The following is a 72089-nucleotide window of genomic DNA, read 5'->3' as shown; positions in this document are numbered from 1 at the left end:
CTTGACATAGACAACCCTATGCCTATAACTTTGCTAATTTCCCTCCCTAGGTACTTAGCCCATTTTTGGGGATGCTAATACACATATATATAGTGTAGTAAGCCCAAAACTGATTTCCTATTTCAGTTGACATCCCCCAACTGATAGGACATGATCCCCATAATCAAAACGTGCATGTCATGATAGAACATGCTTAAAAACGTGCAAAGACTCAGCCTTATAAATCAGCAACTCTTGGACAAAGGTAGTTGTAACCGCCCAACTGCATAGCATGTGCACATCACACGTGAGAACCACTCCATGTGCGCGTTCCTGGCCAGCTGCTACACGCTCAAGGCTGGCTTTGCGCCCAGCCTTAGCCTTTGGCACTGCTCCTGCTCAATGCCATCGTCACAACTCGTTGCCCATGACTTAGCCGCCCGCCCGCCCACTGTCACAGTTGCTTGTCCTTGTCAAGTCGCCCCTACTTGATCAAGTCTGCCTTTTTCCAATGCCAAGCTGATTTTGGCATCAAGTCACCAAGCCATGATGCCATTCCCATTGCTAAGTCGTTTGCCCACAATTTACTTAGGTTCCAGCCCGCTCACCTAAGTCATGGCAACATCATATTGTCAATGCCACTGCCTTGGCACTAAGCTGCCCTATTTTAGCGCCGAGGTCTTTCCCGTTTTGCCTTGTCAAGCTTCCGTCTAGCCCGCCTAGTTCCGTCAAGGTCTTGGCCTTTGCTTGCACTCAGCCCACTCATATTTTGGTGTAGTCCGTCACACCTTATCCCTCAAATAGAAGTGTAGTCCGTCACACTTGCCCTTGCAACAATTTATTGCCATTGACAACACCCGCATTGTCTTGCATGTTGATTTCGCCCGCACATAGGCCAATGACGAGACCATCATGCCAAATCCTCGCCACTGCTGCGTCGCTTGCCAATCAGCTTTGTCAAGGGTCTAACAAACCACCCTAACCAGTTGAATTCGACGCCCTAGTCGAATAAATCCCAACACATGCTCGCTATTTGTAAAGACATCACAAGTTCAACACCCGTTTGAGAATTACGTTGTCCTTGCCCTCAAGTGCAACATTTTTTTTTCTCATTTGCTTTTCTTGCCTGTCATTCCCACAGCTAAGACAACACGCAACTGACTTGATTTGAAAGAACCCACACTGATTTTTGGCACCCACAAACTCGAAATTTCTGCATCACTGTCTTCTTTCCCTTTTCCAAATTTCTAAGCCAAGACAGTCCCTTCCACGAACAAGCACGCTGACCCACTGTCTTCTAGTCTTGTCCATGGCCGTCTCGACCTCGTCACGAACCAAACCTGCTCCGCTCTGATACCAATTGTCACAGTGGCATTTTTAGTCCGCCGAAAATGTTGCCCGATGTGCGGCAGTCAAGTCCCCACTTGACTTCAGCCTTGCCCGATTTTATTTCGCATTCCAGGTTTAGCACTTAGAATAACTTTGAGGCAACATAAAATAAACGAAGGCACACAAACAGATTTACGGGAACCCTTTCCCAACTTTTTATAAAATAAATTACAAAGGAAATTATCGAGTTTGGCAAAGTGTTGTCACCCTTGGCAGACACCAACTCACAAAAATAGCCGACACTTGCACGAATCTGCCCTATAAAAGCCCCTGCCTAAGGCATTCCGTGCTGCCCACTCGTTTGGAAAGGCAATGGCACATATTTTTCCATACTCAAGCCTTGACATAGACAACCATATGCTTATAACTTTGCTAATTTCCCTCCCTAGGTACTTAGCCCGTTTTTGGGGCTGCTAATACATATATATATAGTGTAGTAAGCCCAAAACTGATTTCCTATTTCAGTTGACATCCCCCAACTAATAGAACATGATCCCCATGATCAAAACGTGCATGTCATGATAGAACATGCTTAAAAACGTGCAAAGACTCAGCCTTATAAATCAGCAACTCTTGGACAAAGGTAGTTGTAACCGCCCAACTGCATAGCATGTGCACATACGTGAGAACCACTCCATGTGCGTTGCATGTGCGTGTTCCTGGCCAGCTGCTACATGCCCAAGGTTGGCTTTGCGCCCAGCCTTGGCCTTTGACACTGCTCCCGCTCAATGCCATCGTCACAGCTCGTTGCCCATGACTTAGCCGCAGGCCCGCCCACTGCCACAGTTGCTTGTCCTTGTCAAGTCGCCCCTACTAGATCAAGTCTGCCTTTTTCCAATGCCAAGCTGATTTTGGCATCAAGTCACCAAGCCATGATGCCATTCCCGTTGCTAAGTCCTTTACCCACAATTTATGTAGGTGCCAGCCCGCTCACCTAAGTCATGGCAATATCATATTGCCAATGCCACTGCCTTGGCACTAAGCTGCCCTATTTTAGCGCCGAGGTCTTTCCTGTTTTGCCTTGTCAAGCTTTCGTCCAGCCCGCCTAGTTCCGTCAAGGTCTTGGCCTTTGCTTGCACTCAGCCCACTCATATTTTGGTGTAGTCCGTCACACCGTAGCCCTCAAATAGAAGTGTAGTCCGTCACACTTGCCCTTGTAATAGTTTGTTGCCATTGACAATACCCGCATTGTCTTGCATGTTGATTTCCCCCGCACATAGGCCAATGACGAGACCATCATGCCAAATCCTCGCCATTGTTGCGTCGCTTGCCGATCAGCTTTGTCAAGGGTCTAACACTAGGGTTCTTGGGGTCTAAAGGGTTTGTTTGAGAGAGAAGGGGAATTAGGGGCGGCGGTTAGGGTTTTTCTAAAGGGAGGGATTGTCTCTAAGGGGATTTGGGGGAGATGAGTGTTTTAATTAATGAGGGGAAGGGAACGACATCGTTCTGGGGTTGAACGACATCGTTTGGGAGCTAAACTGGGATTGGGTCAGGTATGGCTTTGGGCTAGGGGCGGATATTTGGCAATTGGGCCGACTGGAATTGGTTTGGCCCATAATCAGGCTAGAAGCCCTTTCTCTCTTTTTTTTTTTGAATCCTAATCAAATTAATTAAACACCTAAATTAATTCCTAAATCAAATCTATTTGCAACATTAAAACTAGTCATCTATTTCCTAATATAATTAACTTAATACTAATAAAAGGGAATTATTAATTTAAGACAAAAAAGCTAAAAATGTAAAATGACCATTGTATTTTTTGCGATTTTCATTTAATGATGCGACTAATAAACGTAATTAAATCATAAAATTCAAATAAAAACCTAAAATGCTATGCAATGAAGATTTGGACATTTTTGTAGTATTTTTCATGATTTAAAAATATTAGAATATGCATAAAATGTGACTAAATGCAAATAATTAACTAGAAATTTCTAAAACCTCTATAAAAATTAAAAATAATTTGAAAAGGCCTATATTTTGTGGATTTTGTAGGAGTATTTTTTGTGAGACAAAAATTTCGTGCTCACAATATTAATACTTGCAAAATAACTATACTATAGAAAAAAAGTTAAGGCCCTTTATTAAAGTTTGGCTTTAGACCATGAGTTTTATTGAGACATCTTTGAATGAGAATAAGTAGTATGATCAAATTAATAATACCTTTTTAGTATAGCGCGTTATGATTTAAAAAAAAAAGGCAAAATCAATCCAATTATTACCTTCCAAATAGAATTGAATTACTCAAAATTTCTATAGGGAAAGAAAACTAATGTGTTCACTTCAAATTTTGTTCCAAGGAAAAAGGAAGTCCACAAACTCATGTAAGTAGATCAAGGATCCTAAATGTCACGACCCCAAACCACTCGGTCATGATGACGCCTATCATAGTACTAGGCAAGCCGATTCAACATTTATAACATCGAGTTCTTTTATAAATTCATTTTCTAATCAAATAAATCTCAAATCTCTCAATTTAATATAAATAAAAATACGCGAAAACAAGTACGTAAATACATCAACACAGCCCGAATCTGGTGTCACTAGTCATGAACCACTAAGTACAACTCAACACTGTCTGCTTAATACAAAAAAAAGTCTGAAATATAAAGTACTGGGATAGGAAGGAGAAAGGCAGGGCTGCGAACGCCGTGCAGCTACTTTGCAATCTCTGGATAAGACTCTGAAGGCAACGATCAGCTCTCACTCGGAGGCTCTGGCACCTGGATCTGCATACAAGGTGCAGGGTATAACGTGAGTACGCCAACTCAGTAAGTAACCAAAGTAAATAAAGGTTGAGTGCAATGACGAGCATTTAAAATCATATATGTACTTTATCAAAAATCCCAACAGGAATATCAAAGTCAAGTTCTGTAGTTCAATAACCAAATATCTTGTAAAAAAAACTCCAGTTCCAATGAAAATCCTTTAAAATATTTATTTAACATTTTTTCCGATAAAGATCAGTATAAAAAAGAGTGAAAACAGAAAATCTCATAAACAAGCCCCTCAGGCAAAGTATCACTCATAAGTATACCCCCCTCGGGCAAGCCTCTAAAGTCACTCGTGACTCAACTCTCGTCAATCAGTACCCACACTCAGCACTCCCGCTCAATAGACATATCATAATAATAATCGTTGCGGCGTGCAGCCCGATCCGTAAATATATAGTAGATTGTGCTTACTGAGGGTGTGCAAACTCTGGAAAGGCTCCTACAACCCAAGCGCTATATCGCTGCAGCGTGCAACCCGATCCAACATATCGCTGCGGCATGCAACCCGATCCATATAAATATCGTTGCGGCATGCAGCCTGATCCATATATATATAATCCTCACCATCAGGTCCTCGACCTCTCTCAATCACTAACCTCACATTATGGCATTTCAGTGAAAAAAATCAGGGAACTCAGCCCAAATAGTTTTCTTATATTTGAAAGTAGAGCAATAAAACTGAATCAAACATTAAATAGGTAAAAACCATGACTGATGATATGTTTTCAAATCAAAATAGTGTGAGGAAAGTAGTAAAATACCCCTAAGGGTAAAAACAGTTCGGTGCAAGGCCCCAAACATGGCATTCAGCCAAAGTTAACAGGTTCATTTTTAAAACACATGGATATCATATAAAGTTTATCAATACGTGCAACTCTACAGTTGCCACGGGACAGACTAAGTCATGATCTCTACGGGTGCACGCCCATACGCCCATCACCTAGAATGTGTGTCACCTTATTTATCAAAACAGTACGAAATTCCAGGGTTTCATACCCTCAGGTCTAGATTTACAAGTGTTACTTACCTCAAACCGGACAAAAATCTACTCTGCAATGCCCTTGCCTCTCGACTTGGCCTCAAATCATCCCGAATCTATCCAAAATCAGAATCATAACATCAATACAAGACAAATGGACAAGGCCCATGCGAAAAATTACCAAATAAACTCAAAAATCCTGAAATTGGCCAAACCCGACCTCCGGGCTTACGTCTCGGAATCCGATAAAAATCACAACACTAGAATCCTTATCCTCTCACGAGTTTATACATACCAAAATTATCAAAATCGGACCTTAATGGCCCCTCAAATCCCCAATTTTAACTCTCCAATTTCAAGCCCTAATCTCCCAATTTTTCACCGTTAATCTCTTAAATTTCCATGTTTAATCAATTGAAATTCATCATAGATACAAGTATTAAGTTCAAAAATCTTACCTCAAAAAGAATCTCCTTGATTTCCTCTTCAAAACCCTCTAAAAGCTTCAATCCCGACTTCAAAAGTGGTGGAATGGGCTAAATTTCGCGAAGGGGAACTTATATACTTTCTGCCCAGCGATTTTCGCACCTGTGGACAAATTATCGCACCTGCGGACTGCACCTGTGATTTTTCATTAACTCATCAAACACCGCACCTGAGGTTTTTCATTAACTCATCAAACACCGCACCTGCGACCCAGGTCTCGCACCTGCAGCTCGCAGATGCGGTCTAACTGCCCGCTCCTGCGACCATGTCGCTTTTGCGCTCGCCCTTCCGCTTCTGCGGCTCGCACCTGCGGTCCCCAATCTGCAGGTGCGGCTATAACATAACACAGCAGCTTCAACTGCTCCAATTCAAGTCCACACTTTCCGACAACCTTCTGAAACTATCCCGAAGCCCTCGGGACCTCAACAAAAAATACGAACAAGTCACATATCATCATTAAAACTCATACCAACCCTCGGAATACTCAAAACAACATCGAAACACCAATTCACACTTGGATTCAAGTCTAAGGATTTTAAAACTTCCGAATTCCGTAACCGATCCAAAAAACCTATCAAACCTCATCCGAATGACCTGAAATTTTGCACACACTTCACAAATGACATAGCGGACCTACTCAAATTTCCAAAATTCTATTCTGACTCCGATATCAAAATTTTCACTACCAACCGGAAAACGCCAAAATTCCAATTTCGCCAATTCAAGCCTAAATCTACCACGGACCTCCAAATTATATTCCGAACACGCTCCTAAGTCCCAAATCACCTAACAAAGCTATCTGAATCATAAAAACCAACCTCCGAGATCATTTACTCACAGTCAACTTTCGGTTGACTTTTCCAACTAAGGCTTCCAAATAAGATACTAAGTGTCTCTTTTCACTCCATGATCACTACGAACACAGAACAACCAATATGATAAGATGAAATACAGCTGAACAACACATAAAGAAGCAGAAATGGGAAGAATGGGACTGAAACTCATGAAACAGCCGGTCGGGTCTTTAGAATAAATCATAGTAGTTACACTCTACAAGGAATTCTTCAAATATTTTCCCCTCGGTGCTATCAGATTAAAACACTTTACACCTAAACACAATTGTAATGTTGAAACTCTGTTAAATCTTTTGAGGTGTAAATCCAAACTTCAAAAGATCAAATTAGTCGCATTTTGAAAATTTTGAACTCCTTTTTTCATGAAAAAAAAAATCTAGTATTATAGCCCTTTTTCGTATGGCAAGACATTAAACAATGGTTCAATGCCAATTTCTATAATGAAAAATTTAAAAGTGTAGAGTAGTTGTTTTAGCAAAACAATAATACCAATATGGTCCATCTCCTAGTATGCAAGATGGAGACTTTAACCGAATGAATAGGCGTCAACTGATAAATACTTTTCCTGAGGGTAACCAAGGATGAACGATTTTTTCATTTGTTATTCACTAATCGGATGTGTACTCGCATGACCATTCGATGGACGAGGAAATTGCGTGAATGATGAGACCGGCCTAACCTAAAGTCTAAGGCTCTTTCCGCTCTTGATTGACTGAAGCTTATGATATACAGTCAAACCTAACAACATCATTTGTCCGGACGTTTCCGGTCAGTATATCAAAATATTAATATAACATAACATGAAAAATCAATTCTAACTTGGCCGTTATAATAAAATATTATTATAAAGTATGACCATTATAGTGAAATAATCTATCTGTATAGAATAGGAGAAGCAAAGCCATATTATTGTGCCAAGTGTCAAAATAGAAATTAAACACGTATTCAATTTTAGGACAAACCGCCAACTAATTTGGAGGTTCAAAAATAATTTAAAATAGATATTTAAATATACGTTAATGCAATTTTTTTTTTTTGTTAAAAGAGTTCACAAGGTTTAAAACTTCCATGTTTGTTCTGCGATTTTTTTAATTAGTTAAAAGAAGTTCAAAACTTATAAAACTTTCACATGTTTGTTGTCTGAGTTTTTCTTTAATTTGTTTACAGAATTTCACAAACTTTAAAACTTCCAGTTTAGTGTACATCTACTTTGACTCCCACGTTTGTTGGTATGTTTTTTTTTAACAGAAAATTTCAAATAAGAATAACTGAACTCCCTGCTTTTCAATTTTATAGCTCATGTTTCAATTTACAACCAACTAGCTAAAAAATAATAGGCTAAGATTCAATATCCAACTCCAATAGGTTCTAGAAATTACTATTTAATTTTTAAAAAAGATTGCTCAAGGTTTTAAGTAAATTTTCGTTCAATAATTGTGACTCAAATATTAGTTCAACAAACCAAATCCATCTGGATGGTGAAAATTAAATTTTTAACAAGCTTAAACATGTGGGTTTAAATTTCGAATTTGATTTTGTGAGAAATTTGGATGGGGTGTTATTTAGGCTTGTTAGAAATAGTATAAGGAGGTTGTATATAAAATTTGAAGTCATTTAATGGAGATTTGGACTGGTATTGAACAAGAATTGTAACTGAAAATTGTGGAAGAAGTTCATCTACAGACGCTTGTATAAAGGTGTATAAAAGTATATAATAGTGTATAAGATGTGTTTATACACTCATATACACTATTATACATAATTATACAAAAAACTGACTTCGTCTTCTTCCTTGTGTCTTTTCTAAAATTTAACTCAAATCTTGCTCAAATCTACTCCAAATCACTTCAAATTTAAATTTGAAATACTTTTGATATTTTCAATCAATTGGAACAACACCCAATCCAAAATAACTAACAAACTCAAAAAAATCCTATTTTCGAAAGCAAAGCTTTGAATAGCCTTCAATGGTGGACTTCTACTCTTTAATTTTCTTACATTGCAACCAGGTAACACAAGGCAATAAGTAGCATTTGAAGCATATGTAGAAGATGTGAGAAGAAGAGAGAGTGAAAGCAATGGTTGTGAGAACACATATTTAACTCCATAGCTTTTAGAAGCAATTGTTGTAAGAACACAAGTTTTGTATTTGCTAGTGCTTTCAAAATATGTACAATATGACCTAGGTTGGGTAAAACTTAAAAATATTGGCCATTTTTTGTTATGGTGTGAAGTCATATGTATTTTCTTGTAATTCTTTCTTTTTATAATTTGTTAAACCTGAAAATTCAAAAACAAAATACTTTATTCCACGTCTAGAGTTGACTCCCACATTTGAAATTGACCGTTTTGCAATATAGATAGATTTCACAAATAAACCGGAAAAAACACATTTTTTTTAAAAACACGATCATCTTTCCAAATGTGGGTATCCTAACTTAACTCCATAATTATTCCACTTTCTCCATAACTACATCAACAGTTTATGCGACTCCTTTTAATTCCTTTTTCATTCTCTTTTTTGCTTTGGTCAGAGTACAAAACTTTGCAAATATGGTACAAAACTTCATGACATCAAACAAATTTCAATCAACTCCATGCAATGGAATTTAAAAGATAGAGTAGTTCGAATGTGGGAAATCTCAGATCGCTACAAGCCTGAAATACCATATTCGATAGAGTTGGTATTATAAGATGCAAAGGTAACTTATTTATAATTACTTTCACTTTTTCTTCCTCTTCTCTGCTGCTATGGTTCATAAATTTCCCAAAATTTTCATATAGATGAAAATTTATACGTGAAACTATCTGCGAATTACCCTTATTTCTCTTTTTGTTTCTAACTGTCACGACCCGGACTTTTCACCCTCGGGAGTCGTGATGGCGCCTACTAGTGTAAGCTAGGCAAGCCAATTATTGTACCTTTTTAATTTTTAATCCTTTAACAATTATAAATCAACAGTTATAAACAGCGAAAATTAATAGAGCGGAAGAATGAAAATTTAACAATTTTAGCTAATAACAATACGAATCCATAAAATAAACTACCCAGAACTGGTGTCACAATCTCACAGACTGTGTAAGAAGACTACAAATAAAGTCTGAACAAGAAAGTACAAGTTTGTCTCTGAAATAGTAAAGAACAGATGAAAACTAGATAGGGAAAGGACGCCAAGGCCTGCGGAAGCCTGCAGGATTACCTCAGGTCTCCTGGTGGACAGAAGGCAGCAAGCCCTAGCTAAGGTCTGTATGCTCCAGTACTGGGATCTACACAAAAGAGCGCAGAGTGTAGTATCAGCAGAACTGACCCCATGTGCTGGTAAGTGCCGAGCCTAACCTCGGCGAAGTAGTGACAAGGCTAGGACACCAAAGCCAAACAACCTACAGCTAAACAGTATCTAACAGAATAACAGTAATAAAAGCAATTCAAAAGTAACGGGGAAAGGGTAACATGCTATGAGGGAAACATTAACATAATGAATCACAATAGTAGTGGTAAGACAATTAATGAACTTGAACCGAAGCGTCAAGAAAACAAAATAAACAGGCAATAAGTGCACAACATCACCCTTCGTGCTTTTACTCTCAATCCTCACCAATACAATCAAATAATAAAAATGTGCATCACCCTTCATGCTTTATCTCTCTTCCTCACCATATAAATATTAGAAATGTGCACGGCATCACCCTTCATGCTTTATCTCTCTTCCTCACCATATGCATCAATGTCAATAAAAATGTACATGGCATCGCCCTTCGTGCTTTATCACTCTTTCATCACCAAATGCATAAATATAAATGTGCACGGCATCACCCTTTGTGCTTTATCACTCTTTGCTCACCCAAACAATAAAAACAACAATATCTCGGCAAGGGAATCAACAACAAGAGTAAACGCATCCCGGCAAGGGAATCACCAGTAAGAAATAAGTACGTCCCGGCAAAGGAATCAGCTATAACCAAACTTGTACCAACATTTAACTTCACAATCAAAACCTCAACAGGAGCCAATGCTCAACAATAAACAAATACCACAAGTTAATCATAGGTCTTGCTCAACACGGAGAATCAATAATTTAGGCAATTTTAGTACTTATTAAGAAATACAACAATTACAATTTAAGACTCACGGGCATGCTTGACACCGACGTATAGATACTCGTCACCACACCTATACATCGTATACTACAATAACACATAGCAAATAGGACTCGACTCCTAATCCCTCAAGCTAAGGTTAGACCAAACACTTACCTCAAACTTCCACGGTCAACTCAAGCCTCAAACACCGCTTTTCCTTTAGAATTCGCCTCCCAACTTGATTTAACAACATCAATAAATGCTAAAGAATTCATACCCAATGCTTAATTATAGGTTTTCTATCATTTTTCTCAAAAAGTCAAAAATTGACCTCGGGCCCGCTTGGTCAAAACTCGAGGTTCAGACAAAAACCCGATCATCCATTCACCCATGAGCCCGAATATGTAATTAGCTTCGAAATCTGACCCCAAAACGAGGTTTAAATTTAAATTATTCAAAAATCCATAATTTCTACCATGGAAGAATAATATTTAAGCCTAGAAATCTAACAGGTGTTGATGGAAAAGGAAGGAGATGAGTTTAGGAACACATACTTATGATTTGGGATTGAATTTGCTCTTCAAAAAATTGCCTAAGGTGTGACTTTAGGGAAGGAGATATGAAAATATGGTTTATTCCCGTTTTTGGTTCTGTTTTTAATTCACTGGACAAGTCTTCTTCGCGTTCACGAGAAACCTGTCGCATTCGCGAAGGGTTAACCCCCTGACCTTTGCGTTCGCGAGACCTACGTCGCGTTCGCGTAGGGTAAAATCCCTTCCCCTAGTTCCCGGTCAAATGGCCTTTGCGTTAGCGATAGCTAGGTCACATTCGCGAAGGATAACACCCCCAATGCTTCGCGTTCACATCCTGAGCATCGCGTTCGCGTAGAGGAAAAATTCCCTCAGACTGACTTACTCTTCGCGTTTGCAAGAGTTCCTTCGCAAACCTGAAGAACAAAACACCAGCACACCAGAAGCAGCAAAACAGTAGAAAATCCTAAGTCCAAAACACCTGGAAACCTATTCGAAACTTACCTGAGCCCTCGAGGCTCCAAACCAAACATGCATACTAACTCAAAAACATCATATGAACTTACTCGTGTGGTCAAATCGCCAAATTAATATCTCAAACATGAGTTTAGCATCAAAATCAAAGAAAATCTCCATAACTCACAAGTTCAAATTTTAACAACCGAGGGTCAGATTCACGTCATATCAAGTCCGTTTCTTACCAAATTTTACAATCTTAACCTAAATACTATATAAGACCTGTATCAGGCTTTGATAACTTAGGATTTTTACGTGTTTATGCCCCTACTTGCCTATGCTTTAAGTATAAATTGATACAAAATAGTCCCAAAATGCTCACATTTGTGCTCGATTGCAGGTTTGATCGACAAAGTGACGAAATGTCAAAGATCGGCTCAAAAAGGAGCGAAACCTGCTCAAGTATCAAAGACCAAGAGAATTGAAGGAGAAAGGGCCTAGTGCGGACCGCATAACAGTGACCGCGACCGCACTAGGAGGTTCAGAAACATGACATATTCAGGCTTAAAGACACGCGGCCACGGTAGGATTTTCGCGCTGAAGCTTCGCGGCCGCACTCCTGCTTTGTGCGGTCCGCATTCATAAGGTTCAGAGAAGGGCACTTTTGATCACGCGGTTCGCGGTCATGACTACGCAGACCGCGCCAGTTGCCATCGCGGCCGCGGTACACTTCCACGCGGTCCGTGTTCCCCAGTTCAAGTTATCAAACAGTTGAAGTCCAAGAGCCAGTGCGGCCGCGGTCCGTTTTGTGCGGCCCGCACTGACCCCGCAAGGGTATTTTTGTCCAGTTTTTCCAGCCTAGTATAAATAGAACATTTTACCATTATTAGGGTTGGGGTTTTTATCTGGGGAACTTGAGACGAAAGCTGCGCTTGGTGTTGTAGCCATTTTTGGCATATTTTGCTTCCCATTAACAATAGATTATTGTAGTTTCTTCTTAGTAATTAATTAATATGTTTAGTTCTTCATCTATTTCTTCAGTTTTTTCCTTAATTATGTGTAGCTAAACCCATTAGCTAGGTTTGTGGCTTAACTCTAGTGTGGGTAATTGATGGGTGTTGCCTTCTAGGGTTAGATTGATATTGGGTGTTTTCTATTTGGGTTGATTTTATATTTTATTCAAGAATTGGTTGTTGCAAACGCTGATTCAAGCTTAGTGGGTTTAACTCTTCTTGAGAAAGAGAGTCTATGACCCCAAAATTGACTCAACAAGAAATTGGGATGGACCCATGAGAAATGGTAGTCCCAATTAACGGGTTAAATCTCGAGAGAGTAATCACCCTACTTAAACCCTAGTTGCTTGGTCTCATTGGTCTATCCAATTGGTCTCGAGAGAGTCAATTGGGCAAAATCACTCTCCCTACTGAGAGGTGTGAGAGTGGATGCAATTGTGCGATGGGTTCAGCATAATCCCCAAATATGTCAATCTATCCCTAGTAACATCTACCCGTCAATTAGCCACCTAGGTGATGCTACGACCCTAGTGCTCTTCTTCCCATTAATTACAACTTAGCAATATTCTCCTAGCATAATTTAGCTTTAATCCTTAGTTTTATAATAGTGGTTATAAATACAAAAACTCAAGAAATGTTTGAAGTGACATTAGAAGCACAACCGCAACTCTAGGCTAGACAGAAAATACAACTCCACTACTAGCTCCCTGTGGAAATTCGATCCCGGACCTCTATTCGGGTAAAAGCTATTGTGATCCGCTCTTCCTACCATAGCGTAGTGTCGATTCGGCAGCGATCAGGCTCCGGAACCAAAATACAGGTCTGATACCATCAATTTCAAACACATTTAAATTTCATAAAACTCTTAAAATTTCAGTGAAATAATTTTCTTCAAAAAATCATTTCTCGGGCTTGGGACCTCGAAATTCGATTCTAGGCATATGCCCAAGTCCCATATTTTTCTACGGACCCTACGGGATCATCAAATCACGGGTCCGGGTCCGTTTACCCAAAATATTAACCAATGTCAACTTAAATTCAATTTTAAAGGCCAAATTATCATTTTAATCAAATTTCCACATAAAAGCGTTCCAGATATACATCCAGACCATGCATGCAAATTGAGGTGAGATAAAAAGAGGTTTTTAAAGCCTCGAAGCACAGAATTGACCCGAAAATCAAGTGATGAAAAAGGTCATCACATCCTCCACCTCTAAAACAATCGTTCGTCCTCGAATGGACATAGAAAAGAAGTACCTGATTCAGGGAAAAGATGGGGATATCGGCTCCAGATATCGGACTCGGACTCTCAGGTAGCTGCCTCGGCAAGCTGACCTCTCCACTGAAAACAAACTGAAGGGAACTTCTTCGATCTCAACTAACGAACCTGCCGGTCTAGAATAGCTACCGGCTCCTCCTCATAGGTCAGATCCTTGTCCAACTGCACAGTGCTGAAGTCTAACACATGGGATGGATCACCGTAATACTTCTGAAGCATGGACACATGAAATACTAGATGCACGGCTGATAAACTCGGCGGCAACACAAGTTTGTAAGCCACCTCTCCCAAAAATCTCAAACGGGCCAATGAACTTAGGGCTTAGCTTGCCCTTCTTTCCAAATCTCATTACGCCCTTCATGGGCGACACCCGGAGCAATACCCGCTCACCGATCATGAATGCCACATCACGAACCCTACGGTCGTCATAACTCTTTTGCCTAGACTGAGCTATACGAAGCCTATCCTAAATGATCTTCACCTTGTCCAAAGTATCCTGCACTAGATCCGTACCCAACAACCGAGCCTCTTTCGGCTCAAACCATCCAACTGGCGACCGACACCACCTACCATATAAAGCCTCATAGAGAGACATCTAGATGCTCGAATAAACTACCATGTCTCTGATGCACGTACTTTATTTGCTGACAATTCAAACACCGAGCTACATAGGCAACAATGTCCTTCTTCATCCTCCTCCACCAATAATGCTGCCGCAAATCCTGATACATCTTAGCGGCGCCCGGATGAATAGAATACCGGGAACTATGGACCTCCTCTAGAATCAACTCATGAAGCCCATCCACATTAGGCACACAACTACGACCCTGCATACTCAAAACTCCATCATCTCCAACTGTAACCTTCTTGGCACCTCCGTGCCGCACCGTGTCTCTAAGGACAAGCAAATGAGGATCATCATACTGCCGATCTCGGATATGCTCAAATAATGAAGAACGAGCGACTTTGCAAGCTAGCACATGGCTGGGCTCAGAAACATCCAACCTCACGAACCGATTGGCCAAAGCCTGAACATCCAAAGTAAGCAGTCTCTCACCGACTGGAATATACGCAAGGCTACCCATACTGGCTGACTTCCTACTTAATGCATCGGCCACTACATTGGCCTTTCACGAATGATACAAGATGGTAATATCATAGTCTTTCAACAGCTCCAACCTCCTCCTCTGCCTCAAATTTAGCTCCTTATGCTTGAACAAGTATTGCAAACTCTTGTGATCCGTGAACATCTCACACAGCACACCATATAAATAATGCCTCCAAATCTTCAGCGCGTGAACAATGGTTGCTAACTGCAAATCATGAATTGGATAATTCTTCTCGTGGATCTTTAACTGTCGCGAAGCATATGCAATAACCTTGACATTCTGCATCAACACCGCACAAAGTCCAATACGCGATGCATCACAATACACTGTATATGGCCCTGAACTTGTGGGAAAAACCAACACTGGTATCGTAGTCAAAGCCGTCTTGAGCTTCTAGAAGCTCGCCTCACACTCGTCCGACCACCTGAACTGGAAACCCTTCTGGGTCAACCTGGTCATCGAGGCTGCAATAGATGAAAACCCCTCCACAAACTGATGGTAATTGCCTGTCAAACCCAAGAAACTCCGGATATCTGTAGCTGATGCGAGTCTAGTTCAGTCCTTGACTGCCTCTATCTTCTTTGGATCTACCTGAATACCCTCGGATGATACAATATGACCCAAGAATGCAACCAAAATCAACCAAAACTCACACTTCGAAAACTTAGCATACAACTAAATATCCATCAGAGTTTGAAGAATAACTCGAAGATACTGCTCGTGATCCTCCCGGCTGCGGGAGCAAATCAAACTATTATCAATGAAGATAATCACGAAGGAATCCAAATAAGGCTTGAACACTCGGTTCATCAAGTCCATGAAAGCTGCTGGGGAATTTGTCATCCGAAACGACATCACTAAGAACTCATAATGCCCGTACCGAGTGCAAAAAGTTATCTTAGGGACATTAGATCCCTAATCCTCAACTGATAGTAGATATATCTCAAATCAATCTTCGAAAACTTTTGAGCACCCTAAAGCTGATCAAACAAATCATCAATCCTCGACAATGGATACTTGTTCTTGATGGTGACTTTGTTCAACTATCGATAATCTATACACATCCTCATCGACCCATCCTTCTTTTTAACAAACAACACTGGCGCACCCCAAGGCGTGACACTCGGTCTAATAAAGCCTTTATCTAACAAGTCCTGCAACTGTTCTTTCAACTCTGGCGGGGCCATATAATATGGCAGAATAGAAATGGACTGAGTGTCCGGAGCCAAATCAATGCAAAAGTCAATATCCCTGTCGGGTGGCATCCCCATCAGGTCTGAAGGAAATACCTCTAAAAAATACGAACAACGGGCACATAATCCATAGAAGGAACCTCAACACTAGAATCACGAACATACGCCAAATAAGCCAAACATCCCTTATCAACCATACGACGAGCCTTCATATATGAGATAACCCTGCTGGTAGAATGACCAGGAGTCCCTCTCCACTCCAAATGAGGCAAACCCGGTAATGCTAAGGTCACAATCTTGGCATGACAATCCAATATAGCATGATATAGGGATAACAAATCAATCCCCAGAATGACATCAAAATCCACCATGTTGAAAAGTAGGAGATCCACATAGGTCTCAAGACCCCCAATAATAACTATGAAAGACCTATAAATGATATTTTTTGGATTTTGGCCGCGATTTTGGGTAGGAAATTGAGAGTAAATTATCTATTTGAGCTCGTGAGGTTGTAGGTAAACTTATTCTTCGAAAAATTTCGGAATACGGGCATGTAGGCCCGACGACGTATTGGTCAACTTTTCGATCGGGGTTAGGAATTGTTATAAATTGGATCATTAGTGGTAATTGAGCATATATTAACGGATTTGCATAATTATTGGCTAGTTTTGGAGCATTGTGCATCGATTCAAGTCTTCGGAAGAGCGTGGAATGCCGGTTATGGATCTTCGGAACGAGGCTTGTAAGAGGGAATTGTCCCCATAGGTGAAATAATTGGTTATGTGCTCCTATTTGTGGGGGCTACGTACGCACGAGGTGACGAGAGTCCGTGCGTAGCTACTATTATGTTTGAGTTCGGGTAGTCTAGGACCCAAAAGCATGCTTTCTTATAATACTTGCAACCTTGTTGACAAACTTAAAATGCTTAAAACATATTGAACATGTAAATGAATTTCTAAAAAAAGCTAGATATCATTTCTTGACTTTTAAAAGAGAAATTTTACTTTTCCTCAATATTTTCTCCTTGATGAATTATTGATTTGATTGTTTGAATGTGTTTATCTATTGTGGAACGGGCCGAACGCCTCAGTAGATTAAATAGATGCATCTATGGTTCACGTCATTCGACCCTCTGGTAGTGCACAGTTTAAATATTGTTGGATCGGGCTATACGTCCTCGGCATGATTTGCGCATGCTTGTATTGCTTGCCTTGAAACTTATTGAAGTTGTTATTGCCTCTTCCCGGTTTGAGAATATTTGTATAAACGATGAAAAGGAAATTGGAAATTTTCTATAAAAGAAAAAATTTCTTACTTGCTTCATTCCATTGAATTACAATCATGTTTATAAAAAATCACTGATTTACTATATTATTGAGATAACAATATTAGACCCCTAGTAAGTGTCAAAGTCAACATATCGTCTCTACTTCTTCGAGATTAGACGGGATACTCATTGGGTACACGTTATTTTCGTACTTATACTACACTTCTGTGCATTTTTGTTGCACAGACATATGCATCTCTAGTGGCCTAGTGGGCGTAGAAGCATGGTTGACATGGAGACTTAGGTGAGCTCCACTTCCCGAGATGACCCGCGGCCAGCAGAGTCTCTTCCAGATTATTGTATTTACTTTGTATCCCATTTGTATTCCGGACGGTTGTTGTATTGTATTGCTTCCTAAAATTCGCTCATGCACTTGTGACACCGGGTTCTGGGATAATTATGGGGTATCTTGTATTAACTATTTAACATTCATATTCGATTTGAAACGATTATCTTTTACTGGCAAAATTGAAGGAAAAACATAGTTTTCAAAATTATTAAAATGAGAATTTAATTAAGTATTTTGGTTGGCTTGCCCGATAGCGGTGTCCGGCGCCATCACGACCCTTAGTGGATTTTGGGTCATGACAATACTGAACCTTTGTATTTCGCATGAATCCCAAAGCACGTCAATTGCCACCCACTCAGTGCGCCTGCTGTTCTTTCCTGACTTAAACCACTGGCCTTGGCCTTGAGGTCTATTTCTCCTTCACTTGCCATGATAACTTTGATTTCCCCTTGGAAGACCTTGTTAATCACTGGTTAACCACTTTCTTTGTCAATCCTATCACAGAAATACCTTTGATTCGTTCACCCAACACCCTCCATCTGTTGCATTGTTCATGAATTGACATATACCAAACCTTTGTATTTCACATAAATCACAAAGCACGTTGATTGTTACCAACTCAGTGCGCACGCTGTTCTTTTCTGACTTATGCCACCTTGATGTGCTAGCCAGATCCCGTTTTGTGCAATTGGAAAGTTGGTGGCAAATTTTGAAGTCATTTCTTACTTGTTTTGCCCAAATAGACTCAGGAAGAGAAAGTAAACCAAACAAAAGGAACAGAGTAAAGGACAATGGAAAGAGATGATTCCTAACAAGAAAACTACAAAGAAAAAACTTATCAGATGTGGATACCAACTCTAATGACAATGACATGCACCTTTCGATTAAGTGGCCTAATCTGTCAAGCAAGTTTGATGCTCAACTCTTGTTATACCCCTAAACCGTGAAACTGGGCTTCAATGCTCCGATTATCCAATCTGATTCACAATCCTTATTCGACTTGTAGCGCCCGAAGGGTTTTCACCATCAAGCCTCTCTCATTTTATTCTTTTTCTCAACTCACCATCGCCTTATGGTGCCTGTGAAGGTTTTTACCTATAAGACTCTCTCATTTTGTTCTTTTCTTCTTATTTCCTCTGATTCTGCAAATGAAAAGGCATTAATCATGGTAAAAACTTCATGTACTCTTGGCATGTCTAAACTCATCACTCTGAAAGATTATCTGGGAGATCTTTTTTGGTCTGTAATATGGCTTTTGGACATGGTTAGAAAGAAAGGATATCATAAATGCTCAAAATAACAAAGACAGCGGGGTTAATTTATTTACAACTTTTGAAATCCATTCTAACAATCTTGCCCCAATTTCTGCAACAAGGGAATTTGATTCCTTTTTTTTCATTTGCTTTGTGAGATGGAATTTCTAAGAAAGACTGCCCCACTCTCGACTTCGTGGGATTATAAAATATTTTATTTGGTATGACCGAACCGTAAGGTTGCCTGCATATCTTGTGGTGACAAGAATCAGGTCAAACGTAGTTCATAAAGATACATTCTTGTTACTATTTTCCTTTTTCTTTTTTTCTTTTTTCTTTTTTGTTCTTTTCCCATTTTTTATCTCTATTTTTTCTCTTCTTCTTTTTTTGAATTTTCCTTTTGGAATGAACCTTTTAAAATAAACCTATGGGGACATAAACTTTTTTTTTCGTATGACTCTAACTTGATTCCAAAAGAGAGCAGGTCAAAGAAATCAGTACAGGCTCAAAAGGGTATCAAATGGTATAAGTATTTGGGTAGCTGAAAGAGGGCCTCCCAATCCCTGAAAATGCCAAGTACAACACATGCAACTTAAAATGACAATTGAAGATCATGCACAATATTTCTTTTGCGGCTTCGGCATTGATATCACTGATATGCCTTCCACTTTCTTTAGCGCCTTGTCAAGTACAGAACCCTCGTTGGGTGATTCCCTTTTCACAATGGATATCCTCCGTCAATTCGAAGAAAACTTTCTTGACTTTATCTTGTAACTTGAGATGCACTTGAACTCAAAGTTGCTTTCTTCAATTCGTCCGGGATGCACTATCCTTTAACGAATTCTTGTCACCCTATTAACTTCCCAAATTATCTACCCCAGATTCACATGGTTCGGGATTCAAATGATCTCAAAATATCCAAATATGTACTTATTTCCCTCAAGTGTCCCTATCATCTTCAAAATTGCTCCATTGCTTCTTGACTAAACTAACTTTTAAGATCAAGCCTAGAATTATGCGTGCATTTCATGTCACTAGAACCAGCATGAAAAGAACTATAAAAGGAGAAGAGAACTAAACAAAAATGACTAGAAATAACAGAAAACGGAAAATTGCATTAGACAGACGGTGAAAGGGTTTTAACAACAAAACAAGCAAAATAAGCTGGGATTACAACCCTCGAACAAAACTAGCTAACAATAAATGACTTACTACAACTAAAGGAACTAGGCAAAATAAAAGTATAGAAGGGTTTGAGTCACAAGAAAATATCCGGATTACAACCCTGAAATAACCCGAACAACAGAAATGACAACAAAATAAACCACCAAGACTCCTTCCCGGCTAGCCAAGAAAGAAGCGTATTTCCAATTACCAACCTCGGCATCTTAGCCACTGAGTTTCACATTAATATTACCAAGACCATTACCAATTTCAATGTCATTAACCTCAGTCGGCAAGTTCCCAAGAGGATTTGCATACTCCCTATCACTGTCCTTGATCACAATTATCCCTTCTTGAATCATTCTTTCTATTTCCCTTTTCAAAACACGACAATCTTCAATGCTATGACCTTGGACATTAGAGCGGTACAAGTACCATATATATCAAAACCTTTTGCATATGGGCCCGGAGTATAGCCGAGGAGCGGCTCAATCAGGCCAGAATGTTTTAACTTTCCAAACAGGCTTGTATAGGATTCTCCGATTGGTGTGAAACTATTTCTTTGCCTTTGTTTCCCTCCATGCCCTAGTTTTCTAGAGTTTTTGGATGCTCGGAAATGTTGTGAAGGCAAAAGTGCATTACGCGGTGCTGGCGCTCACCATGAGGAATGACCCGGTGGTTGGACAGATGGTCGGACTTTGTTCGGAGGATAATACTTGGGTGGATTATATGGAGCTCGGGGAGGTTCATGGGGTCGGTATTGAGGCTGAAAGCATTTAGTAAGAATGCCCACTGGATCCTGTCATTGGCGGCGCTCAGCAACATCTTTTCTATCAATGGGAGGACTGTCCCTAGCAACTTGTGCATTCTATCTGAACCAAAATTCCCTAAAACTTACTTTGGGTTTTTTTCCATCTGAGATAGGGAGGAGCGGTCTGGGACAATGTCTATATTATAGTAAAAGTTTCGCACAAAATCTTGAGTCATGTCATCCCATGTATACCACTTACCGACATCATAACGAGCATGCCATTCCAAAGCTGCCCCAGTTTGGCTTTCACTTAAATACGCCATCAGCAACTCATCTTTCCCACCAACACTTCTCATTTTCACTGCAATAACCCCTCAGATGGGCTACTGGATCTCCACGCCCATCATACAAATTAAACGTTGGCATCTTAAACCCTTTCAGCTTTCTGGATATCTCATCTTGCTCCAGTGTCTTAGCAGGCTTTGCAGTCTCACCGGGATGCTCAAATGAGGAGCGTAAGAGTATGGACCCGAGACCTTGAAAATTGGTTTTGGAGCATAGTGTTGGGCATCGGGAATTTTGAACACAGTCTTGCTAGAGGATCGAGGAAAGGTAGCAGGTGGATGAGCTATAAAAACATGAGTGGTCAAAGGAGCGGGATATGAGGTGGTTCTGGGGGTGGAGTGTGAAAAGGTTGTGAGGAGATATTCTGGACTTGTGACAATGGCAGAATGGTGACAAGGCTTTCAGTGTAGTTAGTGGGGACTAATGGTAGAGGATGCCCACTAATCCAGGCTTGGTATATTTCGGCCATCTATCCTTTCAACCTTAAGACCTCTTCTTTCAACTCAGATTCTGATTCACCAATTCCCTCAGATGAATCAATAACCCCTGTGTCCAAGTCTTTGCTAGTCATGACTACCTTGCTCTTTGACCTTATTTTGTATGGATGAGTTGCTTAAAAATCACAAACCAACCACCTTTGTTCTCAATGAAGATAACAAAAGGAACAAAATGGGGATATTCTGTTAGCATTAGGGCATTTAACAGCTAAAAATATCACATTGCGTGCAATGCACCTAGCAACAATTAACGGTTCTAGAATGACTTCTAGGGTCAAAAGGTCACTTGGCATCATCCCAGTTTTGTTCATTTCAATCTTTTCTTTTCTTTTCTTTTCTAGCACTTCTTGGCTTGCTCATTTTCCTTCCTTTTTTCTTTATGATTATTGCTCTTTTATTTCCTCTCATTTCTCACGTCCCACGACTTCACCCTCTTTTTTTTCTTTTCTCTTTTTTTTCTTTTCTCTTTTTTTGTATTTTTTCCTTTTTCTTTTCTTTTAAATAAAAAAAAATGATTCGATCGAACCCTATGTAGGTTGCTTACGTATCATGACGCCGCATGAATCAGATCTTTGCGTAGTTCGGGAAATCGAGAATAAAGTAAACAAACTAACGTTCTCATTTTCTTTTTACCTTAATTACTACTCTAATAAAAGAAGCAAATCCCTTTTTTTTAAATTTTCTAGACTTAATGTTCTACAACTCATTCTAAACTCAAGCTTAACGAGCATATTTTTTCGTTTTGAAATAAATACTCTATGGGAAATTATTAAGGAAAAAATCCTACAAGAGAAAAAATATTTTTTGATTCTTTTTTTTAGGAAGGAAATCTAAACAATAAACCAAAGAAAAATATTTTGAATTTTCATTTGATATCCCTGAAGAAAGATTTCGAAACGAGAAATGAACAATATAAAAAATATTTTTGGATTTCAGTTTTTGATTATCCAAGGAAGAAACTCTAAAGATCAACAAAAGATAAAGTATGTTCTTTTTTTTTTCTTCTATGTACAAAATCCTAGAGTTCTAGTAAAATAAAAAGATTTTTTTTTCATTTTTCATTAATTTCCCAAAGAAGAACCTCAAAAGAAAATCTTTTTGGATTATTTGGAATTAGAATCTTAAAAAAAAACTTTTAAAAAGGTACTAAAAGAAAATTCTTTTTTTTTTTTTTTTGAATTTTAGCCTTAATATACTAAGGAAATATAAAAGCATTTTTTTCTATTTTGAGCTCTAAATATTAACTTCCTAAAGGAAAACCACCTTAACTGAATTTTTTTTAATTTTTTTTTTAATTTCTAGAATTAGTATTCTAAAGAAAACTTCTAACGGAAAAATGCAAAATCTCTTTTTTTTTGGATTTTATTTATAATACATTTTCAAATACATAAAAAGAAGTACAATAACAAGAGACTCGACATTACTGTACAAAGCTAGAAGTTAAAAGACAACATAAAAAAGAATAACAAACTCAAAGCATAAACAAGAAAAGAAAATCTCCTTTTAATCCACTCCTGAATGAGCGATCCTGACTAGATGATCCTGGGTCTCTATCATGCTCAAACTCCGATAAGTAAATTCACACCTATATGAGAAGATTAAGACCAAATAAAGTTAAAGACCTAAAATGCTATGTGAGACAATAACCCTTCATGTTAGACACATGCAAGACATGATTATGACTATTTTTCTAAAATTAACCTATGTGGCTAAAAGTGGCTAAAAATGCAAGATTTGGCTAAGATCCCGCGAAGCCAAGAACCTAAGACTTACTAGAAAGATCGAACCCTATGTGGATTGCCTACGTATCACGCCCCGAAAGACGAGAATCAGATATGCGTAGTTCAGCCAGATTAGATACTGTCGAGAAATAATAAAAAACAACTAATTAAGAGAAAACATATTTTTGTCTTCTTTCTTTTTTTTGAAAAATAAAGGGAAAATGCAAAATCTTTTGGATTTTTTTTCCATGTTCATTTTTTTGTTTTTTCCTTAAAAAAATGTAAAAGAAAAACATAATTAGGCTCTACTTACTTCATTTTCACACTTCACCCTCTTTTTTTCTCATTTTTTTTCTTTTTTCATTTGCCCTCGACTATCATTGGTCCGCCAAATGACCATTTTACCCTTGAAGAAATGCAACATGTAGCACATAGGATGCATCAAGATGGTCAGTAATTTTGGGTACACCTGTCCTAGACGGACTCAACCCCTGTGTTGAGTCCCCAAAGCCAAATGCATGTGATGCAAACAAGCGTTCCTACTAGGGATCCGGCATGAGGCTATGTTATACTATGTTTAAAAACCTTCATTTATTTGTTCTAGACCTGGCTTATCCGAGCTGACAGCTCGAGCAGAGGGGGGGCAGCGTACCGAAAATACAGAAGCTTCACCGGCTTTGCAACTTATCCGAACCTCGTTCTAAAATTGGGATATGACTCTAACAAAAAAGAAGTCACACGAAATGCACACTTCCGAGATGATTTAGAAGACTCAGAGAGATGAGAGTTTCACAACAATTTATATACAGTCCAAACAATATTAAAGCGGTAAAAAGAGACAATTAGCACATTAAGCTCAAACATATAAGAATCAGATAATAAATAAAGTCAATTATAACAGATAATCTAAGCTCGAATTCTGAACCCTGAACCAAATGTTCTGGGTTCTTGTCCCCAGCAGAGTTGCCAGAGTTGTCACACTTCCTTTTTACCATCTCTGAAAGGGGTATAAGAGAGTTTTTCCAATTTAAGTGACAATCGAAGCGGGGTTATTTTATTAAAATCAGAGTCGCCAATTGGGATAATTTATGGTGTCTCAAGTCACCGGTTTTAAATCCCGAATCGAGGAAAGATTGATTCTATTTTACAGTTCGCGAACACAGATATCCGGATAAGGAATTCTGTTAACCCGGGAGAAGGTGTTAGGCATTCACGGGTTCCGTGGTTTTAGCACGGTCGTTTAACTATTATTATTGGCCTAATTATCTGATTTTAAAACACTTTTAAACCTATGTGCATTTGTAATTTTAAAATCTCTTTGTGTTTATTTAAGGAATTATTTCAAGGTTATTTAAAACACATCGTAAACCACGCTACATGAAATGCACCCACGAAATGCATCCACGATTCACGACACGTCCTATTTAACCTTGTTGGAAATTAGAATCGGATCACATGAAATGTACACCCGAATTTTAGTAATTACAAATCACAACTACATTATGGGAACCATACCCGTAGCCATGATGATTATCATTTACGAGCCTAAAGCAAACTATGATATTGTTAATGAATTATTTTCGTAAGATGCTTGATTCATAGAGGTCATTTACTGACTTTAGCTAAATGAGGAAATGAGAGAATGTAAAAGCACATAATCTAAAAAAAGTAAACATTTCTAATATTCTGTAAACAACACAAATCCACATCTGATTGACTACACAGGGTCTAAATCGAAAAGCACTAGAAAAATGGAAAGACTAGTTATATAATCACTTATAGGCATTTGATGATTAACGATAAAATAAACTTACTTATACTGCCTCTTTGAACTTTAACTTTTCCTTATCCAAAAATTTGATTTTTAATAACTTGAACAAGCAGATACAGACAGGACCATGGACCAGCCCTCAGATGGAGTATCGACTCGCCGGCGAACTAAATTTGATCGGAAAACCAAAATAGTCACAAGATCTTGGACCGCGAACCACGGATTTAACCTCAAGCTCCGAAAGAGCTTCAATGGAGTTCTCCAGCTATAATATTTGATGTTCCTTACTCCAACTATGTTTTGAGCTTGAGTCAACTCCCAAATGTTGATTCTCAGAAGATTACCAAACATATATTGTCCGCAACGTGAAAATTACAAAACCCTTATGTAGATCAGTGTTTAGAGCAGATGCTGTTGTGGTTGGGATCGAGTGAAGAAGCAGGGGTCGTCGGTTTTGGATCGATGGCCAGCTGATGGATCCAAGTATCCAAAAATGGCAACGACGGAGTGCTTCTGTTGAAGGAGATAGAAATGATGGGGGGGTTCCTTGAAAACGGTGCCGCGTTTTTCAGCTGCCCTAGCTTTAGGCGTAGGTCTATATCTCTTATTTTTGTGTATTTCAGCTCATTTCAAAGGCATTTTAGGTTGGCTTCTTTTTATAACTTTAGTGTTTTATGGTTATATTTAGGTTAATGGGTATGAGTTTAGGAATTATGGGCTTGGGAATTATGATTAGACTTAAAAATGGATGTTTGACCCCAAATTTTATTCTTTCACCGTAAACAAGACTCAAAATACGACCTTATTTTCCAATTAATCCTATTTAAGTAAAATAGCTATTAAAATAAGACTGACCGTTAAAACAAAACTATTTTTGGTATTTTTCAAGATTAAAAATGACTACAAAATATTAATGAAACTATTTTTTTGTAATTTTTATTTTCTTGTAATAAAATAAAGTAAAAAAGTCAAAATTTGTTGAAATAACTATATAAGGCCTAAATTAAATATCTACATGCTAAAATATAAAAAAAAACTTGGGGAGGGTCAAAAATCACATGTCTACATGTGTTGATGGAAAAGGAAGGAGGTTAGTTTAGGAACACATACCTATGATTTGGGATTGAATTTGCTCTTCAAAAATCGCCTAAGGTCTGATTTTAGGGAAGGAGATATGAAAATATGGCTTATTCCCGTTTTTGGTTATGTTTTTAATTCACTGGACAGGTCTTTTTCGCGTTCGCGAGAAGCCTGTCGTGTTCGCGAAGGGTTAACCCCCTGACCTTCGCATTCGCGAGATCTACGTCGCGTTCCCATAGGGTAAAATCCCTTCCCTCTGTTCCTGGCCAAATGGCCTTCGCGTTCGCGATAGCCAGGTCGCGTTGACGAAGGGTAACACCCCCAATGCTTCGCGTTCGCATCCTGAGCCTCGCGTTCGCGTAGAGGAAAAATTCCCTCAGACTGACTTACTCTTCGCGTTCGCGAGAGTTCCTTCGCGAATGCGAATAACAATACACCAGCACACCAGAAGCAGCAAAACAGCAGAAAATCACAAGTCCAAAACACCCCGAAACCTATCCGAAACTCACCCGAGCCCTCGGGGATCCAAACCAAATAGGCATACTAACTCAAAAACATTATATGAACTTACTCGTGCGATCAAATCGCCAAATTAACATCTCAAACTACGAGTTTAGCATCAAAATCAAAGAAAATCTCCATAACTCTCAAGTTTAAATTTTAACAACCGAGGGTCCGATTCACGTCATATCAAGTCCGTTTCTTATCAAATTTTACAAGCTTAACCTAAATACCATATAAGACATGCATCGGGCTCCGGAACCAAAATACGGGCCCAATATCATTAATTTCAAATACATTTAAATTTCCAAAAACTCTTAAAATTTCAGTTAAACAATTTTCTTCAAAAATTCATTTCTCGGGCTTGGGACCTCGGAATTCGATTTCGGGCATACGCCCAAGTCCCATATTTTTCTATGGACCCTTTGAGACCGTTAAATCACAGGTCCGGGTCCGTTTACCTAAAATGTTGACCAAAGTCAACTTAAATTCAATTTTAAAGGCCAAATTAGCATTTTTATCAAATTTCCACATAAAAGCGTTCCGAATATACGTACGGACCACGCAAGAAAATCGAGGTAAGATAAAAGAAGGTTTTTAAGACCTTGAAATACAGAATTGACCCAAAAATTAAGTGATGACCTTTTGGGTCATCACACTAACGTTATTTTCCTAATTGCTTATTAGTTTCCAGCAATCCTTCAAAAGATGAAACTACCCACTTGAAGTGATTATGTGGTGTAGTTTATTTCTATTTCTATTTGTGAACATCTGATTGATAATTGTTTACTAATTTCCAGCAAAAACAAATTATTACCAATATATTACATCTTATATAATCATCTGAGAAACAAAATATGATGTTCCTCCTGAAACTGCTGTAAATTCTAACAATATGCATATATTCTGCCAAAAAAAGTTACAATATTTGTTGATAATTGTTTAATCTCTATAACTACTGCAAATTCTAAAGATATGCACATTTTGCCTAAAAACTTTACAATGTTTATTGACAATTGCTTATTAATTTCTAGCACTAACAATTTATACCAATCTAATACATCCTAATAATTAATATAATTTTCTAGGGTGATCGTATACGTGCCTCAATTAGGAAGTATGTTATTAAGTTCTTTAGGAATAAGATACATGAACTCGGGTTATATCACATCACTTACTTTGTTGTCGGACCAGGAGAAATAGGATTTCGGCAACCTTATAGAGTGAACTTGTGGATCAAATTCAACCTTACTTGAATGCATCTATAGTTGATCCTTTGATTGTTGTTCTTCAACTTATGGAAGCTCAAAAATTTTGAGGTTTTCCGATAGTTACATTTATATTTGAAAAATATTTTCAAAATAATTTATAGTTTTTAATTTGTACTTTTTTTAATTTTATTCATAGGTAATTACTTAGTGCGTAGTTGTTGGTATGCTTCAAAAATATGGATAAATCCTGCTTTTTCGCAATTTATCGAGTTTAAATCTAATTTTGCAAGGGTATATTTCTTATTTATATGTACAAAAAATATAATATTATTATTTAAAACTTAAAGTTTTTGACTTATGCAAATTAGATGCAGCACTCCAATCAAACTATGAGCGGCTTACTCAGACAAGTTCTTAGTAAAGTTACTCTATTAGAGATGAGTTAGCCAAATGAATTGTATTGTTAAAACTATTGGGGAGTCAGTTTAGTGCACGCAAGTGAGTTAAATATAGCTTTAAAAATTTACTTACCTTTTATTTTATGTTTGTATTTACTACCCTATTTTGTGTTAAATAGGAGTGTAACTACTGAATTGCTACAAAATTGGTGAATTTGGAACATCAACGAGGATGGTCATATTTTGCTTGCAACATATGTACTAGAAAGGTTGACAAAGTTGGAAATAAATTATTTTGTAAGAAATTCAATGAAGAAATTTTTTTGTTGGTCACAGGTAATTACTATATTATGTAGATTTAAAACACATAAAAAGGAAATACATAAGGTTAATCAAAATCTAATTACAGTTATTGGTTTCAAGTTCATGTTATGGATAGAACCGCCTTTATCCTATATTATATTGGAACCACAAAGCTCTGCAGCTTATAGGAAAGTCAGCAAAAGAATAGAAGGAAGGATTAGTTGAGGTATGTCACACCTCCTTTTTACCTGCGCCCGCAGGGGCGTAGAGGAGTTTTTTCAATTAAAGGACAATCGAAACGGGATTTATTATTTAATTCAAAGTCGCCACTTGGGAGATTTATGGTGTCCCAAGTCACCGGTTGAATCCCGAATCGAGGAAAAGATTGACTCTGTATTACAGTTCGCGAACCAGAAATCCAGATAAGGAATTATGTTAACCCGGGAGAAGGTGTTAGGCATTCCCGAGTTCCGTGGTTCTAGCACGGTCGCTCAAATGTCATATTCGGCTTATTTATCTGATTTTAATACATGTTGAACCTATGTGCAAATTTTAACTTTTTACCGCTTTTATTATTATTATTTTTAACGATAATTGCAACGTCGTGAAAACACATCTCGAACCACATCACATCAATTCACCCGTGGTTATTGACACATTTCGACTCCGTTGAGATTTGGATTTGGGTTACATAAATGTGCACCCAGGTTTAAGAAAGTAAATTATTAAAAGCGCGTCTAAAATGACTAGTGCGTTATTATCTTTGGGGAGGGCCGTGAAATTCACTAAACGGCCCATCCCGAATTCTAAATATTTTATTTTAACCATTTATTAAGGGCCCCACAATTTATGTATTTTTGTTTGGCGAGGCTCGTCTCATTTATTATTTAAAAGGCAAACCTAAAAGCTACTATGATTTGCTATTTTTATTTTGTCTCTAAAAAATAAAGAAAAGGCCCTAATAAATTAATACGTCAACAACCTTACTATGAGAAAGGTTGCCTCCAACATTGGGCCTACAAGGACGTTTGCAGCCCAACGAGCCCGGGGTTCGAGCCTGGACGGGAACATCGCAACACGAATCTGGGCAGCCCAATCAGCTCCAAACGAATCATATGATGGCCCAGACCCAAACAGTACTTTATTTACATTATCACTACTGAACTAGTACTCGATTAACTTGGTATTTTAATCTATTGGGATACGGAAGTGAACTATATGAAATCCGGAGCTATTTGAACTTGTTTTTACAATTATTAAAACGAATCAATGCTTAAGAACTGTCATAAAAAAACAAACTAACACTAACCACTTTAATGATTCACGATTTCCTAATAGAACTGCTGAAGGACTCATTGAGACTAAAAACTATTCAAGCCTATTTTATAACTACTGAAATTAAACATTCAAAGTAGGCCTTTTAACTAAGGTTCTAAAAGAACTACTGAAATCAAGTCACACTATACAGCCGTAGTAAACCATCCAGAGAAATTTTGGCAGTCTACTACAATCCCTATATAGCCTGGTCATATTTAAATTACCTGTTAAGAATGAAACAAAACAGTCACTCCAAGTTTTATCTTATACTACGCTCAACAGATTCACAAAGGTCTTTAACACAAAATTAACTATGACTAATCATGAACTACTCTGTACTATGAATTGGCTACAACCAGTACTCAACAGGTGCAAGAATCAGCTAACAAGGAATTAACTACAATTGGTGATTTTCTGGGAAAACCAATCCAAGAAAACTAAGCTATAATAGTCTATAATCCAGTTATTGCATAGCCCAGTTCAGTTCAGCCAACGCAACTATAAACAAGAGTCTAAACATCCTTAACGAACAAAAATGTTCAAATATACAAATCAGAAACTGAATTAAATTAAAATCTTCAGGCTTCAATTACAAGTTCATCCTTTACATTTCAGCTTCACAATTATTGAAGTCAAGCTGTGTACCTGGAATTGGAACAGAAATAAAGTAGAAGAAAGATCAGCAGCAGCAGTAATACGAGCAGCAATACAACAACAGTTCACAACAGCAATTTGAAGTTCCAAACAGCCGCAAACAGACTCAACCGAGCTTGAGTTAAGCCAAGATTCTACTACAAAACTGATCTTTTAAACTCTCAGAAACTGACTTTAAGCTTTCAAAATTAGTTCCAAAACTGACTGCCTTTCAAAAGAACTCTCAAAAACTCTCTGAATTCCTCAGAATATTGTTCAAAGACTGACCAAGCTCTCCAGTCTTTAAGCTTTAGAAACTGATTTTCAATACCCTCTCTAACTGATTAAAGACTCTCAAAAGTGATCTCTGAAACTTGAAGCAGAGAATTTTAAAACTATTTATGATTCTCAGGGAGCTGGACTACTGGCTGAGATTTTGACAAGTTAATTAAGGTAATGAAACAGTAAAAGCTCTCTCAACTCTCTTCCTTAAGGTCTGAACCCCCCTATTCTAAGGTCTGCCCTGTATTTTATACCCTAAGACAGACCCCTTTTCCAGCTTGTTTTAACACTTAGATCATTAAGAAATGTATTTCTTCCATCATATTCCCTGACAGCCACTACTAAGTGTCTAATTTCATTATTTTATTCAAAGGTGTATGGGCAGCCTGAATTTATAACTCGGGCGTGCCCTGACAACCAGAATGGGCTTCCACTTGATTTTAACACTTTCACTTCAGTGATTTACCCTTAACTTTATTAACTAATGGTTCCTAAACTGACTAACAAGCATGATACAGATTCAAACAATAGCTAAAACAAACAAATTCACAAAACTCAACTGATTAACCAATTCAGTGTTTTATTCCAACAGCAAAAGAAACAAGACAACACTGAATTGCCCATAAGATTGTTTAACAATACGCACGAGCATGGGATGAACAAGTTCTATTAAGTTGAAATGAACCAGTTTGACTGACTAAATTGTTAAACAAGGTAGGGTTTCACACAACTGACTATACAGACTTGTGAGACCAAGAACAAATTCCCCAAATATTATGACAAACAAAACAGCGAATTGGCAACAGAATAAACAAAATGCCAAACGTTTGTTCTTGATAAACAAAATGCCAAACGTTTGTTCTTGATAAACAAAATGCCAAATGTTTGTTCTTGATAAACAAAATGGTCGAATAAAAAAAATGCCAAAACAGAGGACTGGTCGAGTTTCAATCCGAAAACGACCAAAGAAAAGAAAAAGAGATGGGGAAAGATTGATAACAGAGTAAACAAAACTAGGAAATAAACTCACCGGCCAGGCTCAAACTGGGAAATGACATGCTGAGTCAACACAACATAATGCCAAACGTTTGTTCTTGTTGGAGAACAAACGTGCGTCATTATTTTATGCTGAAACAGACTTGAATAAACCAAGAAATCCAAACGAACGACCCCCTTGTGCACTAGTCCCAATTTAGGGTTCTAAGGCTTGAACTTAGATTTGATATTCGACGAACTTTGGTCTGATTCGAAAGAAATCCATGATAAATTCGTTATGAAGGAGTCACGGGGGGTATGTGGTGTTGATTTGGGGTCGATTTGGATGAACTAGGGTTTGGGCTGATTTCTTTGATCTAAGATTCGAGGGGCTCGGGGGTGATTCAAAGAAAAATGAGCGTGGATTCGGAGAGGGGAAGGTTTGGTGGTTCAGGGGTGTGATTTTGGCGGTCATTGGAGTGGTTGCCGCTGGGTTATGGGCAGTGTCATGGAGGGGCAGCTGCTAGGGTTTTGGGGTTGTCTGGTGAGAGAATTGGGAGAGACGAAGGGGATGAGGGTTTGGGTGAGTGAAACGGGTTTGAGGGTTTGGGGGGGGGGGGTCTTTGGTATGATGAGATTAAAGAATTAATCTAAGCCGTTGGATTACGAAAATCCAACGGCTGTGATCAGTCTCTTAGGGCGAAACGGGGTCGTTTGGTTTAGTATGGGTGGAGGGTTGGACCGGGTTCAGGGAGCGGGTCAGGGTCGGGTTAAGCCGTGTTATGAGAGGGGTGATCTGGACCGTTGGATTGATTTAATCCAATGGTTTGGATTACGCGTGACAAAAACGACGTCGTTTGGTTTGGTCCAGTGGCGGATTGGGTTGGGCTAAAAAGACTGGTAATTTGTTTGGGCCTGAATTTTTGGCCCAATTCCGATTTTCCTTTTTCTTGTTCTGTTTGTTTCTTTTTCTTCTTTTTCTTTTGTTTCCTAATTAATAAAACTAAAATTCTAAGTTAAATTATAAACCAAATTAGCTTATCAAAAATACTAATTAATTTCTAATAACAATTATCACACCAATTAAATATCAATTAAAATAAAATCACACAATTGGACGTTAAATGCTAAAAATGCAAAGTACATATTTTTGTGATTTTCATTCTCGTAAAACCAAATATTGTTTAATTAATTCCTAAATTGTAAAATTAAATCCCAAATGCACAGACAACATATTTTTGTATTTTTCCTTAATTAAAATAAAAATAAACATGCACAGACAAATACAAATAAATCCCAAACAACACAAAACTATTTTATTTTGAATTTTTGGGAGTAGTTCTTGTAGGGCAAAAATCACGTGCTCACAGCTGCCCCTCTTTGTCCGGAAACATGAAGTGTTTTCGTGCAAAGATAAATTGAGCGGATACTAGCGATTTTTGCCCGTTCGGCTACTCCGTGTGAAGCATTTTTGAAAGATTTGACCGAACCTCTGCTTAAAAGGTTTCCTACATATCTCTGGCTAAAAGAGAATCAGTTTAATGTAGTTCGGGAAGTTTTGGTAGCCGAGACTACCACGGAGCTGTGGTTTTATAGTTACTGTTGTTGCTGCTGCTGCCGCTACTTACTAACCTCCTTATTACACCATGCTAAAAGAAAACAAGAAGCTAGACTAACCTATAGTCTATAAATTACAAAATCTTATCTAGATCTTCAACCGTGCTCTTGTGTCTCTTGTTGCTTTGACGTCTTGGTGATTGATGCTTCCTCTGATGTTTCTTTCTTTCTGTCTTGACTCGTAGTCTTCTCTTGATTGTCGAATTTGAACTACTTATTTACTTCTTGTGAGCTTCGAATTATTTTTCCTTCGAAGCTTGAACCGCCTTCTTCTGACTAGTGTTGCCTTCTTTCCGACTTCTGAACTTTAATTTATGCTGGGGATCTTTGTTGTAACTCTTCGCTCTCCAGGCGGGCTCCTGGCTTCTACTACGACTCCATTCTCCAGGCGGGCTCCTGACTTTGACTATAACTTGAAAATATAACAACCTCCATTCTCCAGGCGGGCTCCTGACTTCAACAACTTCTTAAAAATATAACAACCTCCATTCTACAGGCGGGCTCCTGACTTCAACAACTTCTTAAAAATACAACACCTCCATTCTCAAGGCGGGCTCCTGACCTCATCTACAACTTAACGGATAACAACCTCCATTCTCCAGGCGGGCTCCTAACTTCGTCAACGACTTAAAAATATAATACCTCCATTCTCCAGGCGGGCTCCTGACTTCAACAACTTCTTAAAAATATAACACCTCCATTCTCCAGGCGGGCTCCTGACCTCAACAACTTCTTAAAAATATAATACCTCCATTCTCCAGGCGGGCTCCTGACTTCGACTACAACTTGAAAATATAATACCTCCATTCTCCAGGCGGGCTCCTGACTTCAACAACTTCTTAAAAATATAACATCTCCATTCTCCAGGCGGGCTCCTGACTTCAACAACTTCTTGAAAATGTGTTCTATTGCCGTTATTCCTTCCTGTCTCCTGAACCATTTTCCTTCTAACTTGAATTATCTTCTTTCAGAACTGCTTCCCTCAAAACTGGTGTTTCAATCCTCTGAAAACTGCTGGGGATAACACCGGTGTTTCATTCAAAAATATGTTATTTTCCTCCTTCAAAGACTACTTCCCTTAAAGCTGGTGTTTTCCTTCCTCTGGAACTACTTCCCTTAAGACTTGTGTTATCTTCCTCCTGAAATTGCTTTCTTTAAATCTTTTTTTGCCCTCTTCCGAAAACTGTTGGGGATACCGCTTTTCACCAAACTTGTGTTATCTTCCTTCTTCCCCAAGTGGGTACCTGACTTCCAGAAAATTTTCAAAAATGAAAGAAACTTTTCTTCCCTAGTTTGACAATCTTTCTTGTGGTATGTCTTTCTGTCATCAATAACATTTCCTGTCCCTACTTAAAATCAAAGAGAATTTGTTAGTTTAAAACGTGGGGATGCTCCTGCTGGGGACGGTTTTCCCGTTCGCTCTTTTCCATGCTCTGCGTTGTTCGACCATCTTAAACCTTGGCTGATAACTTTCGACCTTCTTGATGATTCTGTATTCACCAACCTCTCAACCGTTGTTTTCCACCTTTGCTCCATACTGTCCCCGAAAACTTAGACCAATCCATCATTTGGTCTTACAACGACGTCTTTCTCGCCCCATCACATTATCCTCGCATGTCTTATACCCATTTACGTTGCACCATGTTGGAAACTGGTAGTTAGCTCTGAAAATCCTTCTTAAAAACAAACTACTATTGATCAAAAAGAAATGGAAAACGATGTTTTCGAAAGATAGAACAAAACAAATCTTTTTGAACAATTATTTGAAGAGAAAATAACTTATCTGAATGGTATAACCGATCCCAATGGTCATGTCGTGCATTTTTGGATTAATCAATCCAGTCTATTCACATCAATTAATCTTTCTGATGTCCCTACTTTGTATTTCAAAGGTCCCGCAACCCATCTCTTTTGCCAAAACAACATCTTTATTCTGCTTGATGTCTCGACGGATCCCATCAAGCTTATCTCTTTTGCCCCCTTTTAATTACTTGTCGCCTTATAGTGTCCTTCAAGGGGTTTTCACTAATAAGACTCTTTTGTTTCTCTCAACTCCCATCACCTTAGGGTGCCTATGAAGGTTTTCACCGATAAGACTCTCTCATTTTATTTTTCTCAACTTCTGTCGCCTTAGGGTGCCTGTGAAGGTTTTCACCAATAAGACTCTCTCATTTTCATTAATTTCCCTGCTTGGACCGGAGTATTACCCTGATATGAATAACTCTATTTGCTCGACTTGTCATCTCTCGAAAACTGATCAGAAGGTCTTTCTTTGGACCGTAATGTGGGATTTTGGATGGGATTAGAAAAAAGGGTATCAAAGGCCCAAAATAATTTGACATGGGTTTAAAATTATAACTTTTGGAATCACATTTCTTATTACAAATACAACCTCTGCCCCAGTTTCTTGTTTGGGGATATTTGGATATTTTATTTCACTTTGGCTGAGCCGTAAAGCTGCCTACGTACCCTTAATAGGGATCAGGTCAAACGTAGTTCACACCTGAATTTCCTTGTTGTTATATTTTTTCACTTCTTTTCTTTTCTCTTTTTCTTTTCTTTCTTTTTCTCTCTTTTTCGTTATTGATTCCAAAAGGGGGTATGACAGAAATAAATAAGGCAACAAATAAGGAGTTGCACCTACCGAAGTACGGACAGTAGTGCGATAACCCAGCAACACAAATGGTAATTTTTCGTGCCATTGCCTAGAACCTTCCACCATTTTCCGAAGTATTTTCTTTATGTTTTTGTTGGCTGCCTCAACTGCTCCATTCGCCTTGGGACGATATGGGGTAGAATTGCGGTGTGTAATCTTAAACTGTTGACATACCTCTTTCATCAAATTGTTGTTAAGATTAGCACCATTATCTGTGATAATCACCTTCAGGATTCCAAATCGACAGATGATATTTGAGTGAACAAAATTGACCACTGCTTTCTTGGTCACTGACTTGAAAGTTTTGGCCTCAACCCATTTGGTGAAATAATCAATGGCTACCATAATGAACCTATGTCCATTGGATGCTACTGGCTCAATTGGTCCAATGATATCCATGCCCCAAGCGACAAAAGGCCATGGCACTGACATTGTGTGTAATTCCGATGGCGGAGAATGAATCAAATCTCCATGTATCTAGCACTGATGATATTTGCGCACAAAACTAATACAATCTCGCTCCATGGTGAGCCAATAATAACCTGCCCGGAGAATTTTCTTTGCCAACACATATCCGCTCATATGTGGTCCGCAGACTCCTGAATGTACTTCGGACATGACAGACGTAGCTTGTCTAGCATCTATGCATCTTAACAATCCCAGGTCTGGTGTTCGTTTGTACAAAACTCCTCCACTCAAGAAAAATCCGCTTGCCAACCGTCAAATTGTTCTCTTTTGATCCCCCGTGGCTTGCACAAGGTATATTCCCATTCTGATATATTCCTTGATATCATGGAACCACGGTTCACCATCCAATTCTTCTTCAATCATGTTGTAGTAAGCATGCTGATCTTGTACTTGAATGTGCAAAGGATCGACATAGGCTTTGTCCGGATGGTGCAGCATTGATGCTAGGGTAGCCAAAGCATCGACGACCTCATTATGGACCCTTGGAATATGCTTGAACTCCACTAATCTAAACCGTTGACAAAGATCATGCAAGCATTGTCGGTATGGTATGAGCTTCAGATCTCGCGTTTCCCATTCTCCTTGAATTTGGTGCACCAGAAGATCTGAGTCTCCCAAGACCAGAACTTCCCGGACATTCATGTCTGCAGCTAGCCTCAAACCCAAAATGCATGCCTCGTATTCAACCATATTGTTGGTGCAATAAAACCGAAGCTGAGCCATAACAGGATATTGATGCCCTATTTCAGAAATAAGCACAGCTCCTATTCTGACTCCTTTCATGTTAGCAGCCCCATCAAAGAAAAGTTTTCAACCTGGTTTTTCGGCCTGTTCTAGTTCATCAATACGCATCACCTCTTCATTAGGAAAACAAATCCTCAGTGGCTCATATTCTTCATCAACCGGGTTCTCGGCCAAATGATCGGCCAATGCTTGGGCTTTTATCGCAGTTCGAGTCACATAGATTATGTCAAACTCTATGAGCAAAATCTGCCATTTTGCAAGTCTTCCTGTCGGCATAGGCTTTTGAAAGATATACTTCAACGAATCCAAACGCGAAATGAGGTAGGTAGTGTAGGATGACAAATAATGTTTCAATTTCTGTGCCATCCAAGTTAGGGTGCAACATGTCCTTTCCAGGTGAGTGTACTTAACCTCATAAGCTGTGAACTTTTTGCTAAGATAATAGATGGCTTGTTCTTTCCTGTCGGTGACGTCATGCTTCCCCAGTACACAACCAAATGAATTTTCCAAGACTGTCAAGTAAAGAATCAAAGGTCTCTCTGGTTATGGCGGAACCAGCACAGGTGGGTTTGTCAAGTAACCTTTTATCTTATCAAACGCTTCTTGACACTCATCAGTCCACTTGATCGCAACGTCCTTCCTCAACAACTTGAAAATAGGCTCACAAGTTGTCGTGAGCTTAGCAATAAACCTGCTGATGTAGTTCAGCCTTCCTAACAGAATCATCACTTCAGTCTTGTTCCTCGGAGGGGGAAATTCTTGTATGACTTTGATCTTTGATGGGTCCAACTCGATGCCTCGCCGACTGACTATGAATCCTAACAACTTTCCGGATGGAACACCAAATGCACACTTGGCGGGGTTAAGCTTGAGGTTGTACCTGCGAAGCCTTTAGAAGAATTTCCTCAAATCCTCGACGTGGTCGACCTGATTCTTTGATTTTATGATCACATCATCCACGTATACCTCAATCTTCTTGTGTATCATATCATGAAATATAGTAGTCATCGCCCTCATATAAGTTGCCCCAGCATTCTTCAAGCCAAATGGCATTACCCGGTAGCAATAAGTTCCCCATGGCATGATGAATGCCGTCTTTTCCACATCTTCTTCCTCCATTAGAATCTGATGATACCCAGCATAGCAATCCACAAAAGATCCAATCTCACGCTTGGAACAATTATCGATCAAAATGTGGATATTAGGTAGTGGGAAGTTATCCTTCGGACTTGCTTGGTTGAGATTGCGGTAATCAACGCATACTCTGATCTTGTCATCCTTCTTCGGTACGGGCACGACATTAGCCAACCAAACAGGATATCGGGTGACCCAAATAACCTTTGCGTCCAACTGCTTGGTAACTTCTTCTTTAATCTTCACACCCATATCAGTTTTGAATTTCCTCAGCTTTTGCTTGACGTGGGGTAATGCCGGATCAGTGGGCAATCTGTGGACCACTAAATCAGTGCTTAAACCCGGCATGTCGCCATATGACCACGTAAAAACATCTTTGTACTCGATGAGTGCTTTGATTAACTCCTCCCAGATTTTTAGCTCGAGGTGGACACTTATTTTAGTCTCTCGAACATTGTCTGTATCCCCTAAATTGACGGCTTCTATGTCATTCAAATTGGGTTTGGGTTTTTCTTCGAAGTGAATTAACTTCTTACTAATCTCTTCGAAGGCTTCATCATCATATTCTGATTCGTAACCACAATCTACTTCTTGAACTAACATTTCGGAATTAGATTGATTTTTAAGACTGGGCTGAGGATTCCTTATGCATGCCATGTCATTAGAACCAGCGAAAAAAGAACTGTATAGAAAAGAAAACAAAACAAAAGGAAAACCATCAGGAATGATGAAGAAAGGGAAATTGTATTTCATTGATTGATAAAAGATAACAAGGTTTGCACACTCAAACAAACTGAAAAAAGAAATCTGGATTACAACCCTGGAATAATCCGTACAAACTTAAAGGAAAATCAAAGCGAACTACCAAGACTCCTTCCGAGTAGGGAGAGGAGTAGTCTTCCAATTATTAAGCTTTGTTTTTGGCCCGACAAATTGCACTTCCATGTTGCTAGAACCCTCTCCACTTTCCACCATGTTCACACTATCGAACAACTTCTCAAATCTTTCAATCAACTCCTTGTCAGGATTAATCATAGAACTGGGAATTGATGTCACTGAGTGACTCCTCGTACCGGACTTGACAAATGATCTGGAAAGACGTGGGACCGGCTCTGGAAGGACCCATGCCCTCTGTTTCAATTTATTGGCTCTTTTTTATATCTACGGCTGTGGGCTAGAATCCTAGACCAAATGTTCCCAAGTATTCTGGAAGAGATACGGGCTGTATGATGCCTTGCAATGCTGATCCCAAACCCTTTCCTGGTACAAAACCATTTTTCAACATTTCATACGCTACCATGATTGAGGCAGCGTTTATCTTTGGATTCGGGATACATTTCCCCTCTGGAACTTTCTCGACTAACATTCCGTCAGAAACTTGGTAGCCCCATGGTCCCTTGTCATCTTCCACTTCAATGAATGGAACAATGGTGGTGTTATGAGCGCACAAATTATCTTCGCTGTGCACCACTATTTCCTGTCTGTCCCATCCAGACTTGACCGTCTGATGGAGTGTTGATGGCACTGCTTTAGCGGCGTGAATCCATGGTCGCCCTAACAACAAATTGTAGGAAACAGCGATATCCAGCACTTGGAATTCCATTGTGAATTCTACTGGACCTATGGTCAGCTCCAACATTATGTCCTCGACTGAGTCTTTGCCTCCGCCGTCAAATCCCCGCATATAGATACTGTTCTTGTGGATCCTCTCCTCTTCTACTTTCAGCTTGCTTAGAGTGGAGAGAGGACAAATGTTTGCACTTGAACCATTGTCAACCAATACCCGGGTAACCACGGCGTCCTCGCATTTCAATATCAGGTAAAGGGCTTTGTTATGATCAGTACCTTCTACCGGCAATTCGTCATCGGAAAAAGTGACTCCGTTTACTTCGAAAATCTTGTAGGATATCTTTTCCAGATGGTTTATCGAGATCATGCCGGGAACATGGGCCTCATTTAGGATCTTCATCAGTGACTGACGGTGCTCATTTGAATGGATTAGCAACGAGAGTAATGAGATCTGAGCGGGCGTTTTCCTCAACTGTTCTACAACAGAATAGTCATGCACTTTCATTTTCCTCAAAAATTCCTCTGCATCTTCTTTAGTTACAACTTTCTTTACCGACATTGAATTATCTTTAGCTCTTCTTAATTCCTCGTGAGTAAAACACCTTCCTGAGCGAGTCAAACCTTGCGCTTCACAAACTTCTTCTTTGACTTCTTTCCCCTTGTAAATCACCGTCACTCGTTCATAATTCCAAGGAACAGCCTTGCTGTTGATTACTGGAAGCTGAGTTACTGGTTTTATAATAACAGGCTCTGTGCGAGCACCCTTCACGACCACAACAGGTTTACTTGCAACCCCTGGCACTACCACTTTAGCTTCCTCTAGTTTCACTGCAACAATGCTTGACGACCCTCTCTCGGCTATCACAACTGGCTTATCATCTACCCCTCTCAACTAGGCCACTGATTTCCCACTAGTTAATTTTTCCTCTGAGTTGGTTTCACTGGAACGGATCATCATTACTGTCTATGAGGGCTTCCTGGGCTCCCCCTCTTTGTGTATCAACTCAATCATGTGTGTCTCATGGTGAGTTGGCAGTGGATTCTGATTGATATTTGGTGCTTCTAGGGCTTGAACCTCGATCCGATGAGTATCAATAAGCTCTTGCACAACTGTTTTTAGTTTCCAGCACTTCTTTGTATCATGCTCGGGGACCCCTGAACAGTACTCACAACTCACCGAGTGGTCAAGATTTCTAGGGGGAGGATTTTGCATTTTAGGCTCAATTGGATTCAACATGCCCAACCGCCTCAATCTGTGGAAAAGTCTTTTGCTTCTGTGACCTCTCATTCTTGAGGGCTTGGTTTGGTCGGAAACCTGTCCCGAGGGGATTTCTGTAGGCCCTTGGGGGTGGATATGTGTTTTGTGGAGCTGGGTATGGATTTTGTGGAGCCGACGCACACCATTGTGCGTGTGCGAGAGTTTGGGTATAGGTTTGTGCATGATGGACGGAAAAATGGGGATCTGGCGGTGGATAGTAATGTTGTGGAGGGCTATATGGAGTGTACGGGTAATTTTGGTGGTAGGGTCGTGGTTGTCTATAGTAGGGTGACGGGCCTCTAGATCTGAACCAGGCTCCAGACTCAACATTCGTGACATCTTCTTTCTTCTTCTTCCCAAGTACACCCCCAGTGCCGTTTTGAATGGCCTGAGTGGTTGCCTTGATAGCTGAATAACTCATGATTTTGTTGGACTTAAGCCCATCCTCGACCATGCCTCCCATTTTTACAACCTCATTAAAAGACTTGCCAATTGCGGACACCAAATGACCAAAGTAAGTTGGCTCCAAAGTCCTGCAAAAAGTAATCGACCATCTCGTTCTATTTCATTGGGGGATCTACCCTTGCTGCTTTCTCCCTCCACCGGAAACCATATTATCTAAAGCTTTCACTGTGCTTCTTCTCTAGTTTAGTCAAAGATAGTCGGTCTGGAATGATCTCAAGATTATACTGAAAGTGACAAGCGAACGCTTGTGCCAAATCATCCAATGTGTACCATCTTCCGTGATCTTTGCGGGTGTACCACTCCAATGCTACTCCGCTCAAACTCTGACTGAAGTAAGCCATTAGCAATTCATCCTTTCCTCCGGCTCCCCTCATATTACTGCAAAAACCTCTAAAATGAGCCACCGGATCACCGTGTCCGTTGTACAAGTCGAATTTGGGCATTTTGAACCCTGCCGGTAGTTGTACATTTGGGAATAAACACAGATCTTTGTAAGCCACGCTTACCTGACCTCCTATCCCTCTCATATCCCTGAAGGATTGTTCTATGCTTTTCATTTTTCTGAACATCTCCTCATGTTTGGGATTTTTGGCTGATCTCTCAGCTTCTCTCGGGGGATCAGAACGTGGATCGTAGGGGTAGGTTTCGGGAACTTTGAGGGTGGGTTCCGGGGGATAATACTGGTTGTCCTGGGCCTGGAACACGGGTTCACTTAGGGATATATAGAGTGCAGTTGGTGGAGATGTCACAAAGATAGGGGTGACTGGCGGAGGAGGGCATGAAATCGATTTTGGTGGTGGAGCTTGCGGCATATGAGAAGTAGTGCCATGGTAGTGTTGATAAATGGGAAAACCTGGATTGGTGGCGGGATGATCCTGAGACTGAGCTAGTAGTGGGGTAAAAGCAGGGTTGCTGGGTAAGATGGTGGTGATTTCCCTTGGAACCAGGCCTGGTACATTTTGGTCATCTGTTGCTTAAGCTTGAACATCTCCCCTTTCATTTTATTGACGTCTAACTCCTCTACCTCAACACTAGTGTCGACCTCCGGGATAGACATGATTTCTGGTATTGGTCCCTTTGATCTGGTTTGGTAATGATAATGTGCCAGTATCCTCTAAATAAACTAACTGCTTGAATTCTCTGGAAATCAACAAACTTGTTAGTTTTTTTAGAGTTTAACACATATGCAATTACACATTGGGATGCAATGCACCTAGGCAATTAACTATTTCTATCATGCATTTGCTTCGGTTGCGTGCGTCATTCCAGTCTCTCACAATTGTGCCTCTTCGTTTAAACTTTCTTTATTCTATCCTTCTTTATTTTTCCTTTTCCCTTTTAGTGGTGGTCGAATCCTATAGAGATTGCCTACGTATCATGTCCCGCATGAATCAGACCGTGCATAGTTCTGTCAGATAAGTGTGCAAGTAAATAAAACATTTTTGGGATTTTTAGCTTTTATAAAATAGGTGCTTCGATTACACAGACTCAATATCAACAAGTTTCAAAAGACCAATAGACTCTGACGCAAAGACGACAAACAGACTCTGAAATCAAGCTATCATACTCTAAAGAAATGCAGACTCGGAACAGAAAGAAAATGCAAACCCAACATGACTCACAGACTCTGACAGAAAAGGAAATACAGATTCAAATGGAAAATTATGAGTACATCAATGTTCCTGGTGTCCGTGGGACATCGTTCGGTCTCTCCACGGGCCTATGTGCAAGATCCTTTTGAAGTCGGTCCAAATTATTCATTATTTGCTTAACAAAGGTCATCACCGCTGCAAAGAATGTAGTGCGAGTCATATCCTCACAAATGTGGCACTTCATAATGATGTAGTCAGCGATGTTTCTAATTCTCTCTCTTATGACACCTTTCTCCTGAAGCAACCACCCTATTTGCTGATTACGGGCTTCTAACACTCGAGAGTCATGAAGGTGTTGATTTTGCAACTTCTGCATTCCTTCCTCTATTCGAGCCATCAGATCATAACAATGTTCCCTATTAGCTTTGAAATCTTGAGCCTGCTTGACTGCCTCATTCTTGAGAGTGGCTATCTTTCTTCTTAGGATAGTGATGGTCCCTTTATAAAACCGTACTCGCTCTTCTGCCTTCTTTATTCATTTCGCCTAGATTCTCGCTAGACCAGCTTCAGATTTTTCCAGGTTTTTTTGATACTCGAGGGCTTTCTTCTTCAGACCGTTTATGAGCCTTTTATCAGCCCGGCTTCTCTCCGGGTTTCTTTTCATTTTTTGGATTTGAGCTTTGAGGACCTCATTTTCCTGAGCAAGTTTTTTCTTTTCTCCCTTGTTTGCAGCTGCTTGAACACCATTTTCAAACTGAAGCTCCATGACTTGCTTCTCCAATCTGCCTATTGTGGCTCTATACTCATGTTCTTTAGTCAACCAATCCCACTGTCCTTGCGATGCCTTGACAAACTCCTGGAGATGGGGTCTTTTGGCTGGCCTCCCAAACTCGATTTCTCTCCTATACCAAGCAAGGTATCCCGGCGAAACTTCACCTTTGGACCGATCACGTACACACGTATTTGCCGTTAAGTATTGACACTCGCTCCAAATTTGGCGGACTGCTGCTTTTTGAAATTGTCCGTTGGGCCCGATCTCGACTACTTGGCCGCTAAGATCTTCATCTTTTGGAACTATTTGGCATCTCCCCAACTGCATCAAAACTCGATAAGGGGTATAGGGCTGGATACTCTTGAGCCCCATCAAAAGGAAATGGAGTCCAGTGGCTGGCATATATATGATTTCATCCACAGGTAGCCATCCAAATGTCCACTCTATTTGGCTTGCAGTGACGGAACGGAGATGTGTTATCCATTATGTGACCCCTTTTGGTAAGCTGATTCTGTCAACCCTCATAGAAAATTCCTCTATGCATGTTTTCTCTGTCGACCCATAACTCATAAATTGAGGACAACAACATAGGTGTTCGATCATTCACATCTGCAGCAACACATTGCACCCCTCAAAAATGTCTCCCCCGGCTTTGCAGGCTGTGAGAGCACGAAAGATTTCAGCTACTATAAAGTGCTGACAACCCCAGATACTCGTATGTCAATGTTCCCATCTTTTCTAGGAAACACCAGGAGTCCCAAAAAGGCTACCATGAATACAAAACACTTATGTTCTTCACACTTAAGGCGATTTCCTTTGCTACAGATTTTGTTTTCCAGCTTGTTGAACCCTCCTATGTGGCCATATTTGTTGTATATAAACCGCAAAGTACAAAAACCAGCTGCCAAGTCTGGGTTGTGGATGCCTCTGCTTATTTTCAAAGAGTCTAGGAACCTGTGTACGGCTACGGCCCTTGGAGCAATCAGGTACTGGTGTCTCAGAGGAACCTTGGGACCCCCGATATATCCGGATATGTCTTCCAATGTTGGGGTAAGTTCAAAATCTGAGAAATGAAATACATTGTGAGTCGGGTCCCAGAATGCGACCAAGGCCTTTATGATATCCCCCCTAGGATTAATCTTCAGCAACCTAGTGAGGTCTCCCAGGTATAGCTTGATCGTGTCGCACCCTGATTTGTCCAAGTCATCCCACCACATGTGCAACTCCAAAGGGATCTTGTTCACTATTGTTACGTGCAAATTCTGACTTGTGCTCATTCTGCACATTTATTAGGGTGGTTAAGCAAAAATCACGATTCAATTGACTCAAGGATAACATGGACACTTTCTATTTGAATAAAACTATGTTTTGCCAATACGGCCTTTCAGCACTCGAGGTCGACGATTTTAAGGCTGTGTCGGCTAACAGGTGAAAGCCTTGAAAAAATGACCAAAGGCGGCTATTCTTGCAAAAATAGCCTTCTGGCGCCCTTTTAGGGACATTTGGCTATTCCTAACAAGAATGACACCATCCTAATTATTTTTAAATAAAAACTTTGTTCTTTTGGCTATTTTCGCAAAAAGTGGAGTTGGACCCGATGGGGGTTGCCTACGTATCTCATACCCTGTGAGAATCAAACTGGCGTAGTTCGGGCAGATAAAACAAACTTCTTTTGAAAACAAGATTCTTTTTTTCATTGGCAAATAAAACTATTTTTTCATAAACAAAACTCTTTTTTTTCTTTTTTTTCCATTTTCTCAAAAATTCGGCAGAATTTCGACACTATTTGGACATTGATTTTTTTTCAAAACAGGCGATTAACTCTCTTTAACCCTCGTACCTCTATCTCTCTTTCCTCAAAATATTCAAAAGCCGGTCAGTATGCAAGTCCGAAGCAAACAAATGCACAAGCAGCAAGTAAGATGCATCAGGATGGTCTTTTGTCATTTTTGGTACACCTGTCCTAGACAGACCCAACCCCTGTGTTGAGCCTCCAAAGTCAAATGCACGTGATGCAAACAAACATTCCTACTAGGGATCCGGCATGAAGCTGAGTTATTCTAGGTTCATAATCTGGGTATTTGTTCTAGACTGTGTACCCGAGCGGACAACTCGAGTAGAGGAGGGGGCTACGTACCGGGAACCAAAAGGCCATCCGGCTTAGTAACTTGTCCGAGCCTATTTATTATTTCAAGGTATGACACTAACAGAATAGGGAGTCCCGATCAGCGAGCACATCCCCGAAGATGAGAAGAGAAGGGTTTCGTAAGAGTTTATATACAGTTCAGATAATATCAAAGCGGTAAAAGCATCACTTAGCACATTAGGCCCAAACATGTAACAAAATCAGATAAAGCCAAATATAACAATTTATCTAAGCTCAAATTCTGAACCCTGAACCAAAGATTTTGGGTTCGTTCCCCAGCAGAGTTGTCAGAGCTGTCACACCTCCTTTTTCACCCGCGCCCCGCATAAAGGGCGCAGGGGGAGTTTTTCCAATTAAAGGACAATCGAAACGGAATTTATTATTTAATTCAGAGTCGCCACTTGGGAGATTTATGGTGTCCCAAGTCACCGGTTGAATCCCGAATCGAGGAAAATATTGACTCTGTATTACAGTCCGCAAACCAGAAATCCGGATAAGGAATTTTGTTAACCCGGGAGAAGGTGTTAGGCATTCCTGAGTTCTGTGGTTCTAGCACGGTCGCTCAAATGTCATATTTGGCTTATTTATCTAATTTTAATACATGTTGAACCTATGTGCAAATTTTAACTTTTTACCGCTTTTATTATTATTATTTTTAACGAGAATTGCAATGTCGTGAAAACATATCTCGAACCAGGTCACATCAATGCACCCGTGGTTATTGACACATTTCGACTCCGTTGAGATTTGAATTTGGGTCACATAAATGTGCACCCAAGTTTAAGAAAGTAAATTATTAAAAGCGCGTCTAAAATGACTAGTGCGTTATTATCTTTGGGGAGGGCCGTGAAATTCACTAAACGGTCCATCCCGTATTCTAAATGTTTCATTTTAACCATTTATTAAGGGCCCCACAATTTATGTATTTTTGTTTGGCGAGGCTCGTCTCATTTATTATTTAAAAGGCAAACCTAAAAGCGACTGTGATTTGCTATTTTTATTTTGTCTCTAAAAAATAAAGAAAAGGCCCTAATTAATTAATACGTCAACAACCTTACTATGAGAAAGGTTGCCTCCAACATTGGGCCTACAAGGACATTTTCAGCCCAACGAGCCCGGGGTTCGAGCCTGGATGGGAATATCGCAACACGAATCTGGGCAGCCCAATCAGCTCCAAACGAATCATCTGATGGCCCAGACCCAAACAGTACTTTATTTACATTATCAGTGCTGAACTAGTACTAGATTAACTTGGTATTTTAAACTATTGGGATACGGAAGTAAACTATATGAAATTCGGAGCTATTTGAACTTGTTTTTACAATTATTGAAACGAATCAATGCTTAAGAACTGTCATAAAAAACAAACTAACACTAACCACTTTAATGATTCACGATTTCCTAATAGAACTGCTGAAGGACATATTGAGACTAAAAACCATTAAGTAAACATTCAAGATAGGACTTTTAACTAAGGTTCTAAAAGAACTACTGAATTCAAGTCACACTATACAGCCGTAGTAAACCATCCAGGGAAATTTTGGTAGTCTACTACAATCCCTATATAGCCTGGTCATATATAAATTACCTGTTGAGAATGAAACAAAACAGCCACTCCAGGTTTTATCTTATACTACGCTAAACGGATTCACAAAGGTCTTTAACACGAAATTAACTATGACTAGTCATGAACTACTCTGTACCATGAATTTGGCTACAACCAGTACTCAACAGGTGCAAGAATCAGCTAACAAGGAATTAACTACAATTGGTGATTTACTGGGAAAACCAATCCAAGAAAACTAAGCTATAATAGTCTATAATCCAGTTATTGCATAGCCCAGTTCAGTTCAGCCAACACAACTATAAACAAGAGTCTAAACATCCTTAACGAACAAAAATGTTCAAATATACAAATCAGAAACTGAATTAAATTAAAATCTTCAGGCTTCAATTACAAGTTCTTCCTTTATATTTCAGCTTCACAATTATTGAAGTCAAGTTGTGTACCTGGAATTGGAACAGAAATAAAGTAGAATAAAGATCAGCGGCAGCAGTAATACGAGCAGCAATACAACAACAGTTCACAACAGCAATTTGAAGTTCCAAACAGACTCAACCGAGCTTGAGTCAAGCCAAGATTCTACTACAAAACTGATCTTTTAAACTCTCAGAAACTGACTTTAAGCTTTCGAAATTAGTTCCAAAACTGACTGCCTTTCAAAAGAACTCTCAAAAACTCTCTGGACTCCTCAGAATATTGTTCAAAGACTGACCAAGCTCTCCAGTCTTTAAGCTTTAGAAACTGATTTTCAATACCCTCTCTAACTGATTAAAGACTCTCAAAAGTGATCTCTGAAACTTGAAGCAGAGAATTTTAAAACTATTTATGATTCTCAGGGAGCTGGACTACTAGTTGAGATTTTGACAAGTTAATTAAGGTAATGAAACAGTAAAAGCTCTCTCAACTCTCTTCCTTAAGGTCTGAACCCCTCTATTCTAAGGTCTGCCTTGTATTTTATACCCTAAGACAGACCCCTTTTCCAGCCTGTTTTAACACTTAGATTATTAAGAAATGTATTTCTTCCATCATATTCCCTTAATGCCACTACTAAGTGTCTAATTTCATTATTTAATTCAAAGGTGTATGGGCAGCCTGAATTTATAACTCGGGCGTGCCCTAACAACCAGAATGGGCTTCCACTTGATTTTAACATTTTCACTTCAGTGATTTACCCTTAACTTCATTAACTAATGATTCCTAAACTGCCTAACAAGCATGATACAGATTCAAACAACAGCTAAAACAAACAAATTCACAAAACTCAACTGATTAACCAATTCAGTGTTTTATTCCAACAGCAAAAGAAACAAGACAACACTGAATTGCCCATAAGATTGTTTAACAATACGCACAAGCATGGGATGAACAAGTTCTATTAAGTTGAAATGACCAGTTTGACTGACTAAATTATTAAATAAGGCAGGGTTTCACACAACTGACTATACAGACTTGTGAGACCAAGAACAAATTCCCCAAATATTATGACAAACAAAACAGCGAATTGGCAACAGAATAAACAAAATGCCAAACGTTTGTTCTTGATAAACAAAATGGTCGAATAAACAAAAAGCCAAAACAGAGGACTGGTCGAGTTTCAATCCGAAAACAATTAGAGAAAAGAAAAGGAGATGGGGAAAGATTGACAACAGAGTAAACAAAACTAGGAAATAAACTCACCGGCCAGGCTCGAACTGGGAAATGACATGCTGAGTCAACACAACATAATGCCAAATGTTTGTTCTTGTTGGAGAACAAACGGGCATCATTATTTTATGCTGAAACAGACTTGAATAAACCAATAAATCCAAATGAACGACCCCCTTGTGCACTGGTCCCAATTTAGGGTTCTAAGGCTTGAACTTAGATTTGATATTCGACGAACTTTGGTCTGATTCGAAAGAAATCCGTGATGAATTCGTTACGAAGGAGTCACGGGGGGTATGTGGTGTTGATTTGGGGTCGATTTTGGATGAACTAGGGTTTGGGTTGATTTCTTTGATCTAAGATTCGAGGGGCTCGGGGGTGATTCGAAGAAAAATGAGTGTGGATTCGGAGAGGGGATGGTTTGGTGGTTCAGGGGTGTGATTTTGGTGGTCATTGGAGTGGTTGCCGCCGGGTTATGGGCAGTGGCATGGAGGGGCGGCTACTAGGGTTTTGGGGCTGTCTGGTGAGAGAATTGGGAGAGACGAAGGGGATGAGGGTTTGGGTGAGTGAACGGGTTTGAGGGTTTGGGGGGGGGGTCTTTTGTATGATGAGATTAAAGAATTAATCTAAGTCGTTGGATTACGAAAATCCAATGGCTGTGATCAGTCTCTTAGGGCGAAACGGGGTCGTTTGGTTTAGTAGGGGTGGAGGGTTGGACCGAGTTCAGGGACCGGGTCAGGGTCGGGTTAAGCCGTGTTATGAGAGGGGTGATCTGGACCATTGGATTGATTTAATCCAACGGTTTGGATTACACGTGACAAAAACGACGTCGTTTGGTTTGGTCCAGTGGCGGATTGGGTTGGGCTAAAAAGACTGGTAATTTGTTTAGGCCTGGATATTCGGCCCAGTTCCGATTTTCCTTTTTCTTGTTCTGTTTGTTTCTTTTTCTTCTTTTTCTTTTGTTTCCTAATTAATAAAACTAAAATTCTAAGTTAAATTATAAACCAAATTAGCTTAACTTAACATACTAATTAATTCCTAATAACAATTATCACACCAATTAAATACCAATTAAAATAAAATCACACAATTGGACGTTAAATGCTAAAAATGCAAAGTACATATTTTTGTGATTTTCATTCTCATAAAACCAAATATTGTTTAATAAATTCCTAAATTGTAAAATTAAATCCCAAATGCACAGGCAACATATTTTTTGTAATTTTTCTTAATTAAAATAAAAATAAACATGCACAGACAAATACAAATAAATCACTAACAACACAAAACTATTTTATTTTGAATTTTTGGGAGTAGTTCTTGTAGGGCAAAAATCATGTGCTCACAAGGTATAATAATAAACTTAATTTAATTGTAATTGTCAATTATAATATTTCTAACCTATGAAATTTGGTGTAGACTTTTGATGCGGATGCTGATTGTTCTTATCCAAGTTAATTGGATGATATTCTTGACACAAAATTCATGATTAAAGTTATTGTTAAGCAAACCAATATTGACTCACAAGACGAACTCTACAATATTGTTAAGATTACTAATGATGACGATTTTCTAAAGGAATATGCCCATAGCTCCTTCGAAGACACTATCACGGTAAAACATCTTCACTCATAAAGCTACGGATACATTTACGAAAAAAATTAAATATAAATCCTATAACCTTCATAAGATTAAAATTTATTTTGTTTTGTTTTACTTTTTAACAGGATCCTATGGAAATACCTAATGGACAAATCTCGGGGGAAGAGAAGGTTTATGGCGTAATTTCATGAAATTAAAACCGTTATAACATGATTACTTATTTGGTAAAAAGGTATTAGTAATCATTATGCAATCAAAGGTAGTAGAGCTCTCCAACTGCTTTTTATAGATTTTTTAATTATTTTTGTAGGCTTTTATGGCCGAGAGTAAATGAAATCTGTTTTACAAACTCCCGTCAAGAAAAGCATATCAGAAAGTGGATCGTCTGTATTAGAAGATGGTGATAATTGCAATGCAAAACTATCTCCTTTGAAGATGTATGACAAGAGGAGTAGATCTGCCAATAAGTGTAACGATCCGACCAGTCATTTTGAGCTTTTGCACTTTGCTCGCCAGTTCTCGGGCTTGACTAGCCCCGTGTGATGTATTATGACTTATGTAAATCGTCGGTTTTGGTTTTCAGGGTAATCGGAATGGGTTTGGAAGAACAACTCTCAGTTTGAAACTTAAAATTTGAAAAATTTGACCAAGTTTTGACTTGTTAGTATATGATCTCGGATTTGAATTTTTATGATTTGGTTAGCTCAATTAGGTGATTTGGGACTTAGGAGCGTGATCGGAATGCGTTTTTGAGGTCTGGATTAAATTTAGGCTTGAATTAGCGAAATTGAAATTTTGGTGTTTTTCGGTTGATAGGGGAGATTTTGATATAGAGGTCGAAATGAAATTACGGAAGTTGCAGTAGGTTCGTTGTGTCAAATGTGATGTGGGTGCAAAATTTCAGGTCATTCGAATGAGGTTTGATAGACTTTTTGATCAAAAGCGGAATTCGAAAGATTCTTGGAACCTTAGGCTTGAATCCGATGTTATTTGGTTGATTCGATGTTGTTTAAGGTATTTTGAAGATTGATATAAGTTTTGATAGTGGTATGACTTGTTTGTGCTTTTGGTTGAGGTCCCGGGGGCCTCGAGATGATTTCTGGTGGTTAACGGGTGATTTTGAGTTAGGTTTGGTAGCTGAAGGTTTTTTATTGTTGTCATAACCGCACCTGCGGCTAGGGGACCGCAGGTCGGACTCGCAGAAGCAAATTTTAGAGCCGTAGAAGCGGCCAGGAGAGGGGCAGGCTGGGACTGCAGAAGCAAGGTCCTGGTCGCACCTGCGATTGTGCGGATTTCTTTGCACAGATGCGGCCATGAAGTTTAAGTGAATTTCGAAGGTGTGCACCTCGGAATGCAGGTGCGGGTCCGAAGGTGCGACCATTTAACCGCAAGTGCGGTTTTGCTGTGTCAGAAACTATAAATTCCACCCTTAGCGATTTTTGGCCATTTTTCTCAATATTTCATTCGGGAAGAAGCTTTTGGGAGAAATTTCAAGGGAGATTTTTAGAGGGATTCATTCAGGTAAGGTGCTTGGTTCCTAAGCTCGTTTTTATGGTGATTTTTATCATTGTTAGCATGAAAATTTAAGGGAAATCAGTGGTGAATTGGGGGTTAGGGCTTGATTAATTAGAGAGCTTTGTGTGGTGATTTGAGGGGCCATTTGAGGTCTTACTTTGGTACTTTTTGTATGAATGAACTCGTGGCGGAATAAGGATTCTATTGATGTGATTTTTATCGGATTCCGAGACGTGGGCTCGAGGGTCGAGTTTGGCCAATTTCGAGATTTTTGATGTAAATTGGTTATTTTCAAGTGGGCTTTGTTCCCTTAGCATATTTTGATGGTATAAATCTTTATTTGGTTAGATTTGGAGACCTAGTCGAGAGGAAAGGGCATCGCGGGCTAGAATTTGGACAAGATTGAGGTAAGTAATGATTGTAAATGTTTGTCATGAGGGTATGAAACCCCGGATTTCACATCGTTGTGCTACTTTGAGGTGACGCACATGCTAGATGACGAGTGTGGGGTCGTACACCATTGGGGATTGTGACTTAGTCTGTCCCAAATGACTGCTAAGTCGCGTATTTGATTGAAAACTGTTTGATATCATTGTTTTTTGGGAATTATTACATGTTTTGGACTGGATGTCATAATTGGGCCTCGTGCCAACTATTTTGGACCCTTAAGGGATTTTTACTACTATTCCTTACTATTTTGACTTCATCTTTGTACTCAATCATGTTGTATTCTATTATTTTCATAACTCAGCCATATTTACTCCGTTTTGATATTTTAAATGATATTTTAGGCTGAGCATCATGTCTTATTGTTGCTTGAGTGGCTTGAGAGATTTCTGACTGAGTGAGGCCGAGGTCCTGGGTTGTGAGGATACTGTGGGATCGGGTTGTGTGCCACAGCGATATTATACTGATTCTTGATATGAGGCCAAGAGCCTATTTGATTATGCCACGATATGGCTTGTTATTGCACTTGGGCCGTAAGGGGGCCTTCCCGGAGTTTGTATACCCCCAATGAGCGTGGGTACCCAGTGTGAGTGATATGTTATAGCCCCAGGGATTGTTGTTGTTTCATATTAAAGCCCGAGGGGTTGTTCTTGATCCATATTATGCCCGAGGGGCGGTTTATGGTACATGTTTTAATTGAGAGGTTGTTTATCTTTCCATCATTTTTACTCATTGTTTTATCACTCGTTTGAAACTATTGAAGTTGTTTTAAAAGGTTTTACTGAAATAGAGCTTGATTTACAAATTAAATGATTTATGTACTATTTTGGAAATGTATTGCATTTGTTGTAGCGTTATGACATGGCTTACGTGTTTTTGTACTGCTTAGCTTTTATTTACTTTTATTACCTACTGAGTTGGCGTACTCACATTACTCCTTGCACCTTGTGTGCAGATTTAGGTGTTTCTGGACCCAGTAACGGGTGTTGATTGCTAAGTGGCAGAGTCATCAGAGTTAGCAAGGTAGCTGCCCGACATTCGCAGCACTGCATTTCTCCTTCTTGTCTTCCTTAGTCTGTATTTAGTACATTTTTATACTCTTCGTTGTATTCAGACCTTAGTAGATGCTCGTGACTTGTGATACCCTAATGTCGGGCTTGTATATTTATTCTGCACTGTTCATTTAGACTTTCATTATGAAATATTTGATTAAGAAAAGACTTAAAAATGACTTTTATTGATAAATGGTTAATTCAGGAGTTGTGTCGGCTGGCCTAGTTTCACGATAGACGCCATCACGACCGGGCCGGTTTTAGGGTCATGACAAGTTGGTATCAGAGCCTAGGTTACATAGGTCTCGTGAGTCATGAGAAGGTTTAGTAGAGTCTCGCGGATCGGTACGGAGACGTCTGTACTTATCCTTGGGAGGCTGCAGAACCTTTAAGAAATCCCACATTCTTGAATTCTTATCGTGCGTCATTAATTTAGCTTGAAATATAACTCTGAAAATTCCTTCCACACATTCGTGTGCGCGCATGAGCGCTCAGTATTGGATGTGCATCGATGGCTTGTGAACCCCTGATCGTGGGGTGAGATGAGATCTCTATTTCTTAATGTTGGGCCAGTCTAAAGGACTTGAGGCTGGGTTTTGTCGGTAGCTTGAGCACTGAGGTGTTGATTACGTGAGCACGTGCTTTTTGAATTTATATGTTCGGTAGTGTCCCTATTAGAGGAAGTAATGGCTGGATGACTGTATGATGAGTATGATATGACTGCGAGATGTGTTTGTCACACCTCCTTTTTCCGCCCCCGTTAGGGTGCAAAGGAGTTTTCTCCAATTAAAGGACAGTCGAAACGGGATTTGTTTGTTTGTTTCAGAGTCGCCACCTGGGATTTTTGAGGCGTCCCAAGTCACCGGTTTTAATCCCGAACCGAGGAGAACATGACTCTATTTGTTATTCTGTGAACCAGAAATCTGAGTAAGGAATTCTATTAATCCGGGAGAAGGTGTTAGGCATTCCCGAATTCCGTGGTTCTAGCACGGTCGCTTAACCATTTTTATATTTTGGCCTAATTATATTGATTTGTTAAATACATTTTATTTGTTGCCCAATTTTATTACCGCTTTTATTTAGATTATTTACAATTATGTAAACGAACCACACGAACGTATATTCGTATTATATTCCCTTTGTAGAGAATCGTTCCACGCATACGTGTACACAGAAAGGTTGATAATATTATTTTTGTTTATTTTTATTATAAAAAATAAAGACTTATGTTCGAAATTGTGCTTAAAATTAAGAACGTTCGTCGCTCTCGTATGATTAAATAGTGGACTGCACATCTCGGGTTATATGAAATTAATAATGATATTCTTCGAAGAACCCCCTTCTTTTATTAAATGTTCATCGAAGTTGCGCGAACGCATAATCCAAATTTCTTTTGGAAATATAATCAGGTTACGCGAACGCATCCCTGATCACGCAAAATATTCTTAATAGTAGTATAGATTTTCCATAAATTGTTTATTACGTCCATGCATTTTTATGTGAAAGTCATGAGAAATCAATATTTTTCTAGTCTCTAAATTCCTCGAAAAGAATTCACAATTTATTAGACGTTGATCGCAAATTATATTTTTTCGCGTATAAATTATATTCCTCCAAGCCATTCTAATTTAAAGAATAAAATAAACAACGTGTGATTAATACTACCATTTTTCTCGTAAATACAATATATGTATACTCAAACCTGAATGGCGTATGAAACTAAAAAAAATCGACTCATGAAAGGGAGCAATATCTTCGAAGAATTTTCATTATTCTATTTGTAGCGAATGCTATTTTTGCATTCTTAAAATTGTTACACATTATAAATCTAATATACTTCTACATTGTTTGTTCTTAATCCAATAGGCATGATTATTTTGGTTAATTCTGCTTATGATGATATATGAAATCAAACCAATTTTTATTCTCCGCCTATGCAAGCTATTTATGGTTACTAAATGTACCTTTTGTAAGAATTATCGACATTATTCTTATACACTATTTTTTAAGAAGCGAATTAAAATAGGAATACCCTTTATTGGTAAGGAAAAGAATTATTCTACAAGTTGATTCGATAAAATGACATTACATATAACGTGGTTACACATCTGAACCGTTTCATAATATTCCAACATCGTGACGACTTATATCAATTCATCTTTCACCTATGGTTATACACATAACCGTTATCCTGCCATATATGAACAACATACAACTGACATCAATCTAAACAAAATCGAATTTTTTGACAAGATATACTAGTAATGCAATTTCTTGATACTTCATATTCTATTCTATACTTAGCCAACAATATCATAAGACTTAATTAGTGGCCAACTTTCTACCATGTTCCCTATCTTGACAATTCGAACATAACTACACTTAATGAAACTCTGAAATAGATAACATTATTACAACACTTATACGAACTTCAAAAGGGAATGATTAACTAATAGCTATCATGTCAAGCATACTACTATATTAACCAACATGAAACAAAGTTGAAATTTAAACTAATGAACTTAGACGAGTAGAGAACAGAATTATAATTCCCAACTTCATTTATTTGTCATGTTGAAGCTTTTCATGACATGAGTTTACAGATATGTACCTGGAAATGAGGGTAGAGGAGGTGAATTTCAGCATTAACGACAGCAACAAAACAACAGGATATACCAATAACTCAACAGGTTTGATCAAGACCCATGAAACCAGACGAGCAGTAACAGAATTTTAAGGAAAATTTCAGATTTGAACCAAACAATACCAATAAAACAGACCCAAACAGATTCAAGAAAAATATGTTTCTGATTTTCTTTCCTTCTTTTACATCTGTTTCAGATTGTGTGTGTGTGTGTGAGTGTTCTCTTTTTTGTTTCTTTTTCTGTTTTCTTCTTCCTTTTCAGATTTCTATTTCTGATTTTTCTGCTTAGTTTTCTTTCTTTTATCTCCCTCTATGTGTATTCTTTCTCCCGTGTGTCTATCTAATTTTCAGATTCCTCTCTCTCTCTATCTTGTTCTCTTCTTCTCATTCTTCTGTATCCATCACAACTCCCTTTTATATACAGGTCTTCCCCCCTTCTCTTAAGTGCTGCCTGGCCCTCTTTAAAATTAGAAAAAATCCCCTACAATAGCACTAAGGCTGATTTTTAATAAATCAGCCACTAAAGGTACCTTTCCCTTATTTTCAGCACTCATATTACCCTTTGTTTCCCATTATTTCATTAAGTAATAGCCATTATCACTCCACTATCAGCACACTACTATTATCAAATTACCCTACTGTTTCTATCCCAGAAATACCCCTGAAATCCTACTGTTATTACTGCCCTTAATACAATCAAAATCTGATACAAAACAGATTTTATAATCTGTTCAAGCTTAAATATCAACCTGGTTTTTGATTAAACAGCTATAACCAATTCTGTCAAGTTCTGGACTGAATTTTAACTGAGAATGCAACCTTTTAACACAACTGTATCTTAATCAAAACTTGTGCAATTGCATTTAAACCCAACATCACAATAATATCACACTGAACAACAAAACAATTTGAACTGACTTTGAAATAGAACTAAAATCAAACAAATGTAGGAGCATTGTCAATATTGACACTGCCTGAAACCAACTGCTCAGAAATCAATACACAAATGTTTGATAAACTTTCTGACTTATTAAACAAGAACCAACTAATTGGCAAGAACCAATTAACTGATTACGACAAAAATGATAATAATCAATCAAAAACAGGTAAACAGATTGTTACAATCAGCATTATCAAAAACAAGATTTTATAATATAACTAATCGACGTACTTAGTCGAGTCGATTATACACATTGTAAACAATCACAACAAACAGAGACAATGTTATAGTTTGATCACATAAACGGATATGAGGCAGAATCACAGAATTTAAATAAACAAATATGAAAATTACACGGGCTATTGAAACAGGCAATAATATACATAAAAAATACAGAAAGGAATTAGGAAAAATACCTTTGAACCTTTAAATTTATACGGACACAGTGTCAACTTTGGATTTGGACCTTTTGAGGCTGAACAGACTTTATTCGAAGTATTCTCAATTGAGAATACCTCGATTAAAGTCTCTTAGACCTCAATCCTTTAATTTATCGGACAACTTCCATGATTTGATATTTTAGGGTTTCGGATTTTTTTCAAATTCAAGGTTCGACCAATTCTGGGTAGATTCGAAGGGAATAAAAGAAGTCTTAGGGGTGAGGGAGGCCTAGGGGTCATTCGATGTGAATCCGAAACGGATCTGGGTGAGTTAATGTTTGACTCGAATCTTTAAATGAAGATTCGAGAAGTTCCGAGATGATTCGAGCCAAACAAACAACAGATCCATAACGAGGCAGGTTAGGGGGTACTATGGTGTTAATTGTGGCTTGGTTGGTTTGGATATGAGTTTGCCTCGAATCTTCAAATGAAGATTCGAACTCAAAGGCTACCAGATTTGGATAGAGGATGGTCAGGGGGTTCAGGGGCGTTAAGGTGGTGACCGGCGGCGTTGTTGCCGCCGGGTTTCAGGCAATGGGGAATTAGGGCGGCTAGGGTTAGGGGTGTGTTTCGGAGATGATTATGAACAGGAGAGGAGGGGGGTGTTTAGTTAGGGGGTCGGGGTAGGGATTTGGACTTATATAGGGATGGGGTGGATTGATAATGACCGTCAGATCAAACCTGATCCACGGTCAGGATCAATTCATTTAACCAAACGATGTCGTTTGGTTTAACATTGGGGTCGGGCTGAATCGGGGCAATGGGTCGGGTAGGGATTATAGGTAAGGGGTGTGGAATATCAGCCGTTGGATTGATTTAATCCAACGACCCTTGATGAATGATAACCAAACGACATCGTTTGGTGTAGTTGAATTTGACCGGACATGGGGTGTTTGGATTGGGCTGTGGGGTTATTTCTTGTTTGGGCCTGATTTTGTTTAAAATTTTGGCCCAGATCCGTTTTGCCCATTTAATCAATTCTTTTCAATTTCCAATTTTATTCCTTAATTATTAAATTCCTAATTAAAATTATAAAAACAAAATTACCCTTACAAAAGTATTAATTACCTTTTAACAACTTATTAACACATAGACAAAATATTAATCACACAATGACATAATTAAATGACCAAAATAAGGTAAATGCATATTTTTGTGATTTTCTTTTAATTATCTTTTAAATGCATAATTAAATCCTAGAAATGCATGCAACATGTATTTTTATTTTATTTTCGTTTAATTATAACAAAACAAACATTTACGGACAAAACACAAACAATTAATAAACGCCACATAAATTCTAAAAATTGCATACTAAGAGAATTTTGTTTTATTTTTGATTTATTTTAGAGTATTTTTCGTGAGGCAAAAATCACGTGCTCACAGCTGCCCCTCTTTGTGCGGAAACTCGAAGAGTTTTCGTGCAAAGATAAAGTGACGGATACGAGCGATTTTTTGCCTGTTCGAATACTCTGTGGGAAGCATTTTTGAGAGATTTGACCGAACCTCTGCTTCAAAGGTTTCCTACATATCCTTGGCTATAAAGGAATCAGGTCAATGTAGTTCGGGAAGTTTTGGGTAGCTGGGACTACCATGGGACTGTGATGTTGCTGCTGTTTCATGTTGCTTTTACTGCTTGCTGACCTCCTTATTACACCCTGCTTTTTAAAGGTAAAGATAAACTAGACTATGGTATATGAATTACAAGATCTTATCTAGATCATGCTCTTGCATTGCTTGTTGTCTTGATGTCTCAGTGACTCTCGGGCATCTTTTGCTTCTGACTTGTTCCGCATTTCCTTTCATTATGTCTCGTATTTCCTTTATTTGTTTGGGACTCTTGTTGTTTCTTGCTGGGGATTTGGTTGTACTTCTCTGCTTTATTGACTTTATGTGTGCTCCTTTCTCATATGGGCGGGCTTTTGACTTTAACCCGTAATGTCAAACTACATTGCCATTCTGTTCTTCAGGTGGGTGCCTGACTGCTGATGCTTTAATTGTATTCCCTTATTCTCCAGGTGGACGCCTGATTGCCTTCTTCAATTCTTCATCCTCATTCTCCAGGTGGACGCCTGATTTCTTCTTCAATTCTTCATCCTTATTCTCCAGGTGGACGCTTGATTGCCTTCTTCAATTCTTCATCCTCATTCTCCAAGTGGACGCCTGATTTCTTCTTAAATTCTTCATACTCATTCTCCAGGTGGACGCCTGATTTCTTCTTCAATTCTTCATCCTCATTCTCCAGGTGGACGCCTGATTTCTTCTTCAATTCTTCATCCTCATTCTCCAGGTGGACGCCTGATTTCTTCTTCAATTCTTCATCCTCATTCTCCAGGTGGACGCCTGATTTCTTCTTCAATTCTTCATCCTCATTCTCCAGGTGGACGCCTGATTTCTTCTTCAATTCTTCATCCTCATTCTCCAGGTGGACGCCTGATTTCTTCTTCAATTCTTCATCCTCATTCTCCAGGTGGACGCCTGATTTCTTCTTCAATTTTTCATCCTCATTCTCCAGGTGGACGCCTGATTTCTTCTTCAATTCTTCATCCTCATTCTCCAGGTGGACGCCTGGTTTCTTCTTCAATTCTTCATCCTCATTCTTCAGGTGGACGCCTGATTTCTAATACTTCAACCCTTCATCCTCATTCTCCAGGTGGACGCCTGATTTCTTCTTCAATTCTTCATCCTCATTCTCCAGGTGGACGCCTGATTTCTTCTTAAATTCTTCATCCTCATTATCCAGGTGGACGCCTGATTTCTTCTTCAATTCTTCATCCTCATTCTCCAGGTGGACGCCTGATTTCTTCTTCAATTCTTCATCCTCATTCTCCAGGTGGACGCCTGATTTTTTCTTCAATTCTTCATCCTCATTCTCCAGGTGGACGCCTGATTTCTTCTTCAATTCTTCATCCTCATTCTCTAGGTGGACGCCTGATTTCTTCTTCAATTCTTCATCCTCATTCTTCAGGTGGACGCCTGATTTCTTCTTTAATTCTTCATCCTCATTCTCCAGGTGGACGCCTGATTTCTTCTTCAATTCTTCATCCTCATTCTCCAGGTGGACGCCTGATTTCTTCTTAAATTCTTCATCCTCATTCTCCAGGTGGACGCCTGATTTCTTCTTCAATTCTTCATCCTCATTCTCCAGGTGGACGCCTGATTTCTTCTTCAATTCTTCATCCTCATTCTCCAGGTGGACGTCTGATTTCTTCTTCAATTCTTCATCCTCATTCTCCAGGTGGACGCCTGGTTTCTAATACTTCAATTCTTCATCCTCATTCTCCAGGTGGACGCCTGATTTCTTCTATTTCCTTCACCGGGTGTTTCCTGACACAAATGTTGTTTTTTCCCCTGTTTCAAATCAAAGAAAACTTTGTTAGTTTAAAGCATGGTGGTTAACTGGGGCATTCTTGCCGACGGTGGGGTTTCTCTTCATCTTGTTTTATTGCCTTGGAATGGTTGAGAAGACTGTTTTGTCCTTGTAATTGATCCTTAACTATAAGATCCCCAACTGTATGTTTTCACTTCAAACCCTTTCAACCGAATCATATGTCTCTCCTGACATTGCTGATCCACTTTTGATTCCACTTTTCTTACACCCATATCTTATTTTTTATCCTATTACCTCCTGCCCGTCATGGCCGTATTTTGTCGTATGCAATCTTGAATCTGGGTAGTATACCTTGACATTCCTTCTTATTTGTTTGGAACAAAACTCATCTCAACAGCTTTAGAAGAGTAAGATTATTAGTGACGAAAACATGACTATTTCGACAATCTAGAATGAAAAGAAAAATCACAAATTTGGACGACTGTTGGAGAAAGAATAAAGAACTTATCTGATTGGAGTCACTGGCACCAATGATCATGGTATGCATTTTGGATTAATCAACCCAGTCTTTTTATCCAATCTCTTTTCAATTGTTTCATTTTGTTTTCCCAAATTTTCTACAACCCAATTTTCTTTTGCCAATTTACAAACCTTATTTGGATTGCAGTATCTAAAAGAGTTTTCACCGGCAAACCTTCCTCATTTGTTTATTTCTTCATCCCTTTTCGCCTTATGGTGCCCACGAAGGTTTTCACCAATAAGACTCTCTCATTTTACTTTCTCTCAACTTTCGTCGTCTTATGGTGCCCGTGTGGGTTTTCACCTATAAGACTCTCTCATTTTTACTTCCTTTTCTTGTTTGGACCAGAGTGTTATGAACTATCTTCATTTGCTCGACTCGGCATTTTTCTAAGATTGATCGAAAGGTCTTTTTGGTATGTGGTTGTAATCAAAAGTTAAACAATTTTGATATGGGTTTACAATTACAACTCTTGGAATCTTTTTCTTATTACTAATATAATTCCTGCCCCAGTTTCTTGATTGGGGTCTCTTGATGTTTCTTTTTGTGCACATTATGCATATCGTGCACCTTATGACCGAGCCGTGAGGCGCCTACGTATCCTCTTTTGAGGAATCAGGTCAAACGTAGTTCACTACAATAATAGTGATTTTCTATTTTTCTCCCTTTTTTTTTTTATATATATATATATTTTATTTGACTTTCATTGATTCCAAGAGAGGGTAAGAAAGAAAGAATGTGGTTCAAAGGGGAAAACAAAGGGTATAGTGTTTGGATAGCAGAATAAATTGCCTTTGTCATTCCAATCTTCGAAATAATGCCGAATACAAACATTTAATAACTATACCAAAAAAAAATCATGCATAATATCTCTTTACCGCATCAGAATTGATAGCCATGTTTATGCATTTTCCTTCAATATCTGTTAAACATAATGCACCATTGGATAATACTCTGGTCACAATGAATGGTCCTTGCCAATTCGGGGCAAATTTGCCTTTGGCCTCAACCTGATGTGGAAGAATACGTTTCAGCACATGTTGACCCAATTCAAACTTCCGGGGACGCACCTTTTTGTTGTATGCTCTTACTATTCTTCTTTGATACAATTGGCCATGACATACTGCGGCCAATCATTTTTCATCCATCAAGTTTAACTGTTCCAGACGGGTTTTGACCCATTCATCATCCTCAATCTTAGCTTCGGCGATGATCCGAAGGGAAGGAATTTCAACTTCTGTAGGAATTACTGCCTCAGTGCCATATACCAACAAATAAGGAGTTGCTCCTACTGAAGTGCGAACAGTAGTGCGATATCCCAATAACGCAAATGGTAGTTTTTCGTGCCATTGTCTTGAACCTTCTACCATTTTCCGAAGTATCTTCTTTATGTTTTTGTTGGCTGCCTCGACTGCTCCATTCGCCTTGGGCCGATATGGAGTAGAGTTGCGATGTGTAATCTTAAACTGTTGACATACTTCCTTCATTAAGTTACTGTTAAGATTAGCACCGTTATCTGTGATGATCACCTTTGGGATTCCGAATCGACATATGATATTTGAGTGAACAAAATCGACCACAGCTTTCTTGGTCACTGATTTGAATGTTTTGGCCTCAACCCATTTGGTAAAATAATCAATGGCTACCAGAATGAACCTGTGCCCATTGGATGTTGCCGGCTCAATTGGTCCAATCACATCCATGCCCCAGGCGACGAAGGGCTACGGTGCCGACATTGTGTGCAACTCGGATGGTGGAGAATGAATCAAATCCCCGTGTATCTGGCATTGATGACACTTGCGCACAAAACTGATACAATCTCGCTCCATGGTAAGCCAATGGTAACCAGCTCGGAGAATTTTCTTTGCCAACACATATCCGCTCATGTGGGGTCCGCAAACTCCCGAATGTACTTCAGACATGACAGTCGTAGCTTGTCTGGCATCTATGCATCTTAATAATCCAAGGTCTGGTGTTCTTTTATACAAAACTCCTCCGCTTACGAAGAATCCATTTGCCAATCGCCTAATGGTTCTCTTTTGATCCCCTGTGGCTTGTGCTGGATATATCCCTATTCTGATATACTCCTTGATGTCGTGGAACCATGGTTCACCGTCAAATTCCTCTTCAACCATATTGCAGTAAGCGTGCTGATCGTGGACTTAAATATGCAGTGGATCCACATATGCTTTGTCCGGATGGTGCAACATTGATGCCAGGGTAGCCAATGCATCGGCAACCTCATTATGGATCCTTGGAATATGTCGGAACTCCACTGATTGAAACCGCTGACAAAGATCATGTAGACATTGTCGGTATGGTATGAGCTTCAAGTCTCGGGTTTCCCATTCTCCTTGAATTTGATGTACCAGAAGATCCGAATCTCCCATGACTAAGATTTCCTGGATACCCATGTCTGCGGCTAGCCTTAACCCCAAAATACAAGCTTCATATTCAGCCATATTATTGGTGCAATAAAATCGAAGTTGAGCCGTAACAGGATAGTGATGCCCTGTTTCAAAAATAATTACGGCTCCTATCCCGACTCCTTTCATGTTAGCGGCCCCATCAAAGAAAAGCTTCCAACCAGGTTTTTCAATTTGTTCCATCTCATCGATATGCATTATTTCTTCATCGGGAAAATAGGTTTTCAACGGCTCGTACTCCTCGTCGACCGGGTTTTCAGCTAAATGATCAGCCAGCGCTTGGGCTTTCATTGCAGTTTGAGTCACATAGATGATGTCAAATTCTGTGAGCAATATCTGCCACTTTGCAAGTCTTCCCGTTGGCATAGGCTTTTGAAAAATATATTTCAACGGATCCAGACGCAAAATGAGGTAAGTAGTGTAGGATGACAAATAGTGTTTCAATTTCTGAGCTACCCAAGTTAGGGCGCAACATGTCTTCTCCAGATGAGTATACTTAACCTCATAAGCTGTGAATTTCTTGCTAAGGTAGTAGATGGCCTGTTCTTTTCTGCCGGTGAGGTCATGTTGCCCCAATACACAACCAAATGAATTTTCCAAGACCGTCAAGTAAAGAATCAGAGGTCTTCCTAGCTCCGGCGGGACCAGCACGGGTGGGTTCGACAAGTATCCTTTTATCTTATCAAACGCTTCTTAACATTCATTGGTCCATTTGACCGCAACATCCTTTTTCAACAATTTGAAAATAGGCTCACAGGTTGTCGTAAGCTGAGCAATAAACCTGCTGATATAATTCAACCTCCCCAACAAACTCATTACTTTAGTTTTGTTCCTTGGAGGTGGCAATTCTTGGATGGCTTTGATTTTTGATGGGTCTAGCTCGATGCCTCGCCGACTGACTATGAATCCCAGCAACTTTCCAAATGGAACTCCAAATGCGCATTTGGCAGGGTTAAGCTTGAGGTTGTACCTGCGAAGTCTTAAGAAAATTTTCCTCAAATCCCCAATGTGGTTGGCTTGATGCTTTGATTTTATGATCACATCGTCCACGTATACCTCAATCTCCTTGTGTATCATATCATGAAACACTATGGTCATTGCTCTCATGTAAGTTGCCTCGGCGTTCTTCAAACCGAATGGCATTACCCGGTAGCAATAAGTTCCCCATAGTGTGATGAATGCCGTCTTTTCTGCATCTTCTTCATCCATTAGAATTTGATGATACCCAGCATAACAATCCACGAAAGATCCTATCTCATGCTTGGCACAATTATCGATCAAAATATGGATATTGGGTAATGGGAAATTATCCTTCGGACTTGCTTTGTTGAGATTGCGGTAGTTGACGCATACTCTAATTTTGTCGTCTTTCTTTGGTACAGGAACGATATTAGCTAACCAAACAGGATATCGAGTGACTCGAATGACCTTTGCTTCCAACTATTCGGTGATTTCTTCTTTAATTCTCACACTCATATCAGGCTTGAATTTTCTCAACCTTTGCTTGACAAGAGGCACCATTGGATCGGTGGGCAATTTGTGAACCACTAAATCAGTGCTCAAGCCCGGCATGTCGTCATATGACCATGCAAAAACATCTTTGAATTCTATGAGTGCTTTAATTAACTCTTCTCGGATCCTTGGTTCGAGATGGACACTTATTTTAGTTTCCCGGATATTATTCGTGTCCCCTATGTTGATGTCTTCGGTATCACTTAGGTTAGGTTTGGTTTTTTCCTCAAAGTGAATTAACTCTTTACTAATCTCTTCAAAAGCCTCATCTTCATCATATTCTGATTCATAATCACAATATATTTCTTGAATTATTATTTCGGAATCAGATTGATTTTTAAGACTGGGCTGAGGATTCCTCATGCATGCCATATCACTAGATCCAGCGTAAAAAGAACTGTACAGAAAAAAAAAAGAAAAAAAAAAGAAAAGAAAACTATCAGGAATGATAATGAAAAGAGAAACTGTATTTTATTGGATGATGAAAGATAACAAGGTTTGCACACTTCAAACAAACTGTAAGACAAGCATTGGGATTACAACCCTGAGGTAACCCCGAACAAACTGAAGGAAAATCAAAAGTAAACTACCAAGACTCCTTTCGAATGGGGAGAGGAGTGGCTTTCTAGTTATTAAGCTTTGTTTCTGGCCCAACGAATTGGACTTCTGCGTTGCTACAACCTTCCCCGCTTTCCACCACATTCACATCGTCAAACAATTTCTCGAATCTTTCAATTAATTCCTCCTCAGGATCGACCAAGAATTTAGGAATTGTTGTTATCTGGTGATTTTTAGCACCGATCTTGACAAAAGACTTTGATAGATGTGGGACTGGTTTTGGAAGAACCCATGCCTTTTGTTTCAGCTTTCTGGCCTTTCTCACGTCTGTGACAGTGGGTATGAATCCCAAACCAAATGTTCCCCAGTTCTCGGGGAGAGATACTAGTTGTATAATTCCTTGCAAAGATGAGCCCAAACCTTTGCCGGGTATAAAACCATTTTTTAACATTTCATAGGCTACCATGACTGATGCAGAGGTTATCTTTGGATTCGGAAAGTACTTCCCCTCTGAAATTTTCTCTACCGACACTGTGTCGGACACTTGGTATACCCATGGTCCCTGGTCATTTTCTATTCCTTCGACCGGTACAATGGCACATTTAAACTGTCCTCCCCATGCACAACTATTTCCTGTTGATCCCATTCAAACTTGACCGCCTGGTGTAGTGTTGACGGGACTACTTTAGCATCATGGATCCATGGTCTACCCAATAGCAAATTATAAGAAATAGTTATATCCAACACTTAAAACTCCATCGTGAATTCAACTGGCCCTATTGTCAGTTTCAGTACTATGTCGCCAAATGAATCTCTGCTTCCACCGTCAAACCCCCGTATGCAAATACTATTCTTCTGGATCCTCTCCTCTTTGATTTTCAATTTGCTTAAAGTGGAGAGAGGGCAGATGTTTGCACTTGACCCGTTGTCAACCAATACCCGGGCTACTACGGAGTTTTCACATTTTACGGTGAGGTAAAGAGCTCTGTTGTGCTCAGTCCCTTCCACAGGCAATTCATCATCAGAAAATGTAATTATGTTTGCCTCAAAGATTCTGTTGGCTATTCTTCCCAAACGTGAGCCTCATTCAGTATTTTCATCAAAGCCAGACGGTGCTCCTCTGAATGGATCAGTAATGACAATAATGAAATTTGAGCGGGCGTCTTCTTCAGTTGATCCACAACAGAATAGTCATGGAGCTTCATTTTTCTTAAAAACTCTTCCGCTTCTTCTTCCGTCACAGCTTTCTTTATTGGCGTTGGATTATTTTTAGTTTTTCTTAACTCTTCGGGAGTAAAACATCTTCCCGAACGAGTCAAGCCTTGCACCTCACAGACTTCTTCCTTGACTTCTTTTCCCTTGTACATTACTGTCACCCGTTCATAGTTCCATGGAATGGCCTTGTTGTTGATCACCGATAACTGGGTTACAGGTTTGATAATAACCCGATCTATACGGTCTCCTTCCACGACTATAATGGGTTTGCTGGCGACCCCTGGTACTATCACTTTCGGCCTTTCTTGCTTTGTGGCAACTTTGCTCGAAGATCCCTTCTCGACTACCACAGATGGTTCATCACCGTTTCTGTTCTGCTTAGGTACCGACTTTTCCTCTGTTAACTGCTTATCTGGCTTGGCTTCATGAGACCTGATCATCATGACGGTTTGTGACGGCTTCTTTGTCTCCCCATCAGCCTGTACTATTTCTATCATATTGGCCTCCTGATGGGCTGGCATTGGATTTCTGTTGATATTGGGAGCTTCGGGGGTTTGAACCTCAATTTTATTAGTATCAATCAGCTCTTGTATTGCATTCTTTAAATGCCAGCATTTTTCCGTATCATGGCCTGGTGTACCGGAACAGTACTCACAGCTAATGGTGTAGTCCAGATTCTTTGGAGGAGGGTTGGGTAGCTTGGATTGTATTGGTCTTAGCATGTCCAGCTGTCTCAGCCTGTGGAACAGACTAGTGTAGGACTCTCCCAATGGAGTGTAGGTTTTCTTTTTCTGCCCCCTTTCACCCCTGAATACTGGACTAGGCCTGAAACCTGGTCTGGAGTGGGCTCGCGGATAAGGGTAGGTACTTGGTATGACAGGAGCACGCCAATTAGCGTGAGCAGGTGGATGATTGTATGCTTGTGCATGGTTTATGGAAAAATGAGGTTCCGAAGGGTGATAGTAGTGTTGAGGTGAATTGTGGTGGTAATTTGATTGGTGAGGTGTATGTTGATTATAGTAAGGAGGTGAACCTCTGGATCCCGACCAAGTTCCTGAATCAACTACCGCTGCTTCCTCCCTTTTCTTTCTTCCGATTCCTCCTACCCCGCCTTGAATAGCTTGAGTAGTCGCCTTAATAGCCGAATAGCTCATGATTTTATTTGTCTTGAGGCCTTCTTCCACCATACCTCCCATCTTCACTACTTCGTTGAATGATTTACCTACCGCTGAAACCAAATGGGCATAGTAAGTTGGTTCCAAGGCTTGAAGGAAGTAGTCTACCATTTCACTCTCCTTCATAGGAGGATCCACTCTTGCTGCCTGTTCTCTCCACCGGAAGCCATACTCTCTGAAACTTTCATTGTGTTTTTTCTCAAATTTTGTCAAAGATAGTCGATCTGGGATGATTTCCAGATTGTATTGGAAATGGTATGCAAATGCCTGTGCCAGGTCATCCCTGGTGTACCATCTCCCATGGTCCTGGCGTGTATACCACTCCAAAGCTGATCCGCTTAAACTTTGACTGAAGTAAGCCATCAATAATTCGTCCTTTCCCCCAGCTCCTCGCATCTTGCTGCAGAAACCCCTTAAGTGGGCTACTGGGTCGCCGTGCCCATTGTATAGGTCAAATTTAGGCATCTTGAAGCCAACTGGTAATTGTACATTTGGGAACAAGCACAAATCCTTGTAGGCTACACTGACTTGCCCACCTAACCCTCGCATGTCTCGGAACGATTGTTCTAGGCTTTTGACCTTCCTGAACATCTCTTCTTGTTCAGCATTTTTGGCTGGCTTGTCAATTTCGGTTGGGAGGTCAAAACGAGGAGTAGTTGAATGGATTTCGGAGGCTTTGAGGGTGGGCTCCGGGGGGTAATATTGGTTGTCCTGGGCCTGGAATGTAGGCTCACTAGGAGATTTGTGGAGTGTAGCTGTGGGAGGTGCCACAAAGACAGGAGTTACAGGTGGAGGAAAGTATGGATCTGGTTTTGGAGTGGGAGACTGCGGTGTCTGAGAGGTGGTGCCTCGGTAGTGTTGGTAGATGGGGAAATTTGGGGATAATTCAGTGGTAAGATTATCCTGAGTTTGGGCCATTGATGGAGCAGAGTTAGTTGGGTAAGATGGGGGTGACTGCCCTGTAGACCAGGCCCGGTACATCTCAGTCATTTGCTGCTTGAGTTTAAACATCTCTTCTTTCATTTTACCGACATCCATCTCCTCTAGCTCAATACCTGTGTCAACATCTGGGATAGACATACTTTCGGGTATTGGTCCTTTTGATCTCGTGTGATAATGATAATATGCCAGTATACTCTTTAGAGAAACTAACTGCTTGAATTCTGGAAATGAGCAAACTTGTTAGTTTTGAGAGTTTAACACATATATAATTACACGTTGAGATGCAATGCTCCTAGACAAATAACCCATTTCTATTATGCATTTGCTTGGCTGCTTGTGTCATCCCAGCTTTTCTTGGTCTTTTATTGTTGTTCACTCTTATTTTATTTTATTTTCTATTTTTTTTATTGTGGTCGAATCTTATAGAGATTGCCTACGTATCATGCCCCGCATGAATCAGACCTTGCATAGTTCGGATGTAAGGCAAACACTTTTATTTATTCTTGAAAATAATACAAAGATGGAACAGATATTACATTTGGAAAATATTATAAGAAAATGGTTTGAAAACACACACACCCAAATCAAAATAAAAAACACAACTCTTAACATCTCTCAACATGCTCCACTTTCCACTTTTGTTGTCAATCATTGGATTATCTGCTCAATGTGGGGCTTGACCTGGATGACCTCCCAGCGTACGATACATTCTTTCTAACTCCGTTGCCAGATGACGGGCCAAAATAAGTGCATGTTCTATAAACCTTTCATAATCCATCCCTTGGCAGTTCACATAACTTTGAGAAGTGTAAACCACTAAATCATGGATTTGTGCCCTGAAATCTTGGAGACGTTGGTCTTGGTTTTGCAGTTGCTGTTGGCGAGTGGTGGCTATATCTCTGATACGGTTCTCACGATCTAAATCTGACTCTAATTGAGCTCGGAGTCTGGCCTGATCGAGTCTTGCTTGTGCTCTTTCTCTGTCAATGTCTGCGTGCTGATGTTCTCTGTTGTACCTTCTCGCTTCTTCCAGTTGTGCACGAAGTTAGTCTTCTGAACGTATCCAATGGTCTTTTTCCTTCTTGAATTGTGCCCTGTCTTCTTCGGATTGCCTTACTTGGCGTTCCTTATTAGATCTGGCTTCTTCGTTTAATTGTTGGATTCTTTCTTTAGCTTTGCTCAACGCCCTTTCGTTTTTTGCAAAAATGGAATCATAATCTTGCATTTTTTCAAAAAGATTGGCGATGATTTTTTGATCCTTCCAACTCCTCATTGGTGTTTCAGAAGCTTTTTTCATTTTTTGAAATTGAGCGTGAAGATTTTCATTCTCACAAGCTAGACTCTTCTTCTCGCCTTCGGCTTCTTATGCTTGCAAATCTTTCTCCAGACTGAGGCTCCTCAGATTTTCCTTTAGGGCATGGATAGTTGCTTTGTACCCTTTTTCCTTTTCTCCCCAAATCAACCGCTCTTGGATTTTATCATTAAAGGTTTGAACATGGGGTCTTTTTGTTGGCCTTCTTAGCTCGGGTTCTGGTACATCATCCACGCGGGACCGTTTCTCAAACCACCTTGCATATCCTGGATTTATCTCGCCCTTTGTAGTGTCTGGGACTTGAGTATCACTTTTCAAGTATCGACATCCATTCCACATCTGCTGAATTATAGCCTCGGGAAGAGTGGCTTCAGGGTGTAGCTCGATTACTTGCATACTCAAATCTTCATCATCAGGAACTACTTGGTATCTCCCTAGTTGTCTTAGAACTCTTAGTGGCGCATATGGCTGGATGCTTCTCAATCCCAATAGTAGCAAATAACTATTCGAGGTTGACATGTGTATCACTTCCCTCACCGGGAGCCATCCAAAAGTCCACTCAATTTGACTTGCCGTTAATGATCTTAGATGAGATACCCAGGCTTCGACCCCTTCTGGAGACTTATAATCTTTTACTCTTTCTTCATAACTCTCGATGAAATTATCATGGCTTGGACCACACTGTATGAACTTGGGGTGATGTTGGAGATGTTCAATCATCTACATTTGCAACAAAATTTTGCACCTTTCGAAGATCTTTGCCCCTGATTTACATAAGGTCAACGCCCGATAAATGTCTGAGAGAATGATCGGGACAAGGGTGTGATTTTCCTTGGTAGTGAGGACCTGTACGACTTTCGTTGTGCGAATATCAATTGTTCGTTCTTTGT

The sequence above is a fragment of the Nicotiana tabacum genome, chromosome 20 (assembly GCF_000715075.1).
Source record: "Nicotiana tabacum cultivar K326 chromosome 20, ASM71507v2, whole genome shotgun sequence".
In the NCBI taxonomy this organism is placed as follows: domain Eukaryota; kingdom Viridiplantae; phylum Streptophyta; class Magnoliopsida; order Solanales; family Solanaceae; genus Nicotiana; species Nicotiana tabacum.
The sequence above is the reverse complement of the archived record's forward strand: the minus strand, read 5'-3'. Positions refer to the sequence as shown.